General features: G+C 44.0%; 1 protein-coding gene across 1 annotated transcript; it reads left to right on the forward strand.

Moving 5' to 3' along the window:
• The first annotated feature begins 29,527 nt into the window (after nt 1-29,527).
• On the forward strand, nt 29,528-59,331 carry LOC126418798 (uncharacterized). The gene is made up of 3 exons (XM_050085732.1): nt 29,528-29,797; nt 38,881-39,302; nt 59,256-59,331. The coding sequence occupies exons 1-3, from the start codon at nt 29,528-29,530 to the stop codon at nt 59,329-59,331; spliced, it is 768 nt and encodes a 255-aa protein (XP_049941689.1).
• The last annotated feature ends 12,758 nt before the right edge of the window (nt 59,332-72,089 follow it).

Here is a 72,089-nt window from a genome sequence, read left to right on the forward strand (position 1 = left end):
TGCTACAGATGAACCTTTCTTTCTGTTTGTTTGGCTCATTAATTTCAGAAGCATTATAGACAGAAAAGTGGAGTTAATGGACCACTATTGAAATAAGCCCTTCATATGTAGTAGTTCACTGAAATAGGGCATTTTCCAGATACACTGCTTTCTTTCTTCTTTTGTTGTTCTCGGTGTCGACGTACTGGCTGAAAAAATAGGAGGTGGAAGTGCAACTACTGTCTACTGTAAATGATGTAGCCGACAGATGCACAGTTGTGTTTCACAGACATTTACTTTCACTGTTCACATCACATCTCCCCAATATTACACAGTTATATGGTCAGTGCACTATTGTTTAACTTTAGATAAGCTTCAATAATAGGTTGCAGGCGAACGTCCACATACTGCTACAACAGTTTACTGTTGGACATATATGAGCAGTAAATAAATAAATAAATAAATAAAACCACATAGTTCTTGAAGGATAGAAAGGTATGTATGGAGCAGACACCGTCATTGTTTTATCATGTGGCCGAATTGTGTAACACTTACTTCACAGTTAAGCTGAAGCATTGTTGTTTTTCTAACCAACACAGATTTCTTTTCTGAAACTCGGTCGTCGACTGACTGTCTTGGGACCAAAAATCGGGCCCTTTATATATCCTCACAATAATAGGTACTGAAACTACACATTGTTCAAAATTAAATTTACAGAAATTATAATTAAAACTTAACTCATTAAATTAACTGAATATATCGATAGATTCCATCATTTTAACAGTTTCTTCTACTACAAGAGTTAAACAGAATTATTTATCTAAATCATGAAATTAACAAATATTGTTATGCAAACAATACTTTTGTCAAAACCATTAATTACTTTGAAATTGATTAAGGGCTGGTTTTGCTAACATGTTTTGGAATAGAGCCTAATAAATACTTTAATAATACTATTAGTTGTTCCTCCAAATGTTTATAATTAGTACAGAATTTATATTTGTTTATAAGTCAACAATAGAATTTAAGTTATGAAACAATTACTGATTTCACCCTATAATGAAAGATACCAACTAGAAAGTAAAAATAGCCCAGCTTGCTTAGTCACAACTAAAATATGCTATTGTTAAACCACTGCATGAAAAATGGGATATGTCTAATGTTAATAGCTACCATCTAACCTCACTTCTGACAGCTTTATCCAAAATTCTTGAAAAAGTAATGTATTCAAGAGTAGCTTCACGTATTTGTAACAAATAAGTACTAACAAAATGTCAGATTGGTTTTCAGAAAGACTTTCCAACAGAAAGTTATATGTCCTTTCACTGATTAAGTATTAAATGCTCTGAATAACTGAACATCATCCATTGGGAGTTTTTGTGATCTCTCAAAGGCTTTTGAGGAGTGAATCATTAAATTCTTTTACATAAACTTAAGTATTACAATATGAGTGGCACAGTGCACAAATGGTTTAATTCATATTTAACTGGAAGAATGCAGAAGGTTGATACTAACCCTATAGGCACTCTGCAAAAATCAGCAAAGTCATCTACCAGTGGAGATATCAAGAATGGTGTCCCACAGGGTTCAGTCTTGGATTTTCTTAGTGCTCTTAATATATATTAATGACTTGCCACTCTATATTCACGAAGTTGCAAAACTAGTTCTTTTTCTGATGATAAAAGTAATCACACCCAACAAACAGGAATTAGCTGAGGAAGTTGTAAATAACGTGTTTCAGAAAGTTATTAAGTGGTTCTCTGTAAATGGACTCTAACTAAATTTTGAGAAAATGAAGTTTATACAGTTCTGTATGGTAAGTGGCGTAACACAACTGATAAATATAAACTTTGAACAGAAGTCTGTCGCTAAGGCAGAATATTCAAATTTTCTGGGTGTTTGCATTGATGAGAAATTGAATTGGAAGAAACACATTCATGATCTGCTGAAATGTTTAGGTTCAGCTATTTGTGCTATTAGATTTACTGCAAATTTTGATGATAAAAATATCAGTAAATTAGTCTCCTGTGCCTATTTTCATTCGCTGCTTTCATATGGCATCATATTTTATAGTAATTCATCATTAAGAGAAAAAGTATTCATTGTTGAAAAGAGTGTAATCAGAATAATAGCAGAAGCCTCCCAGACATTTATTTCAGGAACTCAGGATATTCACAGTACCTTCGCAATATATACATTCACTAATGGAATTTGTTGTTAATAACACATCTCAATTCAAAAATAATAGTAAAGTGAATAGATACAACACTAGAAGAAAGAATGATCTTCACTATTCTGTGTCAAACTGACTTCAGCACAGAAAGGGATGAATCATGCTGCCACAACAATCTTTTGTCATTTACCAAACAGCTTTAAAAGTCTGACAGATAGCAAACCAGCATTTAAAAACAAATTAAAAGAATTTCTAAATGACAACTCCTTCTACTCAATACATGAAGTTTTAGATATGAAGTAGTAATTGTGAAAAATAGATTGTATCAAGTAATAAAAACTTGTGTTAAACCAACACGTTCCACATCATTATGAAGTGTCATATTCATGATCTATGGAACTAGTATAAATGTAATGTAATGAACTGAATCATCGAAGCATGCTTCACAGCCCATTTCGAAGTCAGTCTGCCTGTTGCAAACTACTGGCATGGCTGATCAAATGGCCATCCTCTCATGTTTCTCGTGGACTATAAAGATGCCACTGTAGAATTATGATGATGGATATGTAGTGTCACAAATATCAGATGCTATCTGTGCATCAAGATGACATGCAGAAAAATCTAGGAGAAACTGATATTTTTACAAATAAATTAGGATACTACTTTTCGTAATATGCGCAGTGCTCCTTGTTTATGCATTGCTTAATCTTTACTTATGATAGAATTGAGTGAAATTAATTCGTTAGTGTCTGCTAATTTGTTTGCAGTTATGAACAAATGAGGACTTTACACGATGCATAAATCCTTGTGAAACCTTACTTTCCAGTAATTACATACCAGCATGTATAAATTTGTTTATTTTTAACTGTTACTCAATTTTCGTCATTCTATTCAACTGACATGTCTAACATCAATGTGAATTAACATATGGATCGATAAACAACTAACTACTAACTTAATTTCATCCTGTCTATATATATATAAAATAACATTTAGAAACTATTTATTAGAGACTGGAATGTAAACTGCGTAAGCATATTATCACCAAATTAGATGCATATGCTTACAATGTTTCTAAGTATTTTTATATACAAATGTATTGTTGAAAAACAGTCTTGGTTGCAATCTTAGTTCTTTATTTTTCAACGACGCGTTTCGCCATATTTAGGCATCTTCAGGTTATCTACATAGAAAACAGAGAACAAATACATCTATTTAAGAATCGCGATCGCGTTGTGCAGACTTGGATAATCTATAAGATTTCTTAGAAGAATCTTTTAGTCAGTGTAGACAAAGGGCATCGTCGAATATATCAGGCTAACATCGCCTTCGTTAAACTCAGTAAAAACTAGAAATATAAAATAGTAAAATCATTACCTTTTCTAGATGGACGCGAGAGGCACCAAGATCTGCATAACGTGTTCACGTTCGCAGGAGCGAGTAACAGAGTAAGATGGGGCCTCTTCTTAAATAGATGTATTTGTTCTCTGTTTTCTATGTAGATAACCTGAAGATGCCTAAATAAGACGAAACGCGTCGTTGAAAAATAAAAAACTAAAATTGCAACCAAGACTGTTTTTAACCAATACTGTTAAGCACTGGTTTGCTGTATGCCACATATGGATTGGAAGAATTTATATACAAATGTTTCTGCTGCTAGTTTTTTCTTTATTTTACTTGTTTTTGAGTAGACAGAAAACTGCTAAAATAAGTTCTTCAAAGGAAGGTGTGTTGTGAAATGTATTATATGAGATTTAGTCATAAAGTTATAATTATCGTATCAAGAAATAGCTGTAGTCTTCAGTGCTGCTACAGGCTAAAGCTGCGCCATTTTGCCCCACCTCGTCTAGCGCCGTGCTGCGGTACTGTGGGGTGCGAATTTCGATGTGTACTACTAATGCACACATGTACCTGCTAACAAACAAACAAACAAAAAATGTACGCAACTTCATTTGTTTCGAGGTGATAATTATAATTTAATGACTGCCCTTTGCAAATATATCTGTGTATTTTTCACAGTAAATTGCAATAATACTGTAATACAGTAGTCACACTCAGTCACATCATTGGCTTTTTTGCGGCATGACGATCCGTCGCCTCCCTGGCTGTCTTCCTGTCGCACACCACTTCCACCCATCAGTGATGTTATCCCCAGCACTCTGCAGTCTGAGGTCACCTGGTCTTATGTCATCTGCTTCTTGGTCTTCAAGGGGGCCTTGGGCCTTCCACCTTCTTATCATATATCTGATGAACTATTCTGCCATGGTCCAACTAGTTCTTCATTGGATCTCCAAACACATCTTTGTGTTACTTGGTAAAATTTTGGCCCAAATATTTTCCTGTACACTTTATGTTTGAAGACAGACAGATGGTGCTCTTCAGTTTTGGTCATATTCCATGCTTCCATCTCATATAGCAGTACTGGCCTGATGATCGTGTTGTAGAGTTTTAGCATGGTTTCCTATCTCTTGTCTCCCATCTCCTGTCGTTATCCTGTCGTTATCCAACGAAGTAAAACCATGAACTATAAAAACTTGGCTAATGTCACCTGACAGAGAAATCAATAAGGTATTACTGGATCTCTCTTTCCCAATATATCGAAAACAAATACCATTTGTGAGTTGACATGGAGCATATTAAATATACACTTATTGGTGCATTGGAGCAGGGGTCAGTGATCGAAGTCACTTGCACAGATCTGTCGAAAGTTTCGTCGCCCATACTGTACAAGGAGTGTTGTTCTTTCATAAGCAGTCTGGTACATTGTTTTTGTGCTGTAACACGTCCAAGTAGTGTATGACTACAACTTCTTACACCACCACACATTTTGTTTTTCTATTATGACTGTGAGGTTTGTGTCAAGTGCTTAACTGGCTTTAACCCATTTCGATACATCGTCTCTCACAGAAAGCTGGACATCACATGGTATAATCTGCTCCCCCAACACACAGCATGGTTGAGATAAAAGACAGAGACTTACAAAAATGTGTAAGACATCTCAATGTATGGAAACTGGAAGACTTTGCGGCATTGTGGAGCGCTTTCATACAGCTGTCTGTAGGTGATGACCATTACATTTAATCTCATCGTCCACAGTGATGCAGTAGCAGATGTCTCAGAATTCTGTTTACGAAGAGACCCAGAGCATTGACTCCTCATATTGGTTGCACATATTGCACCCAGGTATGTGATCACTGTTTCAGTGTCATAGGTGGTAGTCATCATGAACCACCAAATACTTGGACATTGTGTCTTTCATTTTTATGACTTACAATGCATAATCACATACGGGACTAGGGGGTATTATGCAGGACTTAAACCCGTAGAGCACAGAGATACAGTATGCACTATCAGTTGTAAATCTGACCATTGGAGGAATAGAATGATTTTATTTTCATACACTCAGGCGAGTATGTGAGTACTCTCATCCCTCCACATTTTTTGTCGTATGTTCATCAGTTTTACATATTTTAAAACAATCTTCGTTATCTTACCAGGTTTTCTGTAATTTCAACGCATTTGACTCAATTAGTTGAGGTCCAAACCACCACTCTTGATGAGCTGTCATGTCAACGAAACATCTCATCACGTCGATCTTGTGATGCAATCAGCCAATGACATTGCAGCATGGTTCTGAATTTCAGTATCATTGCTAAACCATACCCTTCATAACTTTGTGAGGGTCATATACATGTAGACAGATTGTGAACCGTACATCACATGACAAGAAATGGTTAAATGTGTAATAAATGACATGTTGCTACATCTCCCTCACTCAGGAATGGATCATGAGCCTAGCATCATATCATACCTTGTTACAACCCATCTCAACCAATTACTCTATCTACTTTTTATCGTCCTTTCATGCAGTCCTATGTCAATTTAGAGGCAGATGATTTTCTCTTCCAGCAAAGCATCAAAACAGCAATCAACTTGTATGTATCCCTATAACCTCAATAGAGATACAGCAGAATGTTGTTGAAAGCCATGCAGCAGATGCTCTGTAAGGTATTTGTTAGTTGACGTCACATGGTTGTGATTACTACATGAGAACAAGTATGTGACAGCAAGATGAATAGGAGAAAATGTTGACATGGGACCAACAGGGACGAGGGAACAGTCATTTTTTGTGGACTGTGATAAGGCAGCTGGAACTGATTGTTTAACGTGGATGACCACCAGATATAGTGTAATAAATTTATATATGTTGGATCACAACCCAGGCGTGACCCCAAAGTTACCGGTAACCAACTCATAGATTTTTATAAAGTGTCCTTAGCTAAAGAGCACTGTATTACCAGCTCGGGGGCTGCAATATACAAGGGATCGCATGTTTGATCCTGTTCAAGATTGTTTCCGTGTTTTGAACTCTAACAGACAGTGGTTTCAATATGCTTCTCTGTGGTCTTTACTGATCACAACCATGAGATGTCATATAACAAACACCTTACAGAACAGTTGCTGCATGGTTTTTAAGTGCGACAGAAATTGCGTGAGAAGTTTCAATATGATGGGTGTTTGCGGTGGATGATTATCCCCCCCCCCCCCCCATGTAAATTGATCAGTTGACTGCTTGGTGACAGTCTCTCCGAACTCTGCAGCTGCCGACGCATGCGTGGGTGTCTCCCTGCTGCCGCCTGCGTGACGATGCGGTGCTCTCAGCTGTCGACAGACGGTGCGCTCTTCGCGATCGCGAGTGTGTGTGTGTGATCGGTAGTACTTTTTTCGCCAGATATGTTTAGTGGAAACATTGTGTTGGAGGAAGGTGCTTGTGTTGTCAAATGTCGCTGCATACAAGACCTCATATATATTTAACACTATTGTCTATTGGGGCAGAAATTTAATTTGTTGATTTGCAAGATGTTTGTGTGTAATTTTCAGACGTTGAAAATATGTTTTTATTATGAATAAATATCATCATGAGGTGGTGGTGAGTGTTTTAAGTGAGCATCATGACTCCTATATGTTGTTAAACAATTAATACGATACGGCAGTGCAAATGGACTACCCACCAAGATAGCCGAGAGCGCTAACGCGCTGCTTTCTGGACTCGGGTAGGTGCGCCGGCCCCAGTTAGAATCCGCCTGGCGGATTAACGACGAGGGCCGGTGTGCTAGCCAGCCTGGATGTGGTTTTTAGGCGGTTTTCCACATCCTACTAGGTGAATGCCGGGCTGGTCCCCACGTCCCGCCTCAGTTACACAGCTCACAGACATTTGAAACACTATTTCACGATTTACACTAAACGCGAACAGCTGAGGTACACTAATTCTGTCCCGGGGGGTATGGGGTGACGGCAGGAAGGGCATCCGGCCACCCCTTAAAATTAGCCATGCCAATTCCGTACTTAACCCTGCCGACCCTGCGCACAATGTGGGATAAAGGCAGTAGCAAAAGAAGAAGAAGAAGTAGTGCAAATGGACTATTGTCCTCTATTTTTCATATCGAAATTGTGTCAATTCTCTCTTTGTTCCCAGCATTGGCCAATAGCAACAGTATTCTGAGGAGAGATGAAAACCTCCATCTGCATGTTTCGAGGAGTTGGTTCTCACACACAAACACGAAGTAGTCTCTTGAAAGAGACAGAGCCAGGACGCGAGTCTGGAACTTCCTGATCAAGAGAATGCCACCACTTGATGGTTTGTTTGGAGCTGCAAGATCAGAGGCAGCTCACATCTGGTCAGTGGCCAGTGATATTAGGACATTGGGCGGTTTTTTTCCTCTGTGGCGGCGCGAGGACGACAGACACATGAGCAGGAGAACCCAAACAGTGGCTACTACATCGCACTTCATTCTGTTCCCTTGTGATTACAGTTATTACATCATAGAAAGCGAGGGTCAGGGCTGCAGACATGACCTCTACCCAGGAGGGCGAGCCTTATCTCCTGCAAACTGATTAAATAAAGAAATCCATCCATATGTTATTGACATTGATTTGAATTTTATGTCGTGAGTTCCTTCCTCTCCGGCGTAGACTGAGTCTTCTTCCTGCCAACTTTTTCTGGGGTAAGTGGGGAGGAAGGGGGCGAGGGATGGGGTGGGGTCGGGTGGCACTTCCCCTGGTGGTGGCACTGTGCACCAGCTCAGTCGCTCCCTGCATGTCAAGGTGAGCACACAAATGAACATTTTTCAACAAGGTGCCTCCAATTAGCAGCAGTGCAGTTATGTAATTAGGACATGTAGTGGCTGGACAAGTTAATATTTGCAGCTGCCGCACCACACACAGACTGAGAGATTTTCCCCCCTATTTTCTTTTGGGTGGGGAGGGGGCAAGTGGGGAATGGGAGAAGAGGAGAGGGCTGGCGGATTTCCCAGAAGGGGCTCAAGTCAATTAATTAGTCAATTAATTTCATGTCAAAAGTGTGCTTTATTGGTGAGGGGGAGGGGGAAGGGTGGGGGACTGTGCAGAGGCATAGGGAAGGAGGAGGGGGGAGTGGGAGGGTGGGGGTTTCCAAGAAGGACGGATTATCCCCAGGAGGTAATAAATCAACCCCCAGTGGGTCATAAATCAATTAGCATAACAATAGGGTAAGGGTGGGGGGAAAAGGGGTTCATAAATCAACCGAGTTTGCCACTGAATGTATGGAACCTGCACAACACTTCCACTTTTCAAGGTCATTTATATTCCTACTTACCAGTACCACTACTACAGCTATTAGTATACTATTACAGTAGACAACACCAACGTCGTCGAAAAATTTGGGCACCAAAGGCGTGGTGTGGCACAGTATTTTAATCTCTTAAGAAATTTCATTATAACACACATAGTGTGACCCATTTGTTCTGGAGAAAGATTTGTTGAAACATATTTAACAGGCTAGCCGGTGTAGCCGAGCAGTTCTAGGCACTTCAGTCTGGAACCGCGCGACCGCTACGGTCGCAGGTTCAAATCCTGCCTCGGCCATGGATGTGTGTGATGTCCTTAGGTTAAGTTTGGTTTAAGTAGTTCTAATTTCTAGGGGATTGATGAGCTCAGATGTTAAGTCCAATAGTGCTCAGAGCCATTTGAACCATATTTAACAGTTGTTGATGATATATCTTTTATGGGTACTAGCCCGTGGTCCAAGGTACATTTGTTTGCCTAACATTCCGTCGCCCAGTGCTGGAGACATAATCAGAGGCTTTAACTATTCAAAAATCGATTACATGTCAGACAAGCTAAGTAAGCCCAACTGTTTATGCGTATCCATGCAACAGCAGGTGCGTGAAGTCGTAAGACTGCTCCCTAAGATAGAGCACCGCATCTGGAGATCCTAATGAAAAAGAACCATCTAATTGGACAGTTTTCTTCATATTCGTAAAATGTGTGACACAGTGTATCAGCAAAGTACTCAAAAGACAGGGAATAGAGACAGTACTTAAACCATAAGCAGAACTAAAAGTAATAATGTGTTCATTAACGATAACATTAGTCGTGTATACATATCCTGTCTCGTTCCACGTAATTTCGTTCAGATGATCTATGGAACACGTAACTAACTAACTAGCCAACAAACAAGAAAGGTGTGAGAATATTTGAAGTCAGGAAAGGACTTGTGCACGACTCATGCCACAGAAGGAGTGTAGAAAATCTCTTGCACTTGCGGTGAAGCCTACATAGGAAAAAGAAGTATTAACACGTGCCTTAAGGAACACAAGAACAATTGTCGACTGGGCACTATGGATAAATCACCAGTAGGAGCTAATGCGCTGGGACCACGGGAACACCAAATTCGTTTCCCTGATGCTACAGTCTTATCAAGATGTAATAATTACTGCGCAAGGTTGTAAAGAGAGGCCGTAGAAAAAAAATAAGGAATGAAATTAGACAATTTATTGTCCATAGTGTTAAATAAAGTAAAGTTTCCCACTATAAGCTCCTTTAACCCTTTAACACGCACCGGCGCTTCTCCGCGATCTTTGGCAGAAGTCTGATGACGTCACGAACAGACCGTTGCGCGGATACGTATAAACACTTCGGCTTGAGTAGCTTGTTTGAGATTGGAACAGCTTTGTGAGTCGTTGTAGCCTCTGACGATGATACCAGCACTGGAAGACGAAACGTCAGGCAGAGAAATGTGCCTCAGAGCAAAAGAAAAATCGGCAACAACCGTGAAAGCCTACACGGTTGTTTTAAATACAGATGAGGCACGGTCGGTATAATGGCCCGACTTTTTGTTACTTCGCGTCGGTGTGGTGATGGGTGTGAAAATTGTGCTCCCAGAGATTGACGAGTAGTATTAATGGCGATTACGGGAACGACGTGTGGCCGGCCGCAGTAACATTTAACACAGCCTGCCGGCGTCGTAATGGTAGCAGCGGCAGCAGACGGGCCCGCAGCAAATCAGAGTGACGGCCGCTCACCCGCCAGGAATGTGGAGGACGAGCAGCCGCCGGCAGGCCCCGAGGATGACGTGGAAGGTGGAAACGCGCGCGGAGCGGAATTCGTGGCTTGCGCGGGCGCGCCCCCCCCCCCCCCCCCTCGCCGGTTAACTTTTATGGCGCGTAATGACGGTGGCCGGCGAGGACGTGGCGGGAGTCGACCCCGCCAGCCCTTCCGCGAAGAATCGATAGCGACGATCCGATGGCGAGCGCGAGGACGCGGCCGGTAATCGCCCGCCTTTGGCCTAATTGGTGACATTTGGGAGCCCGGGTGCGCTCAGCGCGCCGTCTGATTTACGCGGTCGGCTTTCGCAACGGCGCGGCGGCCGTGGAGCAGCGGACCGGGCGGTACGGTGCTGTGCCGAGCACGCACGCGCTCACCGCCGGCTTTCGCCGACCTCAGCAGAGACATTTAAAAAGCGGGTAGCCGGTGCTTTTCAAAACGTCCTTGACATCTTCAGTCTATAACAATTTGTCCATTTTATTTGGTCTGTTGAGCTCCGTGGCCGTGGATAATGATATCTTACTATAAAAATACAGCGAGCAGCCACTTTTTTTAATGCGTTTTATTTATGCCAATATGCATTTCGGGTTTGCACCCATCTTCAGCTGGCAAATTACGTGTATCTTCAATTTCTACAGTGGTACAATCTCGACAGCAGTTTGGATGCTGCAGCTGGCATTGTCCTCTCCTTATTTTTTCTTGGCTTTTCTTCTTTGTTGTCGACAACATGGCGGATAACGCAGTGCACCTGTGTAAAATACGTGACAAAATGTGTTTGTGTTGTTGCAAAAAAGAAGAAAAGCCAAGAAAAAACAAGGAGAGGAGAATGCCAGCTCCAGCATCCAAGCTGCTGTCGAGATTGTACCACTGTAGAAATTGAAGATACACGTAATTTGCCAGCTGAAGATGGGTGCAAACCCGAAATGCATATTGGCATAAATAAAACGCATTAAAAAAAGTGGCTGCTCGCTGTATGTTTATAGTAAGATATCTTCAGACTACTTCATAAAATATTATAAAATGAAAAGAGCACGTGGGTACATCACTCGGAAGCACACTTCTAATTAAAGCCGGCCGTGGTGGCCGTGCGGTTCTAGGCGCTTCATTCCGGAACCGCGGGACTGCTACGGTCGCAGGTTCGAATCCTGCCTCGGGCATGGATGTGTGTGATGTCCTTAGGTTAGTTAGGTTTAAGTAGTTCTAAGTTCTAGGGGACTGATGACCACAGCAGTTAAGTCCCATAGTGCTCAGAGCCATTCTAATTAAACGCACCGAGAAAAACCTGAAAGATCACATCTTCAGTCCATTTAAGAATACCAGTCCGTCGACTATATTCCGATTTTCTACTTTTTTTATTTTTTCAGTATATCCATTGTAGATGAACTGCGACTGTGATTTAAATTGGCGATTTATCTGGTAAGAAATATGCAACGATTTTTTTACGATTTATTCAGGCAAGAACGTGTTTTCGAGCCACAACGGGCTCATCATCAGCTGGAGGTGTTACAAGAACATTATGCTACGCAGCCAGTGCGGCTAGTGACTATTAAATATCCGTCACTTCCGCCAGTAGCACCAGTACTGCGTCTAGCTACACTTGGTCCACAGCATAATGTTCTTGTAACACCTCCAGCTGATGCTGAGCCCGCAGTGGCTGGAAAACATGTTGATGGTTGAATAAATCGTAAAAAAGAGACCGGCTACATATTTATTACCAGATAAATCGCCAATTTTACCTTTCTATTCCCGATTAGTATTTCGGAGGGAACGCTCCATCATCAGGGTTTCCAAGATTACTTCGAGATTTTTCATCATAATCCGGCGAAGCAGGCGCGCCCCAGGAAGGTTGTCTTGCCTTCCTTTTCCTGTTCTATTTCCTGGTTTTTAATTTTAATTTTAATTTTTTTTTTAGTGCATCATACTCAACTAGTTCAATGCGGCCAGCCAAGAATTCCCCTCCTGTGCTCATTGTAGCACTTGCACCCTTTATGGGGGTATTCGAATCTCTGCTTCCCCTACTATTTCTACCCTCTACGGGTCCTTCTAGAACCGTGGACGTTATCCCCTGTTTCCCTAACGCATATTCTATCGTTCTGTACTTTCTTCTCCTCAGTGTTTTCCGTATGTTCCTTCCTTCACTGATTCTGCGGAGAACGTATTACACTGTCGAATGCTTTTTCCGGGTCGACAGATCCTATGATGGTGATTTTAGTCAAGTCTTGATTTAATTATCAATCGCGACGTTAGCACTGCCTCCGCGATGCCTTTGTCTTTCCAAAGCCGAACTGATCCCGATCGAACAGACAGCTAGTTTTCTTTTTCATACTTCTGCACGTTTTTCCTGTATCAGCTTGGATACGTGAGTCTTTAAACTGATTCTGCGATAGCCCTAGCTCTTATCCGCCCTAGCTATCTTCGGAGTTGTGTCGGCCATAATTTTGCGAAAGTCTGATGGTATCTCTACAGACTCAGATTTTACACACCACCTTGAATAGTCACTTTCCTGTCACGTTGCCGAAATTGTTTCAGGTATTTGGAATGAATGCTATCTATGCATTCTATGTTGTTATAAAGAAGAACAAAATCTTCTGTGGGCTAGTAAAACACACACTAAGTAACCTGTATACTTCGAGAATCTCCTTCACTGGTACTTCATGCCGACGTTCCTCCAACATTTTTGATTTTCATTACACAAATACAGGGTGGCAATTGTTGAACTATATGAAAAAAACGTAAATTAGTTACAAACTACTGCGTGCACAAACTTTATTCAACATGTAAATGTCATTACAGATATTCGAATTTGGGTTGTGACATGTTCAATATGCCATCATTGGCGATGATGTGGCGCAGACGAATAGCTAAGTTCTTGCATGACCCGCTGAAGTGTAGGAACATCGATGCTGTCGATGACCTCCTCAGTGGCCGTTTTCAGCTTAGAAATGGTTTTGGGATTATTGCTGTACACCAGGTCTTTAAAATATCCCCACAAAAAGGAGTCGCGTGTGTTCATATCCGGAGAATATGGCGGCCAACCGAAGCCCATGCCAGTGGCCTCTGGGTACCCCATAGCCAGGATGCTGTCCCCGAAGTGCTCCTCCAGGACATCAAACACTCTCCTGCTTCGGTGGTTCGAGCTCCGTCTTGCATCAACCACATCTTGTCGAAATTAGGGCCACCCTGGATAATAGGGACGAAATAATATTCCAAAACCTTCACGTACCGTTCGGTAGTCATCATGCCATGCAGGAATATCACACCGATTATTCCGTGACTGGACGTTGCACACCACACAGTCTCCCGTCGAGGGTGAAGAGACTTCCCGATCGCGAAATGCGGTTTCTCAGTCCCCTAATTACGCCAGTTTTGCTTATTGACGAACCCATCTAAATGAAAGTGAGCTTTGTCGCTAAATCAAACCATACAATTCCCGTCATGCCCAGCGGCCAACCGTGCAGTTTGAAGATCCTAACGCAAACCGCTCAGGAATTGTAACGATTTCATTTCTTATAGTTCAATAATTGTTAGCGCGTACGTTGTTAACAAACATAACTATGAAAACATTGAGAGGAAACATCCTATGTGACCAAAGATTTTCGCTTAAATTGTCGGCATAATGTAAGCATAGGGCATATCGCTGCTATTAACTAGCGTGTGAGGAGGGTGCATTGTGTGTAGTGACGCTGCTCACACATTAGTGAGTAATTCTTTCACAGGCGGAAGTTCAGTTTCTGGTACAGTTTGGCTGGCGACGACCGCTCTGAAAGAACCGTGGTAGCCTGGCATAATGAGTCACCAGCATCTGGATGTCCTCCTCGCATCGCAGCCCCCTGTGCCCATCTGCACCGTCGCACTCGTCCCCCAGATGTTGCTGTGGATCATAGCGTGCAAACGCCATTCCCAGCTACATGTATTTAAGGTTTCTGTTTGAGAATTTCCTGTCATTGAGCCCTGAAGTATAATACGTGGGAAGTTATTTTACTGTTTGCACTTAACATAGCAGTCTGTTCTAACAATTAGTCCTTTATAATACTTACATGAATAATACTTTCGTAACCTAGAGCTGTCTTTAGCATGAAACCATCAGACAACAGACTACAAGAAAATAGTACCGACATGAGATTTTCAGTTTGCGGTACACTTTACACAGAAAAAAAATTGTGACAGCTATTGAAGAGGAGCACCACCCAATTAACCCTCCCCCCCCCCCCCCCCCCCAATCTTAGTTTACGGTGCGCTGATTCCTAACGGTGCATCTGAATATTACTGGTATCCATACCTCAGTCCCAGATCCAAGTTACATATGTGGGATTAGAGCGCTTTGGCTTGTACCTTTACTATTTGCAGTGGAAGCAAACTGGACTCGCATTCGGAAGGACGACGGTTCAATCACGCGTCCGGCCATCCTGATTTAGGTTTTCCATGATTTCCCTTCATCGCTTCAGGCAAATTCTGGGATGGTTCCTTTGAAAGGGCACGGCCGACTTCCTTCCCTAATCCGATGCGACCGATGACCTCGCTGTTTGGTCTCTTCCCCCAAACAACCCAATCCAACCCTTTACTACTTCAGCTGTAGATCAATTTGGTGGTAGCCTGTTGCACACCTTTAAATGCAAGCTTTGTTCCTGAATTGCAAGCTCACTCAAGAAACACATTAGCTGTGAAGATGTACTCTTCCTGTTGCTAGCGTAATTGTCACTTGGCAATATCACAGAATACGTCTGGCAACTCTGTGAGCTACTTCCTGGAGTGGTATAAAATCATCCCGCTAAATTCACATGATTTTTCTTTGCATTTCAGTCAATTATTTTGCACTATTTTCGGTTATGATGTGTCATTCAGTTAGAAATTTTCTGTTTTTTCGTCCAAGAAGATCGTCCCACACAGTAAATAAAAGTAATTTCCTCTTGTACACTGTGAATTATCTGTTTTAGCCCTCACTAGGGCAATGAGCGAGCTTGAAATGTGGCAGTTGTTTGATAGCTCTGTGATAATTTAGTCATGCTGTAAATAAAAAACTATGTTAGTTATCGTTCCAATCTCACGGGAGAACCTGTGATACTGGAGAATTACTGACTTTGCAATACTTCCAGTTTTCAACTTCCGTCGACATAATACGCAGCAGTTTCTAAATACACAATTTTATTGATGAAATTGTGACACTGAAAAACTTTTGAGATGGCCTTCTTCATATGTTTACTTCCATTGTCACACTTCTATGCCTCTATGTTAGTCCGGTAATGCTACTTGATTGTGAGAGAACAGGACTGCTCAGACCATTTTGAAGTCAAGAGTTCTCAATATATTATTAATTTGTAACAATTCAGAATAGTTCTGTTACACATACTTTATGTTTAATTAGGATAGTTTTTCATCGTAAAGTTAGGATAACAAATTTTAGCCATTGGTATTAGTCTAATCCAGGTTTTACGCGCTCCCTCCTTAGTTTATTGGACACTACAGACAAAATAAGAGAGAAAATAATCATCAGAGGTCTATTCTCTCACCCTGTCTAAACAAGTCTGACAATGCTGAGGCGGATTTTGAATTCAACGCTTGTAGAAACTTACTGGTTCGAAAATGTCATGCCGGCTCGAGTGGCCGAGCGGTTCTAGGCGCTACAGTCTGGAACCGCGCGGCCGCTACGGTCGCAGGTTCGAATCCTGCCTCGGGCATGGATGTGTGTGATGTCCTTAGGTTAGTTAGGTTTAAGCAGTTCTAAGTTCTAGGGGACTGATGACCTCAGAAGTTAAGTCCCATAGTGCTCAGAGCCATTTGAACCATTTTTGAAAATGTCATGCCACGTTTAAAGCACGTTTTGTCCACAAGGAATGGTTGTCCTTCCTTTTTTTCCTAATCTTACCCACTGAAACCATGTCGCATACAAACTCTGAACCGTCGCAGTTCCTCATATTTGCCAATTACCTGGTACAGTTACGTGGACGATAGTCATAAACTGCAAAACGTCCTTCATGAAAGCCTTTGGGTCTTCCTGAATGTGGAGAATAATTCGTGTCAAAACGCCTACTTGATAGAGAAAACTATTTTCTGACACAATTTATTGATTGCACTCGCCAGAAACATTTCAAGTTGTACAATATTTTAATTACACGTTGCGAAAACTTTTGTTTACAGTTTAAGGTTAGAGGTTCACTCACATTCCTAATCATAGATAATTTCTTGTTCTGCCGCAAAAATTTTTGCGGCAGAACAAAAAATTATCTGTGATTAGGTAGGTGAGTGAACCTTTAACCTCAAATTGTAAACAAAATTTTTCGCAACGTGTAATTAACTTATCGAACTTGGTTCTGTCCCCAAACGAACAAAAAGTGCTTGAGAAAGGTTTTAAATATTCTCCTCCCCACCCTCCATCAGGAAAACAACTGGATGTTATGAAAGTTGATATTGAATATGCCTTAACGAAAGACACAACTGAAAAAAAAAAAAACGAGTTGTCTCCACTGCTTTCAGTCCTCTGTTAAATGCGAAGCTAACGAAAAGTTCCAAGTGTCTGACTTTTCTTAAAAATATTGGCAGGAGTGGGCTCTCCCTCAGCTTCGTGTTTGCCACTCGAGGACGAATGTATAGGGAACTGCCTGAGCAGGACCAAACACTTCCTGTAGAAAATTCCGCATCCTAAAGCGTTGCCAGTTCGTGCAGAGGACCGTTGTTTGAAACTTCCTGGCAGATTAAAACTGTGTGCCGGACCGAGACTCGAACTCGGGACCTTCGCCTTTCGCGGGCAAGTGCTCTGTCATCTAAAGGCAAAGGTCCCGAGTTCGAGTCTCGGTCCAGAACGCAATTTTAATCTGCCAGGAAGTTTCATATCAGCGCACACTCAGCTGCAGAGTGAAAATTTCATTCTGGACCGTTATTTGATGTTATTCAAGTGATTACAAACAAAGTAGAAAGTACGCATTGAGTAGCCTGGTGAATGGTGATGCGATCGATTAGGATTACAACACAGCCAGCTCATGAATGTATTTGAACAGGATAGAATCCACCCCAAGGGAGTCAGAATTCTCATCCAATGTGGTGCAGCTTCCGTTACAACAGAATACTGGCCGAACAAGGTGTGACTTCAGCGGTCTGGCAGGACTGATACTGCCCCCCCCCCCCCCCCCCCCCCCAAGTTCAGTATGTGGGTCCGATGTCTGCGTCATGCTACCATTTTTAACAGAGGTGGGCAGATCCTCTTTCAACTCTGGTAGCAACAAGTGAAGTACGTCAGTTTTCACCGTGGTTCGTAATACACATTAAACATAATGACCCTTTGCTATCTACTGCGGCAGAATCGGCTTCGGTTGGTCCACGACAGAGACGGAAGTCGTCGCAAATTGAAGCTCTTTCGTCAGAAAGCTTTCTTGTACAAGATATTTTATTTTATTCAATGAACATACCGTCATGTAAGGCTGCTGTGCATTTATTTCTTATTTGCACTTGATATGATGAAAATCTTGCTGCTGTACTAGGATACGAACACTTACATCAAATCTTAGTTTCCCAGGTTTCCAACTTTCCAGAGTCTCTGTCAAAGGCGTTTATCTGTGTTCGAATCCTGGTCCGGCACATACATTTTCATCATGTAATTTCCAGTTCTAGCATGAACACAACTAACTACTGGTGAAAAAATAATTTTGATTTTTAAAAGTCCTTTTCTGTTCTTGTCAACAATGACGGTAAGTGCCGATTTCGACATCCAGTCAGACACAGAACATTTCGTCACATCATTTCAAATTCAAACATACCACTCCTAGGTGGTGGTGAAATAGAATTCGACAGTTAACGTCTCTTTGGGTGTAGTCAACAATGACGATATGTCCCGGGTTGGACTCCCAATCAGCAGAGAACTTTTCGTCACGTTATTTCCAATTCAGACATGCACACATCTCGCTACTAGTGGAAAAGTCGATATTTAGTGTATATCTGTGGCTACAACGGCGACTATTGGTGGCGAGTGCGAATCACAGTAAGGCAAGAAAATTTTCCTCACGTCTTTTAAGGTTCGAACACCTGGCTACTGGTGAAAATACTCAGTATCCAACATTTGGTAGTCCTTAGTTAACCGACTGGGTGCTGGGTTCGAATTCTCATCCACCACAAAACGTTAATTCTCGTCATTTCACGTTTAGACACACGCACACTTTGTTACTTTTGCTACTTTGTTACTTACGAAATGAAATTCAACATCTGTCCTGGTCAGTTAACGGGGACAACAGTGCTTGACAGGATTACCGACGCAGTACAAAAATTATCGGTACAAAATTTAAAGTTCAGACTTACTGATAATGGTGAAAACTTGGATATTTGACGTGTCTCTATGCCTAGTCGGTGCTGTGTTCGAGTCTCGGTCGAACACTAATACATAGCTTAGTCAGCCGTGGCTAGAGGTGCAGACTTTGAGTCCAGATCCATAATAAAACCGTCAGTGTCATGTATAGTTCAAACACGCGCACAACAACCTGCCTCAGATGTTAAATGTCTGTGTCAGGCAGCAAGGGCCGTGGGCTAGTTTAGAACTGCACACAGGTCCACGTGTGCGATATTACTAGTGATGCACTGTCGATGGGGAGGTTTCCACAGAGTGCTTGACGCTGTTGGTCGTGGCTAGTTCACTAGTCAGTTACTGAGTGGATGAAAGAGAGTAACAGTACTTCGATTTATCACACAAGTTTGGGAGTCAAGATAGTCTTGTGAAAGCTCTTATTCACATAAATGTTTAATTTTGTCTAAGAACAGCTGAATGGTTTCTGTGATACAACTAGTGGTGTTGGTTTCTAGATACTAATGAGTGAGGTAACTTTTTTGAAATGTCACTTGTAATAAATTTGAATTTACAAGTGTTAAGGTTCAGATGGTTCAAATGGCTCTGAGCACTATGCGACTTAACTTCTGAGGTCATCAGTCGCCTAGAACTTAGAACTAATTAAACCTAACCAACCTAAGGACATCACACACATCCATGCCCGAGGCAGGATTCGAACCTGCGACCGTAGCGGTCGCTCGGCTCCAGACTGTAGCGCCTAGCACCGCTCGGCCACCCCGGCCGGCCAAGTGTTAAGGCCTGTCTCATCTCTGTTAACGTGCTTTCTGATGTTTGCAATAGAGTGATATTGCCGTCCAGATCAGCACTCTCTAGTTGTCTGTTGCGGTAACCATTTTCTATAGTCAAGAGGCCGTACAGTAGAGTGATTAGGGGACCTGCAAGGAAATTACATAATGCGGGCTGCATGCAAATCAGGTGGAACGCAATTCAGGTCGTTCGGATACTTCTGAGCATAATGGTACATGTAATGGGGGAAACTCATGTATATGTTACAATAAGATATACCCTCTGACGTGCACTTCACTTTCGTTTGCATGGAATGGATGAAGACGCAGATGCAGACCTTATACCGATGAGCACACTTCAGAACAAGCTAGCAATGGTATGCTGTCAGCGTGCTCTTCGTGTACATGATGCTATGTAGTTTCTAAAATAAACGTATTTACAGTACCAACCGCAAAAGATGTATCTCAAAACTCGTGGCGTATAATCAACTCATTTCGATGTGTGTGGGTTTATCCTGAAGTCAAACGTGCAAACTGAGATGAATTCAGGTGAAAGGTTCGTTAGATGAAGTGGTTTATTTCTAGCAATATTGTCACTGTTATGAACTGCTGGCAGTCAATTATAAACAAGCAAGAGTAATGACCTAATTTACGTGTTGTTATGATGATCACTACTGGCCCCACATGCAGCGTCGGCGGTAATGCAGTCAGGGCGAACCGCTGAAATTTGCTCCGCCCAAGGCAGACGCCAGCCTGTAGACCGTCCCACAAAGCAGGCAGTGGTACAGTAGTAGCTGGTGAAGTGCCAAGCGTCGCTGTGAACAAAGATTACTGTAAACGACAAAGCTTTTGCCGTGGGTATTGTTCTCGTACAAGTGTAAACTTGTTTAACATCTGTTCCTTAAATGCAGGTTCTAATGGAATTCCAAAGAGTCACAAAGGCAACGATGTTGATTTGGCGTTTCTAGACTTCCGAACATTATGAATTTGTACCGTATCGATGGTTGCTAAGGAACATACGTTCACATTGCACATTCACTGTGTTGGGGATATAAGTGCAGATATTCTTATTGGTGGTTGATGACAATGTACTGAATAATATTACATCAGTATTTACTATATTTACAGACTTAATAATTACAGCTATTACAAGTCATATGTTTTTAGGTTGGGTAGTACCACCAGTTACATTTGGCGAAAGCAAGCCACTAATGCTTGTTTTCCCGCCGGGCAACAGGTCAGTTGTTCAAATGTAGACACATGAATGGTTCAAATGGCTCTGAGCACTATGGGACTTAACATCTGAGGTCATCAGTCTCCTAGAACTTAGAACTACTTAAACCCAACTAACCTAAGGACTTCACACACATCCATGCCCGAGGCAGGATTCGAACCTGCGACCGTTGCGGTCGCGCGGTTCCAGACTGAAGCGCCTAGAAACGCTCGCCCACCAGCGGCCGGCAGACACATGAAGACGAAACGGTTAGTCTATACTGACAGGCGGAGTCCACTTAGTGGTGTAGTGTTGCGCGGAAACCACGGGGTCGTAAACTTTGTGACGTGTTTATGGGAAGAATGTTTGACACAGAGAAAAACAACTAGCACACAGATGTGTGTACATATTACTTTACCATATGCGAGTTTGAAAATATGTGACTTATGCCCGTTACAGCCAGTATAAAGTGAGGTCTGCGATTCGACTGAGAATGTTTTTGCAGGTCGTTTTCTCCTCATTTCATTTGTCCTCAAAAAGTCAGTATGGTGTGACGGCTAGTTATTGGTTCCTAATGCAGAGAAGTGTAACGATTTGCTTTTCGCGAAACGCAACAATGCAGCACCGTCTGACTACACAATTGATAACTCAGTATTGTAATCAGCCTTGCGATACAACCGCTTTGGTCTACTAATGATGAGCAGGTAAAACGATTCACAGGATTTCTTCCATTGCTGGTGTACTGGAAAACTGTCACCTGTGGAACATTGTTTACGAAAGACTTGCAAGAATGAAAGTGGAAAACTGATACAGTGAGTGCAGCCCTTATCGGACACGTGGCCTCGGGCTGGAATGCGGCGCCCTGCACACTAGTTCTGGGCGATTGTGGTGGACTGCGCGCGTCGTTACAGGTACCGACATTGTCCAGTGCGGCTCTGAGAGCGGGTGTGTGCGAAGTCACCCACGTGCAGGAGTAACGACCAGGCCGCAATATTTATTAGTGTTCACGCTGTAAATACGTTAAGAGGTAGATTAAGATGGGAATTCAAGCAAATGTGACTAAATGGGTCTTAAAGTGAAATTACGATATTTGGTGGATATGTGCGCGACTGGAAGTAGCCAACATCGCTAGGTGCGGTAATAACATGAAGTAAACTTAGTACTAGCTTGAATAGTGGTATCAAAAACTTAAACTACTAAACAGTCAAACCACATCATATACATGGCTCACGCCGAATAACTACGAACAAAGTGAGTTGAGGAATAGTTCTGAAATTACTGCTTACCAATCGCGTGCAAAGTAAACTCTTACATTTCACAACCTAAAACAACGGTAAGTAAAAGTAATTGTGGGGATGTAATAAATAGTTTCCTGTCCGCGGCTGTGTGTTTGTCCCTAGATGGTGTTGTAAGTTTCTATGTTGGTAACGCCACGTAGCGCTCTGTATGAAAATCACTGGCTGTGCTGTGTGGAGTCTGTGGCTGGTTGGACTCATTGTTGGAATATTCGCTTGTGTAGTGTTGGGCAGTTGGATGTGAACAGCGTTTAGCGTTGTACAGTTGGAGGTGAGCCGCCAGCAGTGGTGCTTTTGGTTGGTTGGTTTGTGGGATTGAAGGGACCAGACTGCTATGGTCATCGGTCCCAGCAGTGGTGGATGTGGGGATATATATATAATGACTTTTGAACACTATTAAGGTAAATACATTGTTTGTTCTCCAACAAAATCTTTCATTTGCTAACTATGCCTGTCAGTAGTTAGTGACTTCAGTAGTTAGAATCTTTTATTTAGCTGGCAGTATTGGCGCTCGCTATATTGCAGTAGTTTGAGTAAAGAAGATTTTTGTGAGCTAAGTGATTCGTGAAAGGTATAGGTTATTGTTAGTCAGGGCCATTCTTTTGTAGGGATTATTGAAGGTCAGATTGCGTTGCACTAAAAAAAAAATATTGTCTGTCAGTTTAGTGATGATCAGAATAAGTAAAGAGAGAAATGTCGGAGTACGTTCAGTTTTGCTCAGTTGTTTGAAAATGAAATAACATAGAGGTTTTCCAGCACTGTCATTTATAAATTTTTCGAAGGGGACGTTTCAGTGTGCGTACTGAAGCACGGTTTCTATTGTCCGAAAGGAGACGAATTTCCCCAAGCTGAAGGTGATGAATTGTCCAGCGGGCAAGTTATATGCGCTAGCAAAAAGTGGCCAGTGAAATTTCCTGCCGGCAGCTACTGGAACTGACTGGACAGGGGGGTGAATGTTGAAAGAGTTTTCGTAGAGCGCGTGCCAAATCGGGAAAGCAGGCCGACGGACATCGAGATGTGAGGACAGGTCTCGAGGACTCGGCGCCAGATGTGCGGTTTTAAAGTGTTTATCTGAATGCGGAAGTTGGTGGTCCTTCGCGATCAGTACAGTTATTTTTCAAATGAGCAAATATAACACTAATTCCCCTTCGTGGGGGTGGAATTCTGCTCTGTGATAGAACCTATAAATCCACATTCAGCACCTTTTTGTGACAAAACTTTGTACCTCTCAAGACAGCCATGATGTCACTTTTTTTCCAATTAATTGTCTGCAATACATCCTCAGAACTCTACAAATCTGCCTTTTCGATAACTTTTTGCACGTAGAGATATCCCTTAGTAACTGGAAACCCTGGCTGGAACAGCTTGGAAAGAAGTTTTCTTCCCATGACACCGAATGTGGGTCAGGGTGTAAAATACACTCCTGGAAATTGATATAATAACACCGTGAATTCATTGTCCCAGGAAGGGGAAACTTTATTGACACATTCCTGGGGTCAGATACATCACATGATCACACTGACAGAACCACAGGCACATAGACACAGGCAACAGAGCATGCACAATGTCGGCACTAGTACAGTGTATATCCACCTTTCGCAGCAATGCAGGCTGCTATTCTCCCATGGAGACGATCGTAGAGATGCTGGATGTAGTCCTGTGGAACGGCTTGCCATGCCATTTCCACCTGGCGCCTCAGTTGGACCAGCGTTCGTGCTGGACGTGCAGACCGCGTGAGACGACGCTTCATCCAGTCCCAAACATGCTCAATGGGGGACAGATCCGGAGATCTTGCTGGCCAGGGTAGTTGACCTACACCTTCTAGAGCACGTTGGGTGGCACGGGATACATGCGGACGTGCATTGTCCTGTTGGAACAGCAAGTTCCCTTGCCGGTCTAGGAATGGTAGAACAATGGGTTCGATGACGGTTTGGATGTACCGTGCACTATTCAGTGTCCCCTCGACGATCACCAGTGGTGTACGGCCAGTGTAGGAGATCGCTCCCCACACCATGATGCCAGGTGTTGGCCCTGTGTGCCTCGGTCGTATGCAGTCCTGATTGTGGCGCTCACCTGCACGGCGCCAAACACGCATACGACCATCATTGGCACCAAGGCAGAAGCGACTCTCATCGCTGAAGACGACACGTCTCCATTCGTCCCTCCATTCACGCCTGTCGCGACACCACTGGAGGCGGGCTGCACGATGTTGGGGCGTGAGCGGAAGACGGCCTAACGGTGTGCGGGACCGTAGCCCAGCTTCATGGAGACGGTTGCGAATGGTCCTCGCCGATACCCCAGGAGCAACAGTGTCTCTAATTTGCTGGGAAGTGGCGGTGCGGTCCCCTACGGCACTGCGTAGGATCCTACGGTCTTGGCGTGCATCCGTGCGTCGCTGCGGTCCGGTCCCAGGTCGACGGGCACGTGCACCTTCCGCCGACCACTGGCGACAACATCGATGTACTGTGGAGACCTCACGCCCCACGTGTTGAGCAATTCGGCGGTACGTCCATCCGGCCTCCCGCATGCCCACTATACGCCCTCGCTCAAAGTCCGTCAACTGCACATACGGTTCACGTCCACGCTGTCGCGGCATGCTACCAGTGTTAAAGACTGCGATGGAGCTCCGCATGCCACGGCAAACTGGCTGACACTGGCGGCGGCGGTGCACAAATGCTGCGCAGCTAGCGCCATTCGACGGCCAACACCGCGGTTCCTGGTGTGTCCGCTGTGCCGTGCGTGTGATCATTGCTTGTACAGCCCTCTCGCAGTGTCCGGAGCAAGTATGGTGGGTCTGACACACCGGTGTCAATGTGTTCTTTTTTCCATTTCCAGGAGTGTAGATTTTTGTGGAGGTGGGCCAGAAATTTTAGTTCTTAATGTTCTTGGAGCATTGTCTAAATTACTTGCAGTAGCAACATTAATTCCCTCAAAAATAGCCTCCAGTGCATTTTTATCCTTCCTAGGGGAATACTGAAATCTTTTATTCTTCAGCTGATTCAAAACCTTGAGTTAAAAAACGATATATTTTCATATTCGTATTGCATATTTTACTGTGTTAGAAGTATAGAAAAATTAATATGTTATGCTCAGGCAAGACTTTTAATTAGGTTTATCTTGATATAAAAAATACCAGAAATATTTTAAGTAAGCCTACCGAAATTAAATTAGACTAGTTAGAATGGAGACCAAATCTGTATTCTAGATGTTTTGTATAATTTTTTAAAAGTGGTCACAAGCATGGCCTTAACAGGGAACCAAGACTAAATTTGAGTCCTTTAATGGCCAAAGACGTTTACTCGCGTGTTCTTGGGTTGTACCATACTTAACTTGTATGAAATGAGACTGCAATACATAACCTTACCTCCTAACAGATTAACTTTCTTCTAATGTTTTATTTAAACGTGAAGAATATGTAAAACCGATTATACGTTCCTTAAAGAAAAAAAATCTGTGTCACAATAAAGACCTTTTCACAATCTTAGGACTCCAAACAAGAACAAAGAAAAAATACTTCTATATCTAACTGAATAGAAAATTTTCTGTTGTTTATAACAAACTATTGGATAATTGGCCTCTCTTCAAAAGAAGTTTTAAAATTCACTAATTACATTCAAGTGGCCATGTGTTGGGAAGTGGCCAAAGCCTTACCTGTAGTAAATTCATAATAAAGTCACAGAATTTGTCGACAACATTAAGCTGAAGCGAAAAAAGAATACTAGCAAATAACAGGAAGCTGTCCCCTTCGGCACTGTAAGCCACGACGCTGCTCATTACGCTTCACCGTTGTCATAAAGTTTGAGTCTTCTGTCTTGCGAATCATACTGTCTCTTGAATGCTTACATTGTTGATTCGTCATTAATTGATATTTACTGTTAAAGATGACGAGCTTGTGATAAGTCTTCAATGCGCCGTTACTCTGAAACGGCATACTATAGGTTATAACACAAAACAGTCGAATATGCCAAAACAAATATGGCGGCCGCCTCTTCTCGTCACTTCCGTTTGAGTCAGATGGCTGTTGCAGGTTTGACGCCTTCAACGCTGGGCGCACAGCCGCTGTAATCACCTGTGTACCCTCGGGGTGTCTCAGCGACCCGTGCTGTTACAGTCTTTCTTGCTTTCTGGAAAAACTTCTCTATTATGCAATAAGTCTTTCCACTTCTACAGCGACACCTGCGGTTCCTCCTCTTCCCATCAGAGGGCCATCTGTTTAAACATGGCCGGCCGGTGTGGCCGAGCGGTTCTAGGTGCTTCCGTCTGGAACCGCGCGACCGCTACGGTCGCAGGTTCGAATCCTGCCTCGGGCATGGATGTGTGTGATCTCATTACGTTAGTTAGGTTTAAGTAGTTCTAAGTTCTAGGGGACTGATAACCTTCGATGTTAAGTCCCATAGTGCTCAGAGCCATTTTTTTGTTTAAACTTGGAGTCAATATTCTGATGGATGTCGATGTTATTTATGCACTGCAGTCCGAAAAATGCTTCGATGCAGATCTCCACGCTACTGTACACTGCGCGAGTCTCTTCAAGTCCGAATAACTACTGCAAAGTTCATCCGTTTGACGGTGCTTACTGTTTTCATCCCTTAGTCTCCCTCTGCAATTTTTACCCTCCATACATCCCTCCAGTACCAACTCATTGATGTCTAAGGACGAGTGCAATCAAGCAGTTCCCTCTTTTAGTCAAATTCTGATGGCTAATAAGCTGTTAACATATCCAGACTGGTGTAATGTTGCTTTGTCAGGTTTTTCATAAAATTAGTTTTAGATGTGTTTAAGAGGAGCAACCGGAGAAAACACGTTTTTTCACCAAGTGCACACAGTTATTCGCGTTTTTAGCGGTTTGTGTTTTGAGGGCATTAGGCCATGGTCCGAAGCATGTTTCTGTACGTAAAGTTTCGCTGCATAATGCTGGACATATCCTCAGAGATTATAAACAGTACTTCGTTAACTATTGAACTTAAACATGCTCAGTCGTAGTCTTCGAGCACTTATCAAGTCTTCCTTTTCTGCAGAAGAGCAATAATCATTTCCTGGGACAGCTATACTATGGAGAACAGAAAAACAGAACGGTGAATCACATCGATCTGCGGGGGAAAAACGATTTTTTTTTTCAACCGCTGCAGTTAATCGTTCTCCGAGGCATCTGTATTGGAGGTACATCATCTTACATCAGTATTTCCCTTCCAAACAGTATTAGAGTTTTGATAAATATTTGATAAGATCAGTACAATTGATAATATTATGTAGATCCAACTTCTCGGCGCAAATCCGCGTGAACTTCTAAAGTTAAGACTACCTCCCTGAAAGTGCGATTAACTGAAGACAGTACAATTCAAGTTCTTAAGGGGCGTTAGGCATATAACGTACAAACAGGGGAAGTGTAGCAGGCATGTTGCGCAATGTGGAATAAAAATAACTATAAAAAATACGGACAGTATCTTGCGGAAATCAGTTCAGAAATTTCAATAACCAATTATCGGGCCTCATTGTCCGGATATTGATCGGGGTCCAACATGCCGTGCCCCAGGAGAAGATAAGTGAATAGCAACAGCTCGTGAAGCGTTCCCCGTCCGTAAAACAACGGGAAAAAATAAATCTTGTTGTCATAGCAACCTCAGTGCCGCGTAATTTATGGGTATTTACGCCATATATAGAGATGTCTCTGCAGTATGCTTTTTGTTCTAGACTGGAGGAGAACGATCGCAAAGCTTTTTGTACCTGGACGGCGTGAATTTCGTTCTGTGGCTCCTCCCGTTTTGGTACACTACTGGCCATTAATATTGCTACACAACGAAGATGACGTGCTACAGACGCGAAATTTAACCGACTGGAAGGAGATGATGTGATATGCAAATGATTAGCTTTTCAGAGCATTCACACATGGTTGGCGCCTACAAAGTGCTGACATGAGGAAAGTTTCCAACCGATTTCTCATACACAAACAGCAGTTGACCAGCGTTACCTGGTGAAATGTTGTTGCGATGCCTCGTGTAAGGAGAAGAAATACGTACGATCACGTTTCCGACTTTGATAAAGGTCGGATTGTAGCCTATCGCGATTGCGGTTTATCGCATCGCGACATTGCTGCTCGTGCTGGTGGAGGTCGAATGACTGTTACCAGAATATGGAATCGGTAGGTTCAGGAGGGTAATACGGAACCCCGTGTTGGATCCTAACGGCCTCGTATCACTAGCAGTCGAGATGACAGGCATCTTATCGGCATGGCTGTAACGGATCGTGCAGCCACGTCTCGATCCCTGAGTCAACAGATGGGGACGTTTGCAAGACAACAACCATCTGCACGAACAGTTCGACGACGTTTGCAGCAGCATGGACTATCAGCTCGGACACCATGGCTGCGGTTACCCTCGACGCTGCATCACAGACAGGAGCGCCTGCGATGGTGTACTCAACGATGAACCTGGGTGCACGAATGGCAAAACGTCATTTTTTTGGATGAATCCAGGTTCTGTTTACAGCATCACGATGGTCGCATCAGTGTTTGGCGACATCGCGGTGAATGCAAATTGGAAGCGTGTATTCGTCATCGCCATACTGGCGTCTCACCCGGCGTGATGGTATGGGGTGCCATCGGTTACACGTGTCGGTCACCTCTTGTTCGCACTGACGGCACTTTGAACAGTGGACGTTACATTTCAGATGTGTTACGACCCATGGCTCTACCATTCATTCGATCCTTGGGAAACCCTACATTTCAGCAGGATAATGCACGACGGCATGTTGCAGGTCCTGTACGGGCCTTTCTGGACACAGAAAATGTTCGACTGCTGCCCTGGCCAGCACATTCTCCAGATCTCTCACCAATTGAATACGTCTGGTCAATGGTGGCCGAGCAACTGGCTCGTCACAATACGCCAGTCACTACTCTTGATGAACTGTGGTATCGTGTTGAAGCTACATGGGCAGCTGTACCTGTCCACGCCATCCAAGCTCTGTTTGACTCAATGCCCAGGCGTATCAAGGCCGTTATTACGGCCAGATTTGGTTGTTCTGAGCACTGATTTCTCGGGATCTATGCACGCAAATTGTGTGAAAATGTAATCACCTGTCAGTTCTAGTATATTATATTTGTGCTATGAATACCCGTTTATCATCTGCATTTCTTCTTGGTGTAACAATTTTTATGGCCAGTAGTGTATTTCGATCAAGAGAAGCACGGTTGTGCGGTCCAGCTCCACATCCAGTGTGGCTGGTACACTGCAGGAAGTGTAGCAATCGATGTAGCAATCGACAGATAATTTGGCTGCGAACCGTTTACTGCCGGAGCCATCGGAGCAGCGACGTGATTAATACCGGCCAGTCGAGGAAGAGGATGCGTACATGGTCGAGTGTACGAGACGGGCCTAATTGTTACAGCAATAATTACGACCAGCGCACGGTATCGAAAAAAAAGAGAAAGTGGTTTTTCTTTATGAAGGCCGATCTGTGATGGCCTCCGCCGCTGCTTGCGAAGGAGTCTGGGAGAAATTTACAAGCGCGAGGCGGCGGCGTGGCACGCAGATAAGGGCCGAATCTCCCAAGGCCCCTTCCGTCTCGGGGCGGCCCGAGGTCCAGGCAGCGGGCGCCGCTGCGCGTGGAGCTGACGTGCGGCGGGCCGTAAATCAGGGTCGTGGGCAGAAGCCGCCGCGAGAGCTGGAGGAGGGGCGCCCGCTGCCGTGTGCAGCGAAGCACCCGCTGCCGCGCCGAACACGCCTCAGGGTCGGCGGATGGTGCGTGGCCTGGCTGTGCGCGTACTCCACTAAACTCGGTAGTTTCCCGTCGCTCATACCGATCATACCGATCGGTGTAGTAGGTTAGTCTCGGTAGTGACGTCATTTTCGGTTCTTCATCCGAATTTCCTATTTAGTAAGCTTCTGAGACCTGTTACCGAACGATCCTCCCACAGATTTTACGACAATGGTACCGAGAGGTTTTGGATTTCGGTGTGAACCTGTCGATCGGTGAGCGGTGGTTTATGTACACCTATAATTTGTTATTTTAAACGTATTTATCGGTTGTAGCTTTGGATTTAGTGATTGTGTTACTAAAGAATCACCAGAGGACGCACCCGGTTGGAAAGTGAGTTCATAATAGACTATTTTCCTTTGTGAGAAATATGGTTAGTTTAGGTTATTACTGTCAATGATTACATCCAAAAAAAGAACGTTTTCGGTCAATATTCTCTCAAAATACGTGTTACTTTAATGCAAATAATAGTTTAAAGATCATTAAATATCAAGACATCGGCTCTGCTTACGTATATTTACAGGAGTGTGAACTGACGTTACCAGTGCCTTTGTGTACTTTTTCCCACAAATGGTTTAGTTAGTAATTATGGAAACGTGCTTACAACTTTCAAGCAACAATGGAAAGCAATTATGAGAAGCCTGATATTGGAAACCTTCCAAACTATGTCATTTATGACTTACGCAGAACTGTTTGGCAACGAAGTCAGCCTACGTTTCTCTACGTAATAGTACAAGAAATAAGGAGTGCGCTTGAACCACGTGGCGTGGCTAAGTGGTTAGCGCGCGGGAATGAATTGCGAGAGGGCATGGGTGCAAAAAAACTATTTTCCTCTTCATATATCCAACATGTTCTGAGAGATTGTTATTCGTGGAAGTTAAGATTTTTCTGCAATATTCGTTATTACTTACATGTAAGAGCGCTCTTCCTCAGTGATGATTTCTTGATTTCTGTGTGTTTAAAATACGAAATATGAAATTGCTGTGAGTGAAACAACCGACAGTGACCTTTATATTTTTTCTTGTCAGAAATAATACACCATTTTTTCCGAATATGTAGCGATTTCCGAGTATGCGGTTAGACAGAAATCTAAGACCACAACTTAAATTACTGGGAATGTAACTACCAGCAGTCATCTTCATAATCTTGGTTGTCACAAGTATTTATCTGCGATCGAATCCTCAACAACAATAGACAGAGATGGAAGATCTCCGCCGTAATATTTTTAGACTGTAGCACCATATACAAAACATTTTCATTCATGAGTTGCATGTTATAAACTTCGAAGACCTGCAGGAAGTCTCGAAAATGCGTTTTTTCAAATTTGTTTTGAAGATCCAAATTGTTGACGTATCATATAGGGAAGTGGGCTTCTTAATCATTTGGATCTCTAGGAGCGAGTTATAATCACATTCTGTTTCTCTTCTTATTCCTTTGAAACTCTCGGAATCAATTTTTCGGGTGTTTTTATAGATGTACAATGTGATACTACACACTATTCCTAACTCATTTTCCGAAACGTAAAATCCAAAACACGATGTCAGTGTGAATGAGAATAAGATGACATAATCCGGCATTTAGGACAATCTGCAGAATACAGTCAAATACGCTATCGTTATTATGCATGCATGGAAACATGCGGTCAGAGAAACTGTGAAAACTTTTGTGCATTTCAGCTGAGAATCATGGAAATGGATATACTGCGCCTGATACTGTTAAGGAGGAGGCAAGGGCGGTGAAGGCGGGCACGGCAGCTCGATGGAACGCGGCGTCATGCGTTACGGCAACGTAGACGCAATTTTCGGTACTTGGAAGGATAGCGCGCCTGTGTCGTCTGCTAGCGGCTTTGTGTTCGTGGCGCTGTGCGCGCTGCAGTGCGCATGCGCGGATCTGCGGCCGCTTCCTTTTGATTGGCTTGCGCGACGCGAACCGACAACAGCGCTTCGGTTCTCCAGACCCGAACGATATCGCTACAGAAATGCATACTGAATAACACAGAGGCTCTAATTCGAGTACTAGACCGTTCGGTGATCTTGAGTACCGAAACGATCGGCACAATGGCGGAAAGGTACAGAATAGGCACCGTCTTCGGCCTGGAATCTTGTTGACTGGAGTAGAATTGTCGTAAGTGATGAGTCCCACTTTGAACCGAGCCCTTATGACCAGCAAACTCCCTTGAGAGTGTGGGATACCAATGTGGCCGTTGCCCGCCATACGGCCCGACAAGCAGGACTGATACTCCCTCCGGAGTGCCGTTTCTTTTCATAGCAGGGCGCCTCTGGATGTCATCGGCGGCACTGTTACAGCACAGCCGTACTTCGACAGTATTCGACTCCATGTTTTGTTGTCCTTCAAGTCAAGCCATTTGGGCTTAGATTTCAGCAAGATAACGCCCGCCCCCGCACAAGGCGAGAGTTTCACGTGTTTGCCAAACCCTGTCTTGGCCAACACGGACACTGGATCTCTCCACAACTGAGAACGCTTGCAGCATTACGGGCAGAACCCTCCAACAGACTCGGGATTTTGACGATATCACGCTCAAAAACGACCGAATGTGGCATGATATCCCTCAGGGGGACATCCGAGAATTCTCTCAATCAATGCCGAGGCGACTAACTGGTTGCTTAAGGGCTAGAGGTGGACCAACGCGTTACTGACTTGCTCAATTCGTGAAGCTCTTTTTCTTGAATAGATCATCCAGTTTCTCTAAAATTGTAATGATTTCCAGAATGAGATTTTCACTCTGCAGCGGAGTGGGCGCTGATATGAAACTTCCTGGCAGATTAAAACTGTGTGCCCGACCGAGACTCGAACTCGGGACCTTTGCCTTTCGCGGGCAAGTGCTCTACCAACTGAGCTACCGAAGCACGACTCACGGCTGGTACTCACAGCTTTACTTCTGCCAGTACCTCGTCTCCTACCTTCCAAACTTTACAGAAGCTCTCCTGCGAACCATGCAGAACTAGCACTCCTGAAAGAAAGGATATTGCGGAGACATGGCTTAGCCACAGCCTGGGGGATGTTTCCAGAATGAGATTTTCACTCTGCAGCGGAGTGTGGGCTGATATGAAACTTCCTGGCAGATTAAAACTGTGTGCCCGACCGAGACTCGAACTCGGGACCTTTGCCTTTCGCGGGCAAGTGCTCTACCAACTGAGCTACCGAAGCACGACTCACGCCCGGTACTCACAGCGAACGCAGGAGAGCTTCTGTAAAGTTTGGAAGGTAGGAGACCAGGTACTGGCAGAAGTAAAGCTGTGAGTACAGGCCGTGAGTCGTGCTTCGGTAGCTCAGTTGGTAGAGCACTTGCCCGCGAAAGGCGTAGGTCCCGAGTTTCGGTCGGGCACACAGTTTTAATCTGCCAGGAAGTTTTGTAATGATTTGTTTGTCTGTATATATTCATTACATCTACCGATTTTCGCCCCGTTCGGATAATTGCTTAGTGGCGAGTCGTTCTTTTTTTTGTCTTAGATTGTATTTCACAGAGTTTCGAGGAGCTAGAATGAGATTTTCACTCTGCAGCGGAGTGTGCGCTGATATGAAACTTCCTGGCAGGTTAAAACTGTGTGCCCGACCGAGACTCGAACTCGGGACCGAGTTCGAATCTCGGTCGGGCACAGAGTTTTAATCTGCCAGGAAGTTTCGAGGAGCTGTTTGTGCTTAAGTGCTGTCTGATGTGGAGGTAGGACTCTTTTTTTTACTCTATTTGTTTTTAATTCTGTTAATTTTATACATTGTGTCAGAACTGTAGCCATTATTGTGAGATATTAGTTTGATTGTTTTTAGTTATTGTAGAGCATTTCCCTGTAATATACCATCTTATGTTTCTCGGACTGACAAATGATTAAGTGCTGATTTTACTTAAGTTGTAAGGTGTTTTCTGCGTTTTTAAATTTATGTTTACCATTCTGTTTACTAATTTTTGAATCCAAGCAAAAATCTCCCGTTATCAGTTTCATGCTGAACAGTAGGTGTTATGTTTTGGTACCGTTTCTTAAGTTCTATTGTCAACGCCTCAGTTTCTTCCACTGTCCCGTCAAACAAGGTAGCCGGATCACCCACATAACGTTTGTAATGTGTAATTTTTTCTTGATTGCCACACTCACTTTGAGAAAAAGACATTTGTAAATTATTTATGTAAATCTTGGCTAGGGCTAGTATGCAATTACCCATTGCAAAAGCTATCTTCCTGTTCATAAAATTTCTTATTAAAGCTGAGATATAAGGTGATAGCAGTAAGGTTAGAATTTCAGGAAGCTCTTAAAGTGCAGCTAGACTATTCTTTATTATTTAACCAAGTTAATTTTAGTTATGAAATTGTTTCTCTTACCAGTATGTTTGTATATAAATCAGCTGTATCAAAGAATGCGAATCTGGCTGTGTTTTGTATGAGAAAGTCTTTGAAGCTTTCTGAGAGCTCATGCATATTGTTTACACAAAAATGACCTTCAAATGTATAAGCCTTGATAAGAATCTCGTTAAGTTTTTCGCTGAGTTCTTCTGCGAGTTCACAGTCACACGTGTAGGACGATTTTCTTTATGAACAATGGATAAAATGCTGTAAACAGTATAAAGTGAAGTGTTATTGGAATGTTTTTGGGATCACACTGCTTTTTATCTGTTGAGATGAGGTCTAGTTTAGCCAATATCTGAACTCTACGACATTAGCCTTTTTATCTTATTTTCATCACTCTTCCAACTTTATTCTTGCGCCTTTGAGGCAACAGGCAGATGCGGCTAATCGCCGGAACATTTTAAACAAAGACGTGACTGAACACACGATGTATTTGACAGTCGGAAAGTGCGTGTCGGCCGTGTTAGGCTGGACTGTGTCACAGGGGGTATTCGGCAGGGCCGCAGCTTTCTCCATCAGTGTTGAGTCACTTCTAAATCTTTAACTAAACGTCGCAAACCTCAGTACTGTTTCCTGCGGTCTCTTCATCTCAGAACAGCAACCACCCGCGACGTCGTCAGTCATTTGTCGGTTACAGGGAGTGGCACCGAAGACCGGACACCACCAACCATTCTGCTACATGTCTTAAAATTAGGGATTCTGTGATACAAAAACATAGGCCTATGGAAAATGGTATTTATGTTTTATTAAAATTACGTAATTCCTTGTTCAACATTAATTCTGAATTGAGCGTAATGTAAATTGTTCTATAATACGAGCAAACGTGCATAGAGGAGCGGCGTTCGCTAATTAACAGCAGCCAAGGTGGCAAATTTCCTGACGTGCGGAAATAATTTCCAACGTTCGTATGGCCGAGATACAACACCGACTACGTTTTCTTTAATTGGAACTATTAATTTTCCTGTAGCATTAGAAACAGTCATCGAAGAGGTCTTCAGCTGTATTTCATGTCTGGGAGTTGATCAAATAGTAACAACATAGCATTGCCTCAATCCATTTGCGTGCTTCCGGGAATTCGTGATAACTCACAAGGAGAACCCCCCCCCCCCTCCATACCTTGCTGCCTGGCACAGTTACGCAAGTACGTGGAATCAATATATTTTGTGACACCGTGATACACAATGGAACTACTAACAGAAGAAATATGTCTGTCAAATGTTATTAAAAAAAGTTTTGTCATCACAAATCTTGTAAAATCTTCTGTCGTTAACAGTAATTGAAAAAGCATAATATATATAAATTCTAGTATGTCAATGTTTGCTTTTATTTTTACTTTTATGCTTCAAGAGAACCAGTGTATTCCGCAAGGTGATATTTGTAAGAAAAACATTCAAAGCATAAAAAATCGGAACACGTTGAGCAATGTAGGAGGGCACATATGCCAGAATTACATTTTTTGGTATGAATATCATTACGAAAAGCAATGTTGTTAACGTTAAATACCTCGCGATGGCGATAATTTCGCAGTAAACCACGCATATCGAAGCATTTTCTCGAAAGCTGGAGCCTGCAGTTGATGGATCGAGGCGTGTGTTTTAATTGTCTTGCTTCTACTTGTCTATCTGCGTTGTGCGATGACAGTAGGACACTTTTGTAATCGGCGAATGTAATTCTTCACTTGCAGGATTGACAGAAAAGTTTACATTTTGGCAGAATTACTTTAATGCACATCTCGGTATGCCGCTTTCATCTACAGACAGCTCATCGTAAAAGGAGGGATCGTTTCGCCCAGCCCACGAATCAATAACGTACAGAAATGGTTTTATTCCTTCGTAAGGTCGCAAAACTGTCCTTAGACTGATGAGAGGTTTCTTTTGTGAACTTTCGACATTTTTTGGCTGTTGCTTCCTCATTTCGATGCCGTTACATTAATTGGTTTATATTTTTGCCACTGACTTCTTGAAGAGAAAAACCGTTGGCGACATTTTTCCGGAATGCGTGAATCCACACTGGTCTGTTTACGAGTTCATCGGCTGATTCAGCAGTTTTCGTGAGAGAAACGGATAGAACAGGAGGAAGGCAGCGTTAGAACTGATTACAACTTCTCTGTCATTTGACGAAAAGTTTTACTACTAAATGAACTTAGCAATGGAGTCAGTTTTAGACACCATAGTCCAGTTATCAAGCCACAAGGATTTTACTCCCTCGGTCCAAAACGTTTAGAGACTGGATTAATAAAAAATAGAGAAACGTCAAGACAGTGGTTGCAATGCTTCAGGTGCTTTACATATTCTCCTCCGACTTGAGTACAACGCACGTAACGTTCATACAACTAAGCGAAACGTCTTCGAGGTTTTGTAGAACTCGCTCGTCACGTTGGCTTGGAGGTCGGTTACGTCGTCACAGCGTTAACCCTTCATGTGAATTTCTGTATTTCAGTGTTTTTCAACCTGTGGGTCAGGACAAAGCAGTTGCAGCATGGCCGGTAACGTATGTTTCATGACGATCATCTGCTACAGTCTGGTATTTATTTATAGTAATGAATACGAATTTAATTTAAGCCTGTTAAAGAGTTCAAGTACGCTGAGAGGCATCCACATCCCTTGCTCATACTGTGGCATCAAGCAGTCAGGCCTGCAAGATGAGTGGTCTGCCAAGCGAGTGGACTCATTCTTATTTATCGAGTAACATGAACTCTAGTACTCACAACTAAGTTACAAGCTATTCTCCTGTTTGAATATTACGCAACGGGTACGGAAACGCACATCTGACTATTAGTAATTTACACAACTCTGACTGTTCACTACGCACTGGCAATACCACATTTTCTTTCTTATTTCACGGCTTTGATCAACACGTGGCCATCGCACTGAATATGAATGGCGTACACATTATAAATTCTGGATATCATGACAACATACTATTCGAAGGAAAAGGCCACCAATCTTTTTCTTTTCACTATTTTATTTATTCCGATAAATTCTATAACCTAAACACACAAATTCTATAACCTACAACAATAATACATGAGAAATTCCGCCCAGTGGGCATGGCTTTACATTGGTGATTCTCTTATGGTCTCGTAATTATTTAACGCTACAGTGCACTTTCTGGATAGGATGGTGGATCTTTTGCTATATCTCACACTTCGACTCTCACACGCATCATCACGAAAATTTCCTCCAGACCGAGTGGTACAAAAAGGAACATGCATAACCCACTGCCTCTGAAACTATCTTGTTACTTTCCCATGCCAACCACACATACTTAAATTTCATGAAATACATCACACTGGCAACATACAATACAAAGAATAGTCACAACGTTATAATCACATCACTTTCAGCTTTCCCACTTCAATTAGTATTTATCCCAGTTTCACACGACACTGCCTCACTTCGTAACTTTTCTTTCCTACTATGAACTCTGGATATATGCACCTCTTCCTGTGCAATGCAAGCCAAGTGGCGTTGCTGGATAGACGGCTGACTCACCTTGCTTCTCTCTCAGAGTATTATAGTTTGAATCAAGCGTCACACGGAAACATAACACACAAAGTAATATCAAGAACATATTCATCACACATGCGAGTCCTCAACTGATACCATGGACGAGTACTTCTCTTTATCCTTTGCCTCATACACAGATTGAGACTCACACAGTACTCACCACGTGGCCGGCCGAAGTGGCCGTGCGGTTAAAGGCGCTGCAGTCTGGAACCGCAAGACCGCTACGGTCGCAGGTTCGAATCCTGCCTCGAGCATGGATGTTTGTGATGTCGTTAGGTTAGTTAGGTTTAACTAGTTCTAAGTTCTAGGGGACTAATGACCTCAGCAGTTGAGTCCCATAGTGCTCAGAGCCATTTTTTTAACTCACCACGTGGAATTACTCATCTCTAATTTCAAGTCCTGCACACGCCATTTCTTAAATATTTCCAATTTATAGTACACACGCTTTTTGTGGCGGCGTTCGTAGCGACAAACAATTCGCTGTATAAACGGCTTACGAAGTCACCGCCACACTTTTAATAGCGGGCCGACCGGTCCGCTGGAACAGTGAACAGAAAGATGAAAACCCAAACACTCTGATTAAATAAAAGTCGGTACTTATCTTTATTAACGAAGATACGGAAACACATTAGTGAACTCCGTGTCTACAGAAATCTGTCTAGTTCGAGTCGGAGCGGCTAGGTCAACGTCGGCTGACGACAAACAACAACTCTGCTGCGATGAACACACAACTGACTAGCAAGTACACAATTCGGTGGCGAGTATACAACTGAGCGGCGAATACAGAACTGTCCTAGCGCTCGCGACTCCAGCGCTTAAGAAACCAGAAGCCAGCGGTGGCGCGCGCAGACTTGCGGCGATTTCCTGTCTCGCTGGCGCTGCTTATGCGGACGGCGTCCGGACTTTGATGCTGCCAACCTTTTGGCAGCGGGCTCGGGTGGCATTACTGGCTAGAATACAACACTCCTCTCCCCCAAATCGCCGCACCGTCGTTGAATAATGACGTGGCGAGCGTCGACGGCGGGGGAGGGGTCTGGCCGCCGGCGTAGCAGAAGAGACCGGGGCGGAGACTGTTGTCGGTGGCAGTCCCCGGTCCGCACCCCAGCATCGGCTGCGCGGGGCCTCGGGAAACACCGACTGAAAACCGAGGTCAGGGTGCACGCCTGTGACCACGGGCGCAGCTTCTGGTACAGGACGCGACGGGGCGTCGGGACCCACGAAGAGAGGCAGCGTCTCCTGACGCTGCGTCGACGGCTGCTGAGTGGGCGCCGGACAAGGCGCTGCGGTGTCAGACTCCTTGGGGGCGCCCAAGGAAAGCGGCTGCAGGACAGGCTGCACAGCCACCGCTTGGGAAGGCGGCCCGGCTGCGGGGTCGACGTCCATCAGATCCGAAGGCGGTGGCGACTGAAGAGGGACCGCAGGCGCCGGAGCGACCACCTGGGGCGCTCCCGGATGAAGCTGCGCGGGAGGCATCAACGGGACGGGCTGTCGGCGTGGTAGCGGCGACGGCTGCTGCTGCTGCCCTGGGGGCGGCAGCGAAGTCGGAAGGCGCGGCTGGATACCGCCGCGGACCAAATCTGTGGACTAAGAACGAGCGGCAGAATCCGGGCGGCCAGCGCGGCGCAACTGGTTCTGATGCCTCCTGTGCACCCCAGTAGCACCTTGAACCGTATAAAAACCGCGACCCTGGACACTGATCACGGTACCACGTTCCCAACGACGGCGACCGTGATAAACTCTGAAAAAAACGGCGTCGTTGCGCTGAAAACGCGTGCGATGCTCAGAAGCGGCGGGTCGATCCGGGGGGTGCAACAACCGTAGTAGGGTGCGATGACAACGGCCGTGGAGAAGCTCCGCAGGCGAAGGGCCGTCGCGTGGCGTGGTCCGGTACGACGACAGGAACGTGATGAGGGCCTGCTGACGAGAGTGCGTAGCACGAAGGCGGTCCATATGATCCTTGAATGTGCGTACAAAACGTTCCGCTGCACCATTCGATTGAGGGTGGAACGGCGGAGTAAGAACATGGCGAATGCCATTGGCAGAACAAAAACTTTCAAATTCAGCAGAGGTAAATGGTGGACCATTGTCAGACACTAAAACTTCTGGAAGACCCTCAATACAAAAAATTGAAGTCAACGCCTGTATAGTTTGTGCAGACGTTGTAGACTGCATGGGCACAACAAACGGAAAATTACTAAATGCATCTATCACGATGAGCCAACGAGAATGCCAATATGGACCAGCGAAATCAATATGTACCCGCTACCAGGGACCGGCAGGGCGTGCCCACTCAAAATAGCGTTGAGGCGGAGCAGCTTGGTGTTCGGCACACGTCGAACAATCTGTAGACATCTGCGTAATCTGCTTATCAATGCCGATCCATGTACAATGACGGCGGGCAAGCTGCTTGGTGCGGACCACTCCCCAATGACCTTGATGCAACAAGTCGAGGACCTTGGATTGGAGAACTTGGGGAACCACTACACGAAGCTGGTCATTCTCGGTGCGTAACAGCAAAACTCCGTGCGAAACAGACAACAGATGCCGTTGCGGATAATAGCGACGAACCACAGGATCCGATATGTCCTTTGCCTTGGACGGCCAACCACGTTGAACAAAACGTAATAGTAAACTCAGATGAGGATCCGTAGCTGTCTCACGTGCCACCTGACGATAATCAATCGGAAAATCCCGGAGGGATTGATGCTCATCGGCGTCAATCTGATGGCAAGAGTCGTCAGAGGAATCGAAGACATCATCCGCAGCAATCGGCAATCTAGAAAGCGCGTCAGCGTTTGCATGCTGAGCTGTAGGGCGATACAGTATCTCATACTGGTATTGTGATAACAAAAGAGCCCAACGTTGTAGTCTCTGAGCTGTCCGCTGAGGAACGGGTTTAGACGGATGAAACAGTGACGTCAGGGGCTTGTGATCTGTTACTAAATAGAATGGTCTACCATAGAGGTAGTGATGGAATTTTGTGACACCGAACACAATAGCCAACGCTTCCTTGTCCAATTGGCTATAATTACACTGAGCTTTGTTTAGCAATTTAGATGCGAACGCAATAGGACGTTCGGTGTTACCGACTCGGTGAGACAACACAGCACCGAGGCCGAAAGAAGAGGCATCACAAGCTAACACCAGAGGCTTGTTAGGGTCGTAATGGACCAGACAACGATCATTCAATAAAGCCTCTTTAAGCTGCTGAAAGGCTGATTGGCAATCAGCTGACCACACAAACGGAACATTCTTACGGCGGAGACGATGCAACGGTGCAGCAATCTGTGATGCATTAGGTATAAACCTAATATAATATGTCAATTTGTCAAGAACTGCTTGCAATTCCTGCAGATTCCGAGGGGCGAGCAAATCACGAATAGCTGCTAAATGTGACTGGGAGGGATGAATGCCTTGAGCATTAATAACTTGTCCCAGATACTCCATCTCCGTAAGGAAAAATGAACATTTATCGATGTTGCAACGTAGGCCTGCCTGAGACAACACTGTAAACAAACACTCCAAATTACGGAAATGTTCAGCAGGCGTCCGACCGGACACAACAATATCGTCTAAATAGTTGCAACACGATGGCACATTAGCCAGAAGTTGTGACAAAAAACGCTGAAAAACAGCTGGAGCTGACGCACAACCAAAAGGCAAACGCAGAAAACGGAACAACCCCAACGACGTGTTTATGACAAAATACTGTTGTGATTGCTCGTCGAGGGGCAATTGCAAATATGCTTCACGAAGATCAATTTTTGAAAAGAAACGAGCTTCCCCTAACTTATCCATCAGCTCGTCCGGTCTAGGCAAAGGAAAAGAATCAATGACAGTCTGAGGATTAACTGTCGACTTAAAATCAGCACACAAACGTAACTTGCCAGACGGTTTCTTTATAATAACTAAGGGAGAAGCCCACTGGCTCGCTGAAACGGGTTGAATAACACCGTTGTTTTGCCAACGACGAAGTTCATCTGCTACAGGTGCCCGGAGGGCGTGAGGCACTGGACGAGCACGACAAAATCGAGGCTGAGCATTATCTTTTAACGTAATATGAGCGGCAAAGTTCGCAGCACAATCTAGTTCGTCTTTAAATATGTCACTGCATCGTTTACACAAATCGGTTATGCTGTCTTGAGGAACAACAACAGAATTAATTTGCAACACATTGTCTTGGATAGACAGGCCAAACAAGTCAAAACAGTCTAATCCGAAAATGTTTACACTGTCTGTAGCGCGGAGCACTGTGAATGAAACTGTTTTTGTAGTGCCACGGAATGTGGCTGGCACGCTACATACACCTAACACAGGAATTTGTTCTCCACTATAAGTAGCCAAAGAATGTTTTGCCGCTGAAAGTTTAGGGCGGCCGATAGCCGCATACGTAGCACTATTTATGAGAGTCACAGACGCACCAGTGTCTAATTGAAAATTGAAGGTCTTATCCTGGATGCGTAGCTTCACAAATAGTTTATTACACTGTCTCTGGATCGGTGCAGTGGAGGCGGAAGACACAAAATCAGCGCGTTTAGCGCGTGTTCGCTGCTTACGACAACTCGTGGGTTGGGCGGGTGGAACAACAACTCCCGCTTCACTTGCAGTCTGTACATTACGTTTTACAGCGTTTGAATTACGCTTGGGTCGCATAGCAGAGGGCTGGGTGGGTGGCTTATTGCGAACAAGTTTATTACCCACACGAACCGTGGAAGAGTCCTTAAACGCGACCTTCTGGGCGGGCTGGCTTTGAAGAACATGAATATCCATGGGCTGGGCAGCACTAGAATTGTTCTTGCGTTTACGCAAACAAACAGTCTGGATGTGTCCTTTCCTTTGACAAAAGTGACAAACGGCGTTTCTTAACGGGCAACGTTCACGAGGATGAGCAAGAACACACTTAGGGCAAGACTTAACTCTATCATTTTGCACACGCGGCTGACGAATGTGTTTAACATGACGCGGCCGGCTAGTGTTTACAGTCTGACTCTGCCGGTGGGGCCGCGGGCGTGACATAACTTGCTTAGCACAGGCAATTTGAGAAATACATGGCTGATCTAACTCACACTCAGCATAGTCAAAAGTATCTTGGGCTTCAATGATGTTCATCACAGTCTCTAATGACGGGTCAGGCAACTTTAAGATAGCAGCACGAATACGAGAATCTGCAATGTTTTGAGTAATAGCGTCTCGTAACATGACATCACTGTAGGAAGCTCCACACACACAATTAAATCGGCACTGCCGGGTGAGGCCCCGTAAATCTGTTAACCACTGTTTATTAGATTGATGTGGCAGTTTCTTTAATCTAAAGAACTTGAATCTGGCTGCTGCCACATGAACTCGCGACTCGAAATACTCAGCAAGCTTGTTAACAACAACGTCATAGTCTAAAGCTTCTGGCTTGGATTCCGGGAACAACTTACAAAGTAGTCGATAGATTTCCACGCCTGCAGTGGAAATTAAATAAAGCTGCCGCTCAGTACCTGTGATTTTGTAGACTGTCATGTGCGCCTGCAACTGCGCGAAATATTCTCGCCATTCTTCTCTTGATGCACCAAAAGCACGGAAAGGTGGTGCTGCCTGTGCTTGTTCCTTTTGTGTTGGAGGATTAGCCGCTTGTTTGGCGATTGCTTCCACCAGACTTTGTATTTGCTGACTCTGTAACAAGGTCAACTGTTGTAATTCGGCAGACATAGTGAACACAAATTAAACCAGCCCCCAAAATTTTATCGCTATAATTAGTATAACCAGAAACAAGTTGAACCAGCCCTGCACACGAGTTCGGAAGCCCTCGTCGCCAGTTTTGTGGCGGCGTTCGTAGCGACAAACAATTCGCTGTATAAACGGCTTACGAAGTCACCGCCACACTTTTAATAGCGGGCCGACCGGTCCGCTGGAACAGTGAACAGAAAGATGAAAACCCAAACACTCTGATTAAATAAAAGTCGGTACTTATCTTTATTAACGAAGATACAGAAACACAGTAGTGAACTCCGTGTCTACAGAAATCTGTCTAGTTCGAGTCGGAGCGGCTAGGTCAACGTCGGCTGACGACAAACAACAACTCTGCTGCGATGAACACACAACTGACTAGCAAGTACACAATTCGGTGGCGAGTATACAACTGAGCGGCGAATACAGAACTGTCCTAGCGCTCGCGACTCCAGCGCTTAAGAAACCAGAAGCCAGCGGTGGCGCGCGCAGACTTGCGGCGATTTCCTGTCTCACTGGCGCTGCTTATGCGGACGGCGTCCGGACTTTGATGCTGCTAACCTTTTGGCAGCGGGCTCGGGTGGCATTACTGGGTAGGATATAACAACGCTAGTAATTCAGCTTAACTTAAGCACTCCGAAGTATTTCAACTTATTGCTACACGTGGTTTCATTGTGACCGTTGGTCACTTCCGAAGATTACTACGATTCCCTTAATATTACCTGCCTGACATTTAATTCTCCCCACAAAAGTTCCTGAAATAGAGAAATTATTATTCCAAACTACTCTTACGTATTTCACATGCATACCATGTCTCCACTCTTTTGTCTTTACGGAGCACGCCTAAGACAGGTCTTACCAACACTAGATCCAGCGGCAGAGTGCTGAAACATGGCCGTTCTTCAGGTCCTCTCGCACCTCTGCCGAAGTGGGGGAAGACCATGCTACCCATCGGTCAGCCACATTTCAGGCGCTCAAAGCTCAGGTAAGTTTCATCTCTTTGGTTCCACCAAAGGTGACCAAAGGACCGTCTCAAAGATGATCATATATTGCACATTCACTATCTGTGGTTAGCAGATGACCAAACATTCATTCATTTCACACATCTCATCAAACTAGATGTAGGGATTTATTTTGTGGGAGTGCACATCTACATCTACATCTACATCTATACTCCGCGAGCCACCTTACGGTGTGTGGCGGAGGGTACTTACTGTACCACTATCTGATCCCCCCTTCCCTGTTCCATTCACGAATTGTGCGTGGGAAGAACGACTGCTTGTAAGTCTCCGTATTTGCTCTAATTTCTCGGATCTTTTCGTTGTGATCATTACGCGAGATATATGTGGGCGGTAGTAATATGTTGCCCATCTCTTCCCGGAATGTGCTCTCTCGTAATTTCGATAATAAACCTCTCCGTATTGCGTAACGCCTTTCTTGAAGTGTCCGCCACTGGAGCTTGTTCAGCATCTCCGTAACGCTCTCGCGCTGACTAAATGTCCCCATGACGAATCGTGCTGCTTTTCGCTGGATCATGTCTATCTCTTCTATTAATCCAACCTGGTAAGGGTCCCATACTGATGAGCAATACTCAAGAATCGGACGAACAAGCGTTTTGTAAGCTACTTCTTTCGTCGATGAGTCACATTTTCTTAGAATTCTTCCTATGAATCTCAACCTGGCGCCTGCTTTTCCCACTATTTGTTTTATGTGATCATTCCACTTCAGATCGCTCCGGATAGTAACTCCTAAGTATTTTACGGTCGTTACCGCTTCCAATGATTTACCATCTATGGCATAATCGTACTGGAATGGATTTCTGCCCCTATGTATGCGCATTATATTACATTTATCTACGTTTAGGGAAAGCTGCCAGCTGTCGCACCATGCATTAATCCTCTGCAGGTCCTCCTGGAGTACGTACGAGTCTTCTGATGTTGCTACTTTCTTGTAGACAACCGTGTCATCTGCAAATAGCCTCACGGAGCTACCGATGTTGTCAACTAAGTCATTTATGTATATTGTAAACATGTGATCAATTAAATAAATAAATTGTCCTTCTTTCCTACACTGGTATCCGGCTTCGGTGTATTAAGTGAAAATGTTGTTCTGACAAGAATAGCGAAGAATGTTGTACCTATTTTCGATGTCGGGTGGTACTGTACCCTTTCAACGCAAACACTTGCAGCAGTGAGAAGCAACACGATGTCTATTGATCTCTTCCCACTTCTACGGAATGGAGCTAGGAGGGCGAGTGAGACTAAGTCTTGTACAGATAGTATTTACCTCCGAGAGATCTGCAGGGAGAGGGAAAGGACCACATCAACTTCCGGGCTGGAACGGCCGTGCAGTGGCAGCGTCCTGTGTATTGCTGACAACTTAGTTTACATGCCAATCGTCTGCTGTGACAAAAATATCACACGGAACGAGGACATTTTATGAAACCGCATTTAAAAGGTGCTCACGTTCAAATGTGATACACAATGGCTGTAACAACACGCACACAGCTCACGTGCTAGATTTGGCACCACGGTTGCTAGAATGCATTTCTGTAACAAGCTTCGAACCAAACAATAGATCGATAGGACTGGCAGTCGTGAGGCAAGGCACGAAGTACAGTAATTTTTACCGAGCGGATCTAGGCTGTCAGAGCTCAACTCAGACTTTAATTCACACACTGCATGTTGACGTTGTTTCTATTTTCCTAGTCGTGTGGCTTCATCGGGATTCCCACAAAATCGTCGTTGCTGGTCACCTGGTTAATTTCTCATTTCTTTCGTGCAGTTAATTGTGGTGATTGCTGTGAAGTGGTTCATTGTTTTTTATAGTACTTTACAAAAGAGTTGAAAAATATGTTACAAAAAACTAGTACCATCATTTGTAAAAATGTTTACTACATATTCTCGTAATTAATTAAAAAGAAATGTTGTCTTCTTTTGCAACTGAATGACAGTAAATTAAATAAGCATTCTGCTTCATGTCTTAAAACTAGGGGTTCTGCAATACAAAAACGTAGGCCTTTGGAAAATGGTATTTACGTTTTATTAAAACTGCGTTATTCCTTGTTCAACATTAATTCCGAATTAAGCGTAATGTAAATTGTTTTATAATAAATATAACGTGTGAACGATAAATAAACGCAAAACTGGAAAACTGTTTTCAGGAACCGATCGATAACTGAATGAAGTAGATCCAATAAGTAACCGTGAGAAATTCGAAAAAAGGTCTTCTTCTTTGCAAGTTGACTATAAAGTGGGACCTCGTTTAATGAGGACACTTCACTTCTGAGTCTTACCTGCATTGCGAAACACTCGTTATGTGAAGCAAATTTTTCTGATGGAATTCACGTAAAAAATGGATAATGCTTTACATTCCGAAAAAATACTAAAATAGTTTATGAAATGTACATTCTTTTTTACAAGAAGTCGCTAAACACATTTGTTTTTACCTTCTCTTCAAAATGAGTCCTCACAGAAGACGGCTAGCTGAATGAAACATCAACCTACGTATCGCTTACTACCTACGTATCGCTTAATGCGCAGCTTTTTTGAATTCGTGTTGGTTAGCGACGACATATCTAAAACGGAATTCATATAGAGGTATCTCAAGGCCATGAAGTTGCGTGATTCTTGCCTGCAACACCGTCACAGAGAATTTGGCAACATCGTCGACGAGACGCGAGCGGAGGTATCAGTTACAATAATTGCAACGCTAGGAGTGTCGCTAACAGTACAGCGGAATACTGCATTGTCGGCGACGTTGTCTTTGTTGGAGCGTCTAATGTACTTTGTTCGTCGTAATAATAATAATAATAAGAAGAATAAGAATAAGAATAACATTGATGTAAAACATTACGCTCTTTTTTCCTCCGCGTTTTCTGTTATTTCGTTGGCATTTCTTTCCCGTGGAGCATAAGCCGTACCGTCAGTGGTAAAGCCAATAACAATAATGGTACGATCCAGCGATTATACGCAAATGCACAGTGCTCTATCGGCACAACTGTAATTTGATGCCTGATGTCTCTCGTATTTTTTTTAATTAAAAAGCGTACTTGACACTTATTAAGATTTTATTCTTTTGAACAGCTTTTATTCACAGGGCGACACTGGCGATTAGCTACCAAGGGTGCCACTTAGCCAGATGAAAGCTAAGTAAGGGTTATAGGTCCTAGACTACAATAAAAATACAACAGTTTCAATGAGAAGGCTGAGCCTGTTTATTTATTAATAATTTGTCAAATCGTGGTTCTATCTTTGAGACACAAATCACCAAATCATTTTCTGGTTGAAGTCTATTTCTCTTCTTAGTTTTTATTTTCACCATTGAAGTGAACGCTAATTCACAAAGGTGGGAAGTGGCGAATGGCACTAATAATTTCAAAGTTTCGTTTCCCATCTGTGGGTACTTTCTTTTCTCTTCATCCAGAAGACGTTAATCTTTTGCGGATTAAATTACATTTTAAGCATCCCAATAGTCTCTCTTCCAAATTATGCACTCTGTGTATCATGCAAGGAATGTGAGAACTTAGTACCACCGACTGGTCCATTGCAATTTCTTCGACAATCGCCTGAATATATATGAAAGGCTCAGACATCATCTTTTGTAAAAGCGTTGACCACAAACTAAGTTCTGCGAGGAATGCTTTGATTTTATTCTTAGCTGTTATAGCTGTTATAATGTTTTCTTATTTCCCTTGGAGGCCCTTATTTAAAATATTTAGGTGGTTAAAAGATCCGCGAGAAATGCTAATTTTAATAGCCAAACAAAGTCACAAAAGTAATTCGCATATCCAGATTTAGAATCTTGTGAGAACATTGAAAATTCACTTTTTAGTCCCAGAACTCGTGTCAATACCTTTCCTTTGGAAAACCACATGACCTCAGTGTGATGAAGAAGATTTTTATGGAGCGAACCCATGTCTTCACAAATGATCCTAAACAGTCGAGTTTGAGACGCTTTACCTTTAATGGAGTTTACAGCTTTGATCACCTCTTTAAGCACATTATTTAATTCAGAAGTTAAAATCATGGCTGCCACAGCTTATCGATGAAGACAGTAGTGTGTCTACGAAAAATTTGGCATTATTGATTTTAATTTCACGACGATTATACTTTTACTGTCTGTCATAGCTTTAGCACCACCACTACAAATGGCGATACATTTAGTCCAGTCAGTCTCGTAGTTGCGAGTGATTTCTAAAAACATGTCATACAAAAAGTGGCCAGTAGTGTTCGCAGAGAGTGCTTTGCAAAATAAAATGTCTTCCATGATACTTTCATCTGCTTCAAAGCGCATAAATACTATAAATTGAGCAAAATCTGAAACAACAGTAGATTCATCAAACTGCAAAGCAGAATGTGGGCTCCTCTTTAATTTTTCGACTAACTGCTCCCGAATGTCATCGGCCATATCGTTTATTCTGCGTTCAGTGGTACTATCAGAAAGTGGTGTGCTTTTTAGCTTGTTTGCCTCTTGCTTACCTACCATAATTTCAACTATATCCAGGGCTGCTGGCGAAGTAAGGTTCTCTGCATCTGTATGCGGCTGACCCGCTTTAGCGACTCGGAATGCGACTCAGGAGCTAACTAGTAACGCTTTCTCGTTGACATTGGATTCCTAAACTCAGATAAAAATATTGTTAAATGAGAAAAACGAATAAATAATCAGAAACATTAATACTATTTTACATCAACAAATAACATTACTAGTTTACACTACTGGCCATTAAAATTGCTACACCACGAAAATGACGTGCTACAGACGCGAAATTTAACCGACAGGAAGAAGATGCTGTGATGTGCAAATGATTCGCTTTTCAGAGCACTCACACAAGGTTGGCGCTGCTGGCGACACCTGCAACGTGCTGGCATGAGGAAAGTGTCCAACCGATTTCTCATACACAAACAGCAGTTGACCGGCGTTGCCTGGTGAATGTTGTGATGCCTCGTGTAAGGAGGAGAAATTCATACCATCACGTTTCCGACTTTGTTAAAGGTCGGATTGTAGCCTATCGCGATTGTGGTTTATCGTATCGCGACATCCATCTGTTCGAACAGTTCGACGACGTTTGCAGCAGCATGGACTATCAGCTCGGACACCATGGCTGCGGTTACCCTTGACGCTGTATCACAGACGGGAGCGCCTGCGATGGTGTACTCAACGACGAACCTGGCAGCACGAATGGCAAAACGTCATTTTATCGGATGAATCCAGCTTCTGTTTACGGCATCATGATGGTCGCATCCGTGTTTGGCGACATCGCGGTGAACACACATTGGAAGCGTGTATTCGTCATCGCCATACTAGCGTATCACCCGGCGTGATGGTATGGGGTGCCATTGATTACACGTCTCGGTCACCTCTTGTTCGCATTGACAACACTTTGAACAGTGGATGTTACATTTCAGATGTGTTAGGACCCGTGACTCTACCCCTCATTCGATTCCTGCGAAACCCTACATTTGAGCAGGATAATGCACGACCGCATGTTGCAGGTCCTGTACGGGCCTTTCTGGATACAGAAAATGTTCGACTGTTTCCCTGTCCAGCACATTCTCCAGATCTCTCACCAACTGAATACGTCTGGTCAATGGTGGCCGAGCAACTGGCTCGTTACAATACGCCAGTCACTACTCTTGATGAACAGTGGTATCGTGTTGAAGCTGCATGGCCAGCTGTACCTGTACACGCCATCCAAGCTCTGTTTGACTCAATGCCCAGGCGTATCAAGGCCTTTATCACGGCCAGAGGTGGTTGTTGTGTGTACTGATTTCTCAGGATCTATGCACCCAAATTGGGTGAAAATGTAATCACATGTCAGTTCTAGTATAATATGTCTGTCCAATGAATACCCGTTTATCATCTGCATTTCTTCTTGGTGTAGCAATTTTAATGGCCGGTAGTGTATTACTGGAATCATAGTAGTTTGCTGCTGGTTAAGTGTTTTCAGTTTCGTTTCCAAGAAATCCAACGGTTTATGAGCTTCCTTGGAATGTTTAGTTGAGAGGTGACGCAGAAGCTTTGATGTTTTCATACTCTCACTTCACAATACTTTGCCGAAAATTACACATTGAGGTTTATTGTTCATGACAGTAAAACCATACTTCAGATAACTGTCGTCCTAAAGTCTATTTTATTCAATTTTGATTCGCTTCCGCCACTGCCCCTTGTACCAGACGTGGAGGACTGCACAGATCTTTCAAGAAAATTGTTCGTTTTTGCTCGTTCAGAGCGAAGCGCGAAGACAATAATCATGTCCGTAGTTGGTGGCGTACTCGGGCAATTGATTGTAGTGGCCGAAAACGCACGACTATGCCCCCAATGATCCCTTCTCACCCCGACGCCTCTACCACGGCAAAGAATAAAATTATATCTCTGCCCGCAGAACACTGCGACCTCTTTTCACGTTCCACTTGATTTCTCGATGAGTATTGTATCAATAGAAAGAAAATTAAATACGCTACCTTTTAAATCGCTGACGTTCTTTTATTATGGTTCTGGAGGTCACCAGAATGTTTTTACTTGGAAAGTGGTCGCGTATTCAAAAAGGTTGGAAAGCACTGCTGTACTTGGTCATAGGTTCGTATTGGTAACATTAACTCTCGTCACCCGTGACGATGTTTCCCAAAATAACTGTCCGCCGTTTGCGTTTCAATCAAGTCGCGGCAGGCGTCAACAAGTCTTTGCTTTTCTTAGGGAGATAGGGTGTCCGGGACAAACTGAGCACACACTTTCCTGTTTTTCAAAATACTTTGGAGGATATCTTGGACTCTTGATTTACAGATGGTGTACCACTGCGATTTGGGAGACAACGACGCTGACGCACTACTGCCGCACGTCCACTTGTAACCTCCCCCTCACTTATCGACCTTAATGACAGTGAAAAATTAAACCGCATGTACCTAATGGAAATTTGGGAAAAGGAATCGTCACCGAAGTTAATCTGTCGGTAAAGAGGGAGGAAAGTGTTACATCTAAATGAAAGGAAAAATGCAAATGAAACTGGTGGAAATTAATTTGGAAAGGGGAAAAGTTAATAAAGAAAGTAAATGTGCGGCCGTTACGTTAACAATTAACTAGCGGTAGTTAGATATTTGAGATTTGGGGGAAATTACGGTCGCCAGTCCTATGGACAATTACTATAGTAACTGAAAAAGAAACGTTATTACACATTTAATTAGCACTAGAAGCGTGGCAACTGAAGGTTGACACATGTTGTGTGAAAACAGAAAGTTTGTCAGAAGTAATAAATTTCGGTACACTCTGACTTAATTTAGCAAAATAATTAATAAAACTGGAAAACTGAAAGTTAATTTAGTGACTGAAATTAATAGTGAGCTTTGTTTCTGAAGCACATCGAAATTCAGTAAAATACGGTTAGTCTTGGGCTACCTCAACAATCATTTCAAAAGCTGCTTGAATCTACGCAATTTAGAAATAAGAGATTTAACTTTAAACTTGAATTAAATGATTCTGAACAATTAACAATAGTAAAATTTAGTACGTACCAAGCTGAGCTGCAGTCACAGGTAAGCTAAAAAATGGTAACAAAACTCGCACTCTTAATTTGTGCTTGTGTAATCTAAATATTGTAGCCAGCTATGAATACCTTAACTGAACTTTGAAATTAAAGCAGTGAAATCGAATGATATTACTTTAATGCTGGCCTTTGAATTTCAACGACACTCGGGTTCATTCCGGAAAAGGAAGGGACCCTGCTTGGTAATGCAATTGGGACAATGAGCAACAAATGTTCATGCTAAGTTGCTGTAATTATAGTTATGAAAATGGAACAGTTTGAAAAGCTGAGATCAGCCATACAGTTCTAAAACTTTACGTGCTTCCAGTCTTCTTTGTTGGTTGATTGAAGGTTTGAAGCCGTCGATCGAGGAGGTGGCGACAGTCACTCATTGTCGGCCGTCGCTGTTGCAGAAACTGGATGTTGGCGCGCCTTCTTCTCGACACGGTCACCAGGCGAAACGGGCTCTTGATGTGCGCCAGCTAATGCTTCCCGTCCGCGACACCGTGTCAGAAACTATCATAGCAAGTAGAGCGCAATTACATGCTGCCCAACCCCGAAAGCGCGGCAACTCGCGGGAGCGTCACACAACACACCTGCTCAACCGCACTACTCCAGCCAGACTCTGCTCTGCCCGCACTCCACGCGGCAGAGTTAACACTGCCAATGGTCCTAAACACTTTGGTTCTCCACACGACCTATCGATGTAATCGTTCCATACCATAGTTTTCCCTAGGCAAGACCCAGTGAAAAAATACAAATAGTATTTACAAAACAAACCAATTATACATCGACATAAATGCATGTATATACAAATAGTAAAACAATTACAATATACAAAGACACAGAAACGTCATATCTTCAGGTAACAAAATAAGGAAAAAAAATTATAGTACAATAAATGGAAATAGGAGGATATGCATTTCCGGCGTTACACACTGCTAAACACCGCCTGCTCACAGCTGACTGCCAGAATGCACGTCTGTTGTTCATAGTTGTTGGTTCGAGCAGCCCCCGTAGTTACAGCGGCGATGAAGCTTATAGGCCGGGAATAAAATCAGTCTCTGAACTTTTTGGACGGACGGTGTATGCATCAGAGATGTTGACTATGACATTTAGGACATTTACGGGGTTTGCGGTTGATGAAATGGAAACACACGATACTGAGGGAAAGAAAAGGGTAATAGGCGGACTGATACTTGTCACCAACACCTAAGAAAAGAACTGCACAGAAACATAGATCGAATAACAAATTCAGAAACGTAAGACTTCTATTCCACAAGCACATGGACAGTAACCGACTAAGAGGATTCGTAATTTCAGAACAGCAAAGAAAAGAGAATGGAAATTGTTTGAGGAATGCACTCAAGATTTGTAACAAGTTGGTAGCCCAGAAAACATAATCGGGAACAGGGATAAATTCGGACTGGTTGTACACAACTGCTAGGGATTTAGAAGACAAGAGACAACCTCCGTCAGGGGAAAGAACGAAGGCATCGACTGAGGGGCACAAGAGATGAAGGTCTATGGTCAACGCTGGAAGATAGTTAGGCCTAATGACAGGTAATCAGTTTGGTTATTAACAGGTAGTCTATAGACGCTCATTTTTAATATAAATAAATAACAGACATGACAAATCTTCTGAGGTTACACGAACATTAAATTTTTTTGTAAAAGCAAGTTTAGTTTAAAGACACACAACCCTCTTGTTATACGCCGTTGAGAAGAGTTGTAGGTTCATTTGCCTCTGACACGAAACGTGCGATGAACGCAGAAGATTGCATTATCAGACCAAACAAAAAATTATTTAACAATTTTTGTAATAAATCGGTGCCGCAAACAGCTGCCCTTATGGTTTAAAATTAGTTGTATACACGTCCTTGACGGTGTGTATGTGTGTGTGTGTGTGTGTGTGTGTGTGTGTGTGTGTGTGTGTGTGTGTGTGTGTGACAGAGAGAGAGAGGGAGGGAGGGAGGGAGAGAGAGAGAGAGAGAGAGAGAGAGAGAGAGAGAGAGAGGGAGAGAGCTGCAGCAACTAGAGAGACGTGAGTGGAGGAGAGATGCTATCGCTTTGCATTCCGATGAAATCTTTACGGCGGCATTTTTCAGGATCGTGTATGTTTCGCTACGCCAAGAATGCACCGATAAAATCTGCTGAGATGTAAGTCGCTGTTTTATACTGTTTTCCACATTAGTGTGCAGTGAGTGAATGGCGAGTTAGGCTATAATTTACGCAACACGTGCACACCTGCTCTATATGGAGAGTAACGTCCGTATTAAGTTGCCATCAAATCTACTCATTCGCGTGCAGAAAAATTGCTGGATGAGTACAAAGTTTCTGCAGATTTCACTGTTGGAAAGCTACTGCAATTGAAGCTACAAACTTTATGGCGCGAGAAGAACATATTCATGGATCTTTTTTATCGCAGGACCCTAGAATGTCCTTTCCCATGCCAATCAGCATGGATTCCAAAAACAATGTCCTTTGAAACTCAACTCACACTTTTTTCACATGACATACTGAAAGCTTTTGAGCAAGACTGTCAAGTAGATGCAGTGTTTCTCTGTTTCCGAGAAGCATTTCACTCAGTATCTGCTCTTACGCTAAGAATCAAAAGTACGATCGTATGGGATACCAAGTGAAATTCGTGACTGGACTGGTGATGTTTTTTTTTTTTTTTTTTTTTTTTTTTTTTTTTTTTTTTTTGCAGGGGGGACGCAGCAAGTTATCTTGGGCTGAGAGCCATCGACAGGCGCAGAGGCAACTTCGAACGTGCCTCGGAGAAGTGTGTTGGGACCCTTGCTGTTCATGTTGTACGCTAATGACCTTGCGGACAATATTAATAGTAACTTGAGACCTTCTGCTGAGGATGCAGTTATCTATGGTGAAGTACTTTCTGAAAGAATTTGAAAAAATATTCAGTCAGATCTTGATAAGATTTCAAAGTGTTGCAAAGATTGGAAACTTGTTTTAAATATTCAGAAATGTAAAGTTGTCTATTTCACAAAACGAAAAAAAACTTGGTATCCGTTGTTTTTAATATCAGTGAGTAACAGCTACAGTCGACTAACTCATACAAATACCTGGGTGTAACACTTAGTAGGGATATGAAATGGAACGGTGACATAGAATCAGTCGTGGGTAAAGCAGGCGGTAGACTTCGGTTTATTGGTAGAATACTGCGGAGCTTTAGTAAGTCTACAAAAGTGATTGCTTACAAAGCACTCATGTATCCCATCCTATAATATTGGTCAAGTGTGCGGGATCTGTACCAAATAGCAAACAGAATTACAAGTTATACAGAGGAGGACAGCTCGAATGGTAACAGGTCTTTTTGATCTGCAGAAGTGTGTCAGAGACATGCTGAAGAAACTGAACCGCCAGGCTTTTGAAGATAGACGTAAACTGTGCCAAGAAAGGAAGAAAGCCTACTTATAAAGTTTAAAAGAACTGCCTTTAAATGATGACTGTAGGAATATACTACAAGAGACATCATATTGTTCCCACAGGGATCCTGAAGACAAGATTAAAATATTTGCAGCACGCACAGAGGCGTTTGAACCATCGTTCTCCCCGTGCTCCATACGTGAACGGATCGGAAGAAACCCAAACAACTGGTACAGTGGGACGTACCCCCTGCCATGTACTTCACAGCGGTTTGCAGAGTATAGGTGTAGCTGTAGTAATACGCCGTTGCTATCCGCAGGAAATCCAAATGCGTTTTAATTTGACGACACATGGTTGTCAATAGTTAATGGATGCATGTATCAGTGGAGTCAGGTATCCACGAACTCAAGCGGATCAGTTACCCGTCATACACCGTGTGTCATTCAAATAGAACTAAATTAAAAAGTACAGGGGATGTATATATCGAAAGTTGTCAACACATTTAGCTGACAGAACTTTTACTTACAAAGGAACATATCACAAAGAATTTGCAAGCGATTTACTATATACACACACATCAAAAAAATTTTGCATCGCTTCGGTTCCGAGACTTCCGGAACCTGTACAGAAAATTGGAATACAGATCAACATAAAGATCATTTCCGCCATTTTTATTACTCATGAAAACCACACATTGCATGTTGTACCACCATACTGCGTGACCTTCAGAGGTGGTGGTCCAGATTGCTGTACACACACCGGTACCTCTAATACCGAGTAGCACGTCCTCTCGCATTGATGCATGCCTATATTCGTCGTGGCATACTATCCACAATTTGATCAAGGCACTGTTGGTCCAGATTGTCCCACTCCTCAACGGCGATTAGGCGTAGATCCCTCAGAGTGCTTGGTGGGTTGGCTCTGAGCACTATGGGACTCAACTTCTGAGGTCGTCAGTCCCATAGAGCGTAGAACTCCTTAAACCTAACTAACCTAAGGACATCACACACATCCATGCCCGAGGCAGGATTCGAACCTGCGACCGTAGCGGTCGCGCGGTTCCAGACTGAAGCGCCCAGAACCGCTCGGCCACTCCGGCCGGCGCTTGGCGGGTCACGTCGTCCATAAACAGCCCTTTTCAATCTATCCCAGGCATGTTCGATAGTGTTCATGTCTGGAGAACAGGCTGGCCACTCTAGTCGAGTGATGTCGTTATCCTGAAGGAAGTCATTCACAAGATGTGCGCAATGGGGGCACAAATTGTCGTCCATGAAGACGAATGCCTCGCCAATATGTTACGGATACGGTTGCACTGTCGGGCGGAGGACGGCATTCACGTATCGTACAGCCATTACGGTACCTTCCATGACCACCAGCGGCGCACGTCGGCCCCACATAATGCCACCCCAAAACAGCAGGGAACCTCCACCCTGCTGCACTCGCTGGTCAGTGTGTCTAAGGCGTTCAGTCTGACCGGTTTGCCTCCAAACACGTCTCCGACGATTGTCTGGTTGAAGGCATACGCGACACTCATTGGTGAAGAGAACGCCAATCCTGAGCGGTCCATTCGGCATGTTGTTGGGGCTATCTGCACCGCACTGCATGGTGTGGTGGTTGCAAAGATGGACCTCGCCATGGATGTCGGGAGTGAAGCTGCACATATGCAGCCTATTGCGCACAGTTTGAGTCGTAACATGACGTCCTGTGGCTGCACGAAAAGCATTATTCAACATGGTGGCGTTGCTGTCAGGGTTCCTCCGAGCCATGATCCGTAGGTAGCGGTCGTCCACTGCAGAAGTAGCCCTTGGGCGCCCTGAGCGAGGCATGTCATCGACAGTTCCTGTCTGTCTGTATCTCCTCCACGTGTTGCCGGTGCAGGATTTTGTCCAGACACTGATCTTTTGATTACCTCCGATATCGGGAAATCTTGGCGGCGAAGTGATCCGCCTGAATTGTCCAGAATGTTATTCCAACCAGTCGCAGACAATTGTGGTGCGCTACATGGCTCATTGTGATCCATAAAAATTCCATCGTTGTTTGGGAACATGACGCCCACGAATGGTTGCAAATACTCTCCAAGTAGCCGAATATATCAATTTCCAGTCAACGATCGGTTCAGTTGGACCAGAGTACGCAGTACACTCCATGTGAACATAGTCCGCAGCACTATAGAGCCACGACCGCCTTGCACAGTGTCTTGTCCACGGCTTCGTGAGGTTTGCAACACACTCGAACAGTAGCGCCAGATCTTACCAACTGAAACCGGGACTCATCTGACAAGTTGGCGATCTTCCAAGCCTCTAGGGTGCAGTCGATACGGTGACGAGCCCAGGAGAGGAGCTGCAGGCGATGTCGTGCTGTCAGCAAAGGCACTCGCGTCCGCCGTCTGCTGCCTTAGCTCATTAACGCCAAATATCCTCGCCCCGTCCTAACCGATTCGTTCGTCGCACGTTCGACGTTGACTTCTGCGATTATTTCGAGGAGTGTTGCTTGTCTCTTAACACTGGCAACTCTACGCAAACGCCGCTGCTCTCGGTCGTTAAGTGAAGACCGCCGGCCACTGCGTTCCCCGTGCTGAGAGGTGATGCCTGAAGTGTGGTGTTCTCGGCTCACTCTTGGCACTGTGGATCTCGGAATGTTGAATTCCCTAACGATTTCCGAAATGTAATGTCCTGCCGGCTGGTGTGGCCGAGCAGTTCTACGCTCTCCAGTCTGGAACCGCGCGACCGCTACGGTCGCAGGTTCGAATCCTGCCTCAGGCATGGATGTGTGTGATGTCCTTAGGTTAATTAGGTTTAACTAGTTCTAAGTTCTAGGGGACCGACGACCTCAGCTGTTAAGTCCCATAGTGCTCAGAGCCAATTTTTTTGTAATATCCCATATGCGTAGCTCCAACTACCATTCCGCACACAGAGTCTGCTCATTTCCATCGTGCGGCGATAGTCACGTCGGAAACCTTTTCACATGAAAATCACCCGAGTGCTGCTGACAGCTCCGCCAATGCACGGCACTTTTAAGGCTGTGTGCGCGGCACCACCCCCACCTGTATGTGTGCGTTTCGCTATCCATTGAGTTCTGTCACTCCAGTGCACTTGTGTAAATAAAAGTGACGTTCTACAAAAGAAGGCGTTCTCATTTGCTTCCATTCTAAAACTTCATTTTGATAGGATTATGGTGTTATAGAAATAATAACACCGATATAACAAATTAACTTATCATTTATTATCATTAACAATACATTTTTTTTTCAATTAAAATAGAGACTGCTTACATGTAGAGAGCTACTCATGAAGGTTTGAAACAAGGGTTGCGTGGCTTTCAGCTGTCTAGTTTCATCTATTTTCCAAGGCCACCCAACTACCCACTTCTGCCATTCGAAATACATGCACGCAGAAGTTTCTAAATAGGAAACTCCCTACGACTTTTTGTGGGTTAGGCTGTGTACCACTTTACCACACAACAAAATCTTGTAGCTGGAAGTAGAATGGATGGCTTGTTTGAACCTGTGCAAGACCGTACGTGTCTTAGACACCAGCAAACATTATGCTCCACTGTACTCGGTGCCAATCACCTCCATGTGTTATCAGTTAGTGAATACTGCCGCCGTGCGCTGGTAACTCGCCAGAGTGCGAACGTCTGGGGTCTTTAGAGCGTAGCTCATCAGACTGCTGTCGTAGGGTAAAGTGTCAACATGAATTCCTCCAAAGTGGTAAGCATTACTCAGCTACTAGGGAGGAAGATGGGACCAACCGACGAAGACTTTGCTTTGTAGTTATCACTGGTCGTGCAAAAAAAGCACGACCGCGCGATGATGTATGGTACGGAAGCAACCAGCCTGCCACCACCGATACGACCACGTGCAGTTTCAGGGCCTCGACCGCGTTACGCGCTGCGCGGGGACGGCAGCCGCGTCCTCGCAGTGTGAGCCCCGTGCCGTGTGTGGTGCAGAGAGGCGGCGGCGAGCGGCGCAGCCTCCTCCGTCAGCGTCCGAGCCGGGCGCACCGCGCCGAGCCTGCTGTCATGACACTCCGCGTCTCGCTGGCTGTACGCTTCTCTTCCACATTCCTACAGAATTTCCCTGTACAACCTTAACTAACAGTTTCTTCAAATTACTGGTTTGAGAGTTACCGCTAAAGCTTTTACTCTATGGGTTTTAGACTCTGCAAAAACGGCGCTATGTTGCTAGATGTGCAACATCTACATTTCTGCATTTTCTACCTGTACTCCAACATACGGCTAACTAGCATTGCCATATTGCATTGAATGCTATTATTCCCCTGTGTTTAAAGCAATATGCAAACTTTTCTTGCGCATATTTTGCAACAGTTCCTTGTTTTATTGTACGGTAGTCTATATATTCTTCATTCATGGCAGTTGTCTACGCCATACTGTACTCAGTTTCTTAACTTTGCTGTCCTCCATTTCCAGTTTCTTTTTGTATGCATAACTCACTAACTCTGCTTAGGGGCTGTCCGCCACCGGTAGTTGAGTGGTCAGCGCGACAGACTGTCAATCCTAAGGGCCCGGGATAATTCTTATTATTTTTGTTTAAAATGATTTCCTTTACTTAGTGCCTGTTGTTGTTGTTGTTGTTGTGGTCTTCAGTCATGAGACTGGTTTGATGCAGCTCTCCATGCTACTCTATCCTGTGCAAGCTGCTTCATCTCCCAGTAACTACTGCAACCTACATCCTTCTGAATCTGCTTAGTGAATTCATCTCTTGGTCTCCCTCTACGATTTTTACGCACCACCCTGCCCTCCAATGCTAAATTGGTGATCCCTTGATGCCTCAGAACATGTCCTACCAACAGATCCCTTCTTCTAGTCAAGTTGTGCCACAAATTTCTCTTCTCCCCAATCCTATTCAATACCTCCTCATTAGTTATGTCCTCCATCCATCTAATCTTCAGCATTCTACTGTAGCACCACATTTCGAAAGCTTCTATTCTCTTCTTGTCCAAACTATTTATCGTCCATGTTTCACTTCCATACATAGCTACACTCCATACAAATACTGTCAGAAACGATTTCCTGACACTTAAATCTATACTCGATGTTAACAAATTTCTCTTCTTCAGTAACGCTTTCCTTCCCATCGTCAGTCTACATTTTATATCCTCTCTACTTCGACCATCACCAGTTATTTTGCTCCCCAAATAGCAAAACTCCTTTACTACTTTAAGTGTCTCATTTCCCAATCTAATTCCCTCAGCATCACCCGACTTAATTCGACTACATTCCATTATCCTCGTTTTGCTTTTGTTGATGTTCACCTTACATCCTCCTTTCAAGACACTATCCATTCCGTTCAACTGCTCTTCCAAGTCCTTTGCTGTCTCTGACAGAATTACAATGTCATCGGCAAACCTCAAAGTTTTGATTTCTTCTCCATGGATTTTAATACCTACTCCGAATTTTTCTTTTGTTTCCTTCACTGCTTGCTCAGTATACAGACTGAATAACATCGGGGAGAGGCTACAACCCTGTCTCACTCCCTTCCCAACCACTGCTTCCCTTTCATGTCCCTCGACTCTTATAACTGCCATCTGGTTTCTGTACAAGTCGTAAATAGCCTTTCGCTCCCTGTATTTTACCCCTGCCACCTTCAGAATTTGAAAGAGAGTATTCCAGTCAACATTGTCAAAAGCTTTCTCTAAGTCTACAAATGCTAGAAACGTAGGTTTGGCTTTCCTTAATCTAGCTTCTAAGATAAGTCGTAGGGTCAATATTGCCTCACGTGTTCCTATATTTCTACGGAATCCAAACTGATCTTCTCCGATGTCGGCTTCTACTAATTAATTAGTGCCTATAAAATTCTATTGTTTACTCACACTCTCCTTTCTGCTTCTCTTATATAATATGACAAAATTTTCTCTCTTCTTCAATTAAGGTATAATCTGTAGTATATCTAAAAAAGGTTTCTTCCACTTCTGCTCCATCTATCATAGTGATGTTTCCCTCATACAGTCCCACCTAACAGTGTAAACTAGAGGAAGAGATCAAAACAGAATACACAATGTGTCTGTGGCATCACATAAAGAAACATGAACTCAAAATCAATCCATCGATGCTAAATATAAACTGTTATGCCTGTCCTGCAATGTCTTCCCAAAAAAACAGATGACAAATGGCCATGTAAAAGGGTTAAGGAACAACAATAAGAGAAAAACGAAAAAGGAAAAATATAAAAACGAAAACCTATAAAATGACATTTATCTTAACCAACACTAGCAATATAATAGGTTAATAGAATAAAATGTCTTTCTTTTAAATGTATCGTTGTGAATATATTTAAATAAATATACACTCCTGGAAATTGAAATAAGAACACCGTGAATTCATTGTCCCAGGAAGGGGAAACTTTATTGACACATTCCTGGGGTCAGATACATCACATGATCACACCGACAGAACCACAGGCACATAGACACAGGCAACAGAGCATGCACAATGTCGGCACTAGTACAGTGTATATCCACCTTTCGCAGCAATGCAGGCTGCTATTCTCCCATGGAGACGATCGTAGAGATGCTGGATGTAGTCCTGTGGAACGGTTTGCCATGCCATTTCCACCTGGCGCCTCAGTTGGACCAGCCTTCGTGCTGGACGTGCAGACCGCGTGAGACGACGCTTCATCCAGTCCCAAACATGCTCAATGGGGGACAGATCCGGAGATCTTCCTGGCCAGGGTAGTTGACTTACATCTTCTAGAGCACGTTGGGTGGCACGAGATACATGCGGACGTGCATTGTCCTGTTGGAACAGCAAGTTCCCTTGCCGGTCTAGGAATGGTAGAACGATGGGTTCGATGACGGTTTGGATGTACCGTGCACTATTCAGTGTCCCCTCGACGATCACCAGTGGTGTACGGCCAGTGTAGGAGATCGCTCCCCACACCATGATGCCGGGTGTTGGCCCTGTGTGCCTCGGTCGTATGCAGTCCTGATTGTGGCGCTCACCTGCACGGCGCCAAACACGCATACGACCATCATTGGCACCAAGGCAGAAGCGACTCTCATCGCTGAAGACGACACGTCTCCATTCGTCCCTCCATTCACGCCTGTCGCGACACCACTGGAGGCGGGCTGCACGATGTTGGGGCATGAGCGGAAGACGGCCTAACGGTGTGCGGGACCGTAGCCCAGCTTCATGGAGACGGTTGCGAATGGTCCTCGCCGATACCCCAGGAGCAACAGTGTCCCTAATTTGCTGGGAAGTGGCGGTGCGGTCCCCTACGGCACTGCGTAGGATCCTATGGTCTTGGCGTGCATCCGTGCGTCGCTGCGGTCCGGTCCCAGGTCGACGGGCACGTGCACCTTCCGCCGACCACTGGCGACAACATCGATGTACTGTGGAGACCTCACGCCCCACGTGTTGAGCAATTCGGCGGTACGTCCACCCGGCCTCCCGCATGCCCACTATACGCTCTCGCTCAAAGTCCGTCAACTGCACATACGGTTCACGTCCACGCTGTCGCGGCATGCTACCAGTGTTAAAGACTGCGATGGAGCTCCGTATGCCACGGCAAACTGGCTGACACTGACGGCGGCGGTGCACAAATGCTGCGCAGCTAGCGCCATTCGACGGCCAACACCGCGGTTCCTGGTGTGTCCGCTGTGCTGTGCATGTGATCATTGCTTGTACAGCCCTCTCGCAGTGTCCGGAGCAAGTATGGTGGGTCTGACACACCGGTGTCAATGTGTTCTTTTTTCCATTTCCAGGAGTGTATATGGTCACACAAAAAAAAGGTTAGGTTCCCGGCTGGGTCGGAGATTTTCTCCGCTCAGGGACTGGGTGTTGTGTTGTCCTAATCATCATCATTTCATCCCCATCGACGCGCAAGTTGCCGAAGTGGCGTCAAATCGAAAGACTTGCACCAGGCGAACGGTCTACCCGACGGGAGGCCCTCGTCACACGTCATTTATTTTGCTTATGGGCTCATTATCCCAGTAGACAAACTGCATCATAACACTGTTGAACACTACACAGCAGCTGTTCCATACGTTATTCGCTAATTGATACTACACAGAAGAGATTAGCACAGTGTACAACTGTAAATACTATATTTTGGTCTTTGCACAGGATCAGACAAACAGGCCATTCTGTTTCCAGTTATAAGATTCTCTTCACATTTAGATGCGTAGATTTATAACCCCATTCGGCCACGTTTTTCGGTTCTGTTACATTTGCCAGAGATGTAGCTATGTTTGTTCAGCTATTGCTTTCAGTGGGCAAGCTGTTTTGCCTGTTCTAGACGCAACTGTGCGCTAAAGGTGTTCTAAGCAGTTGTTCCTACGTTTCGTTATTATGTCAGTGTTTGAAAACTATATTTCTGGTAGGTTCTGAGCAGAGCACTGTGCAGAACAGAGTCATTGAGACAGGGGAAACCAAAAAAGGAGAAAATGGAACTGTTTGAGATGTGGCGGTAGAGAAGAATGCTACAGAACCAGAGAGTAAAGCAGTAAGTGGGAAAAACTGACTGTAAGAAGGAACATGATGATGGGAATGATGGGATATGTGTTAAGGCAGGAGGCAAAAGTTTCAGCGGTACTGGTAAAAATTACACAGGAGGCAATAGTTCCAGTGGTACTGGAGGGAACTGCAGATTTTATGGGAAGAAAGAGGTTGCAATATATCCAGTAATAATTGAGGGTGTTAGATATAAGTACCAGTAGAAAGGAGCTCATAAGAGGAAAACATGGTCGACAGCATCAAACCAGGCAGCTGAGTGATGACTCAAAGAAAACAGTGATGCTGTAAACATACAGCTCTTTTCATATGCCTCCAATCCTTTTGGCATGAAGTAGTCAATAGTTCACTGTGTATCACTGGAACTTAAGTTACGTTACCTCTGTTTAGTCAGTGAAATTAAAAAAAAAAAGATGACAATACTGCAACCTGTTGGTGTATGTAATCCAAAAGGAGGGTTCAGTACGTTGGAGTTAGATGCGATGGCTGTAAACAAGATAACAGAACCTCAGAATGAAAGACGAGAAGATCTTGAACAGTTATTAAAAAACTTTGAAGGGGCTGGAACATTTTCCAGCCTTGACCTAACCCCTGGCTATTGGCAGGTTCTGCTGTTGGAAAGTTGTTGACAACACGCAGCTTTTATTTGCAGAGGTAGGTGTTACCACTTCAAGGTACTGCCATTCAGAATAGACATTATGTGTCTGCATTCATGTGAATGTCTTATCCCTGTGAGGATAAGACTGTTGTTGTTGTTGTCGTGGTCTTCAGTCCTGAAACTGGTTTGATGCAGCTCTCCATGCTACTCTATCCTGTGCAAACTTCTTCATCTCCCAGTACCTACTGCAACCTACATCTTTCTGAATCTGCTTAGTGTATTCATCTCTTGGTCTCCCTCTACAATTTTTGCCCTCCACGCTGCCCTCCAATACTAAACTGGTGAACCCTTGATGCCTCAGAATATGTCCTACCAACCGGTCCCTTCTTCTATTCAAGTTGTGCCACAAACTCCTCTTCTCCCCAATTCTGTTCAATACCTCCTCAGTTACGTGATTTACCCATCCAATCATCACCATTCTTCTGTAGCACCACTTTTCGAAAGCTTCTATTCTCTTCTCGTCCAAACTAGTTATCGTCCATGTTTCACTTCCAAACATGGCTACACTCCATACAAATACTTTCAGAAACGACTTCCTGACACTTAAATCTATACTCGATGTTAACAAATTTCTCTTCTTCAGAAACGCTTTCCTTGCCATTGCCAGTCTACATTTTATATCCTCTCTACTTCGACCATCATCAGTTATTTTGCTCCCTAAATAGTAAAACTCCTTTACTACTTTAAGTGTCTCATTTCCTAATCTAATTCCCTCAGCATCACCTGATTTAATTTGACTACATTCCATCATCCTCGTTTTGCTTTTGTTGATGTTCATCTTATATCCTCCTTTCAAGACACTGTCCATTCCGTTCAACTGCTCTTCCAAGTCCTTTGCTGTCTCTGACGGAATTACAATGTCGTCGGCGAACCTCAAAGTTTTTACTTCTTCTCCATGAATTTTAATACCTACTCCGAATTTTTCTTTTGTTTCCTTTACTGCTTGCTCAATATACAGATTGAATAACATTGGGGAGAGGCTACAACCCTGTCTCACTCCTTTCCCAACCACCGCTTCCCTTTCATGCCCCTCGACTCTTATAACTGCCATCTGGTTTCTGTACAAATTGTAAATAGCCTTTCGCTCCCTGTATTTTACCCCTGCCACCTTCAGAATTTGAAAGAGAGTATTCCAGTTAACAGGATAAGACAGGATAAGACTAGTTCGCTAAAATTGCAGCTTATGTTGACAAAATTGTAGTTGCTGCCAGCGACTGTCTAGAGCATAATAAGATTTTGGGAAAAGTGATAGAATGATTCCTAAAAAGGATAATGTTACCATCAACTTGTCGAAGTATAATTTCAGAAGGAGTGAGATACAGTTCTTAGGGCGTATTAACTCTGCAAATGTAATCGCAAGTTAAAATAAATGTGACAGAGTCACACTTCACAGCGGTAGCAGCAGTGCCTTTAGCAGTTTTCAATAACCTGCTAGACACCAACCAACTTAATGAGTATCGTTTTCCTTTGAGACAAACTGTAAGGATTAACGTCAACAGATTTATTTGCGGTCGGCGCAAAGGTCGTTGTAGGGATTAAAAAGTATAATTTCTCGCAGTTGGTTGTGGACTTCTGTAAGGAGATAGATTTGGATAACGATCAGGACGCATTTCGAAATTTTCGGTATCGGGCAGTTAGGTGAGACCGGCGACGTGGTCGGTTAAGATGGCGATAAAATTTTCTCGTTAGTGGCCGGAGGCGTGCACATCGGCGTATGCAAATGGGCAGCCGCCGAGTGTGACGGGTTAATCCGCGGAACGCCTCGCTAATGAAGGACGGGCCGCGTAATGGCGAGGCGCGGGCCGCCGCGCCGGGCCCAGCGGCAGCCGTGCTATTAGCGCCCCGCCGTGATTTGCTGCGCGCATTTCCGCTTTGAGTAAATTACAAGAAGAGGACGCGGCCAGGCGGGTACACACGGCTCTGCAGTGAGGCGGTGGAGCGGCGTCTGCCCTAAGTCCTCCTTACCGTCTGTTCCCAGCTCTCGTGTTTGACACAATGTCTGACTTCGTATGTTATTTGCTTAGGGCAGCCCGGTGAGGCAACAGACTCCAGGAAATCACGAAGTGCTTTGCGTTCAAGGTAAGGATATGTAGCCACAGTGTTAAGAATATGCAGAAGCGGCCATTTGTTACCGATAGCTCGTAAGCTACAGCAACTATGTACACAAGGAATCCTGTGACGAATCAGAGCAGATAGACGAGGCGTGTTTTTTTAAGTAAGTACTGTTTTGAAATTAAAGAAAGACTTGCTAAGATATCTCAATAGCTTAATTTTTACATGAAAGCCTGTACCTTAATCTACTTTTCTCCTAATTTCCGTCAATATTGAGGCACTTGTCATAACGTTGTACCAGTTTTTGAATACTCATTGAAGTCTGCCGCCTGACTTGTTAACCACTGCATCACCACTGTTTTGACTTTGTCGTCGTCTTGAAGACGCTGACCGCCCAGGTGTTTCTTCAAGTGCAGGAACAGATGGCAGTGCGGAGGGTGATCTAGAGTTTCCCATCTACATCTACATCCATACTCCGCAAGTCACCTGACGATGTTTGGTAGAGGGTACCTTGAGTACCTCTATCGGTTCTCCCTTCTATTCCAGTCTCGTATTGTTCGTGGAAAGGATTGTCGGTATGCCTCTGTGTGGGTTCTAATCTCTCTGATTTTATCCTCATGGTCTCTTCGCGAGATATACGTAGGAGTGAACAATATACTTGTTGTGATGAGATCTTTGGTCTGATTCGTCACATGAGGACGGGCACTGTCTCGCAGCAAAACGATGCCCTTGCTCGACTTCCATGGACTGTTGCTTTGATTCTGGTATGACGTAGGCCACCCATGTTTCATCGCCCGTAACAATTTGGCTTAAGAAATCATCACCATCGTTGTGGTACCGCTCAGGGAAACTCAATGGACTGTCTAAACGTTTGGTTTTGTGCACATCCGTCAACATTTTCGGTACCCAACATGCGCACAATTTTCGGTAATTCAAGTGCTCGGTCACAGTGCCATACAAAAAACTACGAGAAACATTAGGAAAGTCATCCCGCAAAGGGGAAATCGTAAAGCGTCTGTTTTCTCTCACCTTATTGTCCACTTCCTGCACCAAACTTTCATTAACGACCGAAGGACGCCCACTCCGTTGTTCATCATGCACATTTGTGCGGCCATTAAATGCTCTCACCCACTTTCTTACCATTCCATCACTCATAATGTTTTCTCCGTAAACTGCACAGATCTCCTGATGAATATCGATCGCTTTTAGTCCTACAGCACTAACAAATCTTATAACAGCCCGTACTTCACAGTCGGCGGGACTCACGATTATCGGAGGCATCTTAAACACTCAGTACACAACGTAAACAAGGAAGAATCAGACTGTAATGGCGTCAGTGCGTAGATTAAGGCACAGGCTTTCATGAAAAAATAAAATTATTGAGATATCTTAGCATGTCTTTTTTTAATTTCAAAACGGTACTTACTTAAAAAACACGCCTCGTATTACAAGGTTATTCTAAATGATGGATCCATTTTCAAAACTTCGTATTTATTCAAGTATAAATCCAAAATTAACAAGCTTTATACCAATAAAAGAGGAAGTTTCAAAGTTTTTTTCATAATGTTCGATATCAATATAAAAAATTTAATAATTTGTAATCAATTAGTTTTTAGTAATTATTTAATAATTAGAAATGTGATAATTGCCATAAATGTTCAATGTGGCCACCCTTGGCTGCATGGCAAACATCGACGAGGTAGCCAGACTCTAAACGCTAAAGAGTGTCTGCTGTTACTGAGTTCACGTCAGCAGTGATCTGACACAACTGACAGTGAAACGGAATGACGGCCCTACTGCCACGCGAACTCTACCGGCCGCTTCTGAAACCATCACCGCCCGTCCGTCCACCTCCGCCCTCCAAAAAACTCTGAAACTTCCTCTTTTCATCGGTATAAAGCTTGTTCACTTCGGATTTGTACTTGAATACATATGAATTTTTGAAAATGGGCCCATCGTTTGGAATAACCCTGTATAATGATAGAATACACTGAAGCGCCAAAGAAACTGGTATAGGCATGCCTATTCAAATACAGAGGTATGTAAACAGGCAGCGTCCGGTGATGCGGTCGGGAGACAACAAGTGTCTGGGGCAGTTGTTAGATCGGTTACTGCTGCTACAGTGGTAGGTTATCAAGATTTGAACTTCGCGTTATAGTCGGCGCACGATTGATGGGCCACAGCATCTCCGAGGTAGCGATGAAGTGGGGATTTTCCCGTACGACCATTCCACGAGTGTACACTGAAAATCAGGAATCCGGCAAAACATCAGATCTCCGACATCACTGTGGCCGGAAAAAGATCCTCCAAGAACGGGACCAACGACGAGTGAACAGAATCGTTCAACGTAACAGAAGTGCAACTCTTCCGCAAATTGTTGCAGATTTCAATGCTGGGGCCATCAACAAGTGTCAGCCTGTGAACCGTTCAACGAAACATCATCGATATGGGCTTTCGGAGCCGAGGGCCTACTCGTGTACCCTTGATGACTGCACGACACAAAGCTTTACGGCTCGCCTGCGTCCATCAACACCGACATTGCCGGTTGATGACTGGAAAAATCTTGCCTCGTCGGACGAGTCTTTAAATTGTATCGAGCGGATGGACGTGTACGGGTATAAAGACAACTTTATGAATCCGTGGACCCTGCATGTCAGCAGGGGACTGTTCAAGCTCGTGGAGTCTCTATAATGGTGTGCGACGTGTGCAGTTGGAATGATATGGGACTCCTGATACGTCTAGATACGACTCTGGCAGCTGACACGTACGTAACCATCCTGTCTGATCACCTGCATCCATTCGTGTCCATTGTGCATTCCGACGGACTTGGGAAATTTCAGCAGGAACATGCGACAGCCCATACGTCCAGAATTGCTACAGACTGGCTGAATCTATACACCCTCGCTGGCCACCAAACTCCGCAGACATGAACATTACTGAGCATATCCGGGATGCCTTGCAACGTACTGTTCGGAAGAGATCTCCATCCCCTCATACTCCTACGGATTTATAGACAGCCCTGCAGAATTCATAGTGTCAGTTCCCTCCAGCACTACTTCAGATATTAGTAGAGTCCGTGCCACGTCGTGTTGCGGCACTTCTGCGTGCTCGCAGGGGCCCTACACGATGTTAGGCAGGTGTAGCAGTTTCTTTAGTTGTTCAGTGTAATTATAACAATATGATACACAATAGACAAAAGAAAAATGACACACCACGAAGGAGCTATACGAATGGGACGGAAGTTGGTGATTTGACGTACATAAGCAGAGATACAAATGATTACATCATTACAAAAATTCTGTGATTTATTCAAGAGAAAGAGCTGCAAAAATTGAAAGCAAGTCAATAACGCGTTGCTCCACCTCTGGTCATTATGCAAGCAGTTTTTCAGATTGGCATGGATTGATAGAATTTTTGGTTATCCTCCTGAGGGATATCGTACCAAATTCTGTCCAATTGGGGCGTTAGGTCGTCAAACCCCGAGCTGGTTTGTGGGCTCTGCCCATAATGCTCCAAATGTTCTCGATTGGCGCGAGATCCGGCGATCTTGCTGGCCAAGGTAGGGTTTGGCAAGCACGAAGACAAACAGTGGAGACTCTCCCCGTATGCGGGCGGGCATTGTCTTGGTGGAATGGAAACCAAGGCGGGCGACAGGCTGGGGTGCCTCCAGACACTTCTTCGGTGGTCATCGGTACGCGGAGCCTCACTGAGTGCAGTGGAAATGTCTTCAATGATGAGTCCCACTGAGCACCTACGACCAGTGAAGACGTGTGTACAGACGCCCCAGACAGCGGAGGGATACCAATCAGACTGTGGCTCGGCATACGACCCGACAACCAGGAGTTGAAGTCTGGCGTGGCATTTAGTTTCCAAGCAGCACCACTTCGGTTGTCACCCGCGGCAGCCTTACACCACAGCGGTACGTTGACGACGTCCTACGCGCTCTTTTGGTGCTCTTCATGGAGAGCCATCCTTGGTGTACATCACAGTAAGGTAGCGCCCACCTGCACAAATCGAGAGTCTCTACTTCTTGTCTTTGTGCTTGGCAAATTCTTTCTTATCTCTCTCCTTTGATAACGTTTCAAGCATTACGTGTAACGCCCTGCAACTATCTTGGGATTTTGACTATCAAGTGCGCCATCTGGATAGAATTTGCCAAGGTATCCCTCAGGGGCACATCCAACAACTCTACAAATCAATGTGAAACGTCCCCATAGAAAACTTAATGAATTACTATGCAGATAAATCTCTTACATTATTTGATTTTCAAACAGCTGAGCAAAACTGAACGTACTCAGACATTACTCTCTTTACTTATTCTGATCAACACTAAACTGACACACAATATTTTTAGCGCAACGCAATCTGACTTTTAATAATCCCTACAAAAGAATGGTCCTGACTAACATTAAACTATACCTTTCACAAATCACTTACCTCACAAAAATCTTCGTTACTCGAACTACTGCAATACAGCGAGCGCCACTACTGCCAGCTAAATAAAAGATTCAAACTACTGAAGGCACTAACTACTGATAGGCATAGTTAGCAAATGAAAGATTTTGATAGAGAACAAACAATGTATTTACCTTAATAGGGTTCAAAAGTCGTAATATATATAGCAGTTCATGACATCCAGACTTACAAATTTACTGTCTCTGATGGACACACGTCCAGATCATTCGCTGTCAAAACTCCGCCATTTCACTCCCTACATCCACCACTGCTGGCTGCTCACCTCCAACTGCGCAACGCTACGCGCTGTTAACAGCCAACTGCTCAACACTACAATGGCGAATATTACTCCAACAATGCAAACCAACCACAGCCTTCACACAGCACAGCCAGTGATTTTCATGTAGAGCGCTACACGGCGTTACCAACATAAAAACCTAAACAGCCTACTTACAAATGATAAGCCGAATAACTGCTTGTATAATAGCCACAGGTGGATCAACGAGTTACTGAGTTGCTCTGAATAAATCATCCAGTTTACTTTTACATCACTTTTGTTGTGATTTGACTACTCAGGTGACTACTGCTAATTTGCCTGCACAGAGGGAAATGGGCCAGTTGAATGCATTTCATGAATGTTAAGGGTATTTCCCGCCTTGACATGCGAGCGGTATTTAAAAATTTGAAGAATGTCAGATTACCGCTTTGAGCTACTGGTAAAATACTTTATTTGTACAACTAGTTTCAGTTGGCTGAACAACCTGATGATGGTCATATGAATGAGACCGACTGTATCAATAAAACATTACACCAGCAGCTCAAGGCGCTAATCTGATATTCTTAAGGTATGTAACAGCTGGGATCAGCACCTCCTGTATTGAGCAGTGTTTAGTTCATCTGCCAACTGAACTCTGCTGCAAGTACATGGAGCACTTGGAAAAGAGAGGAGCAAGCCTTGTTTTGTCTATTCACCCGTGCACAGCCCGTTTTCTTCTCATTTCCCTTGTACGTGTCCGTGTGTGGATGAACGCGTGCATGACGATATTTTGAAGTGGCCACCGAACAGACAGAGTTCGTAGAGTCGACGGTTTGCATTGCATACTGAAGTTGGTAGTAGGAAGTCGTAGAATCCAGAGTGTGACAGGGCG

This window comes from Schistocerca serialis, chromosome 9 (assembly GCF_023864345.2).
Source record: "Schistocerca serialis cubense isolate TAMUIC-IGC-003099 chromosome 9, iqSchSeri2.2, whole genome shotgun sequence".
In the NCBI taxonomy this organism is placed as follows: domain Eukaryota; kingdom Metazoa; phylum Arthropoda; class Insecta; order Orthoptera; family Acrididae; genus Schistocerca; species Schistocerca serialis.

What these genes read in the sequence shown, in the direction of transcription:
- LOC126418798 (XM_050085732.1), top strand. Translation starts at nt 29,528, where the DNA reads ATGGCCTCCGCCGCTGCTTGCGAAGGAGTCTGGGAGAAATTTACAAGC. An exon ending in CGCGCCGAACACGCCTCAGG is followed by an intron (nt 29,798 to 38,880) that starts GTCGGCGGATGG and finishes CTTCTGGTACAG; the next exon opens with GACGCGACGGGGCGTCGGGA. An exon ending in CGGCAGAATCCGGGCGGCCA is followed by an intron (nt 39,303 to 59,255) that starts GCGCGGCGCAAC and finishes TGTGTGGTGCAG; the next exon opens with AGAGGCGGCGGCGAGCGGCG.